The sequence below is a fragment of the Amblyomma mixtum genome, chromosome 6, assembly GCF_055824585.1.
Source record: "Amblyomma mixtum isolate Tamu chromosome 6, ASM5582458v1, whole genome shotgun sequence".
NCBI classification, from domain to species: domain Eukaryota; kingdom Metazoa; phylum Arthropoda; class Arachnida; order Ixodida; family Ixodidae; genus Amblyomma; species Amblyomma mixtum.
Genome location: NC_143017.1, coordinates 10114002 through 10186090, shown reverse-complemented (window position 1 = coordinate 10186090; position 72089 = coordinate 10114002). Strand labels below are relative to the sequence as shown.

The following is a 72089-nucleotide window of genomic DNA, read 5'->3' as shown; positions in this document are numbered from 1 at the left end:
AATTACAAGAAGCAAGAAGAATCTATCTATTCACTAGGAGGGGTAAAGAGCCTGAACGATTACATGTTCTTCGTTTAGGCTCCGCACTAATTGTGCCTTTTTACCTTGCTCCTCCAGACGGAAGAATTATTTGCTTGCTTCAGCGTTTCGCCCCTGTCCCTCGTGTTCCCAATGTCCTCTCTTCCTAGGGAAGCCGACACCGGCCATAAAGAAGCGAGAATAATTTTGGTATCGTCTCACGAAGCGGAGTAAAGAAAATGACATAAAAGGCAAGCAAACACGCGATATAAAAGAAAATAAAGGTTCAACGCCCCCCCCCCGATCTGAACGAGCTTGGTCATTCTAGGTTTCCAAAAAAATTAAGGGGCCTGGCCATGCCTGACTGCGCGATTTGCGATGGAGTACGTCACTAGTTTGAAACCCGAACCGCTGTATTCAGATACAGTAGACATCGTGTTTTCAGAATCAATGTTTAGAGTCCTGTATAGCAGAGTCCAAGGTATATATGGATGTTGTAAAGCGGGTTAAGAAAATGATGGTCTCAGCGGGAGTTAAAACCTTTTCTTCAAAGCGCATACCAATCCGTTGCCGGTGAAGAGTTTGCTACAAGAGAGAGGCGCATTTCTGCCCTTGGGGACTAATTGCATCCTGTGTAAGAAGCCAGAGAATGTCGAACGTGTATTTCTTGATTGCTGGCAGGCTATATTCTTTTCGAACGTCCTGCTCCGTACCCTTAAAAAAGACCTCCTGCTCACATCGTGAGGTGTTCGGTTTCAGCAAGACGATTCTGTAAGACAAGCTGTTTATTCTTGGCTTGCTTGTGACCTGACTGTCTCGAATGACGGTCAAAAATTGTGATCTTGGTATCGACCCTGTGTGCAGTTATTTTGTTGGGAATCTACGCAAGCTGCGTGACACCGTCAGGAATGAAGGATTCTGTGATGAAGTCAATAAAGCGATGGGAGTTCTCATTTAAAAGAAATCACATGTATTTTGTTTTCATACCAACTGACAACCCAGGGGTGTTTCTCTACTTGGCGCAATTGGTAATAAAGAAAAAAATATGCCGATAGCGTAGTGCTTTTGCGCAGCACCATGAACATCGGATCTGTTCGCGCTGTCGTCACTTCTACTCCCAGTCGCAGATTAATTTCTTTTTCTGCCTCTTTTTTCTCTCTAGGCACATTTTTACCTTGTGTCCGGTTGAAACTGTTTGTTCGCAACAGAGAGGACAAGCATATTTGACCAGAGTTGACGCCTAGAGTAGAGCCATCAAAAAAACACCCGAACGAAAAACACGACAGCAGTTTCTGTCGCACGACAGATTCTCCTGTCTTGCGACAGAGAGTCCTGTCGTGTAGTCTGTCGCACGACAGCGACTTGTGTCGTGGTTCTGCCTTGCGACAGAGGTGCCTGTCGTTGGTTCTGCCTTGCGACAGAGCCACCTGTCGCGGGTTTTGTCTCACGACAGAGCTGCCTGTCGTGGGTTCTGTCGCGCGACAGGCAGCTGTCGTGAGCTCTGTCGCAAGACAGACGTACCTGTCGTGGCTTCTGTCGCGGGTTCTATCTTGCGACAGACTCCTTACACACCTGTCGCGCGAGAAAAGGACCTGTCGTGGGTCCTGTCCCGCGACAGACTGTACAGATGCCTGTGGCTCAGTGGCCACCGCTGTGACTCAGTGGTTATGGCACTCGGCTGCTGACCCGAAAGACGGGGGTTCGACCCGGCCGCGGCGGCCGAATTCCGATGCAGGCGAAATTCAAGAGGCTCGTGTACTGTGCAATGTCAGTGCAGGTTAAGAACCTCAGGTGGTTAAAATTTTCATTGCCCTCCACTACAGCGTCCCTCGTAGCCTGAGTCACTTTGGGACGTTAAACCCTCATAAGCTAAAAAACTGATGTCTGTTGTATGGGATTTGCCGTGACGTACTTTATTTTCTCACGACAGAAGTGTCTGCATGTCACTATAGCCATCACAAGATGTATCCTCGTGGTCATGAAATATCAGCATAACCTTTTTCGATCTGCATATTTTCTGGGCTAAAATTTTTTCTTACTTGTTTACTTATCTTGGCACATGCCTCTTTTATAACACCTTCTGCAGGGCTCTATAGGTGTGTATTCAGCAAAAATTAGACTTGGTAATTATTTGGTGAGAGCTCTGGCAATCCGATTTATATATATGCATGCATGTAACTGTTTGAGCATGCAGAATAATTCTGGTGGGAAAACGGAACGAAATGCAATTCAGGCAGCATGATACGTATACATGCAAGCAAACTAATTTTTGTCTGCAAATCAATCATTATTTTGAGAATGAGCATTATGCCATTGTATGACACAACTAGAATATTCTGATGTTCAAAGCACTCGAGCAGTCATGGCAAACGTCACGATTAAATGCTCTCTATGCTCGTGTAATTTTTTGCCAGAGGCTTGAGCTTACTGCTTAATAAACTGTCTACAATAAATGATCATCATAAGAAATATTGCACTTTATTAATGTATATACAATAGATTTTCAAGGACAATATGAAATATATATATGAATCACAATTAATACAAACATATGCAAGAGATGGGCTCCCAACAATTTTGAAACAATTTTTTTACAAAGGTAACAGACAAGCACATCTATACATGTCATAACTTATTTCACAAAACAACAATGAGCAATGAACATAATGTAGATGCCAGAGTAAAATATGCAGCAGACAATAAAAGCTGCCTGCTGCAAGCTTTCTCTAAAACTGCATAGCACTCACTTGTACATTTAGAGCTGATCTCCTGAGGAAGTGCTCCAACCAATCTCATACCAAAAGTGCACTGCAGCTTCCTTTAAATAGATGTGTCTGACATATGTTGCTGTATAGCAATGAGATACTGCACAGGCATATTCAAAATGACCCAAAAACAAAATTAAGATATCAACATTTGCAGACCTCTCTAAAAGAAGCAGTTTCAGCAGCACATATAACACAAGCAATACACTCGATCATGCCTCGTTACTGGGCAATAGTTCCCAGCAAAACTAAAAACTGCGAGTTGTCCATAAAAACAAATCATGATGAGAACAAAGAAAAGTACTTAAAACACTTAGCCATAAACATCTGCTTCTGTACATAGTAGTGGGCAGTGAAGTGAAAACTAAACAAAATCCTGGGCATTTATAATGTACTAGTATCATATAATGTGATGCAGTATGAAGCGCCTAGTGATCTATGAGCCATGTGGTGGTGTCTCATGGAATGACAACATATCTCCTTCTACAACTGTTCACATACCTCTAACCACTCACACATATATGGGCTCATGTCACCGCTTTCAACATAGCACAAGACGCAAAGAAAATTTATTCACAATTGTATGTGTAATATTGCAAAAGGTGAGGCGTGTCAACTAGACACCTTTGCAGTGCGAAGCATAAAACTAGATAAAACAAGTCCATCACTCAGGCATCTGCACTTTCTCAATACGAGGAAGGAATTACCTGGTTAGAAAAGTTGAGACTCTGTTCTTATTGCTCTCTATATTAATGTGACAAAAATATATGGGCACCAATAGGTGCTGTGCATTTTCACCCTGTCCACTGTCCAGACAGAGAGTTTCCATATTAAGTAGGCATTAACAAATTCAAAAATTTGGTCCCGAAAAAAACTGCCCGCAATACGAGTTTAAAGGCAAACAAACCATAAGTAAAATTTCTGATTCATGCCCACAAGAGCTTCAAATTCAAGGCTATCTAGAAAGAACACTGGTACAGGAAGAAAAAGCTTCTGATTTTTTTTCAAGATATATTGTTGCGGGAAAGAATATATTTACAGATATTTACAAATAGACAAGAACAGCTGCGAGCGGCACCGAGAACACAGTCCGAACTTCGTTGTCGTCTTCTACTCTTCCCACTCGTGCCATCGCTCTTTGTCGTCGTCGTCTACCCGCATCAGGACCTCCGGCTGCTGAAACGCCGTCTCGGCGTTAGGGCGGCGACGTATGGGCGTCGTGATAAGGTTTAAGGCAACAGACGTGGACGATGTCGGTGGTGGCGCCTGGGGACGATGGCGAGGTTTCAAGGGGAGCAATTTCATAGTTCACGTCGGTAACACGGCGCACGACACGGTAAGGGCCACGGTAGTGCGAAAGGAGCTTCTCGGAGAGACCGACGTTGCGAGAGGGCGTCCAGAGAAGGACGAGTGATCCCGGGGTAAATTCGACGGCCTGGTGACGGCGGTCGTAGGCTGACTTCTGGGAAACTTGAGAGGCTTGGAGCCTACTACCTGCTATTTGGCGCGCCAGCGCGGCCTGGGAGATGGCGTCCCGAGCGTAAGCAGTGGTGGGGGCTGAAGAAGGCGGCAAGAGTGTGTCCAAAGGCAAGGTGGGATGCCTACCAAACAAAAGGTAGAAAGGAGAATAGCCTGTTCTGTCATGAAGGGAAGAGTTATATGCAAATGTCACATAAGGGAAGGCTGCGTCCCAATCTCGGTGGTCTGGCGATACGTACATGGCTAACATGTCGGTGAGCGTGCGGTTGAACCTTTCCGTAAGCCCATTGGTTTGTGGGTGGTAAGCTGTCGCGAGCTGGTGCTGAGTGTCACACGAACGAAGAAGGTCGTGAACTACTCTGGATAGAAAATAACGACCGCGGTCGGTGAGCAGTTGACGAGGGGCGCCGTGGTGAAGGATGACGTCTTGCAGAAGAAAATCGGCAACATCGGTAGCGCAGCTGGACGGCAAAGCACGCGTGATGGCGTACCGAGTCGTATAATCAGTTGCGACAGCGATCCACTTGTTGCCGAAGAGAGACGTCGGAAAAGGGCCAAGAAGGTCGAGGCCAACACGGTGAAAAGGTTCCGGAGGTATGTCGATGGGTTGCAGAAGACGGGCAGGCAAAGTGGAGGGCCTTTTCCGACGTTGACACAGGTCGCAAGCGGCCACGTAACGCTTGACGGAACGATAGAGACCAGGCCAAAAGAAGCGATGCCGCACCCGAGCGTACGTGCGGGACACGCCAAGGTGACCGGCTGTCGGCAGGTCGTGCAGTTCTTCAAGGACAGAAGAGCGTAGACGTTGGGGTATCACGAGCAGGAGCGGAGGGCCATCGGAGCGTAGGTTTCGGCGATACAAAATGCCGTTCTGGAGCACATAAAGGTTCAGAGACGGAGATCGGTTTGCAGAACGGATGCCATCAAAGATAGGACGTAAAGATGAGTCGTGGCGCTGTTCGTTGGCAATATCGGCAAGATCGGAGATAGCTAAGAGGCAGGGCAGGGTCTCAGCATCCTCTAGGTCGGGTGGTTCCACAGGGTATCGGGATAAACAGTCAGCGTCCTGGTGATGGCGCCCTGACTTGTACATGACGGAGTATGAGTATTCTTGGAGGCGCAATGCCCAGCGACCAAGGCGACCGGTGGGATCTTTTAGTGAAGACAGCCAACAGAGAGCGTGGTGACCAGTGACAACAGCGAATGAACGGCCGAACAGGTAGGGTCTGAATTTAGCCACTGCCCAGACAAGGGCAAGACACTCGCGCTCAGTAATGGTGTAATTTTGCTCTGCGGCTGAAAGTAGGCGGCTGGCATAAGCGATGACTCGATCTTGACCCTGTTGACGTTGGGCAAGTACGGCGCCGATGCAATATCCGGAGGCGTCCGTGCGAACCTCTGTGGGAGACGACGGGTCAAAATGTGCTAAGATGGGCGGAGTGGTCAGCAGATGGACGAGGGATGAAAATGAGTTCTCTTGAGCAGGGCCCCAGGTAAAGGGGGTGTCGTTCTTCAGAAGATCGGTGAGGGGACGAGCGATGCCGGCGAAATCTTTGATAAAACGGCGAAAATACGAGCACAAGCCGACAAAGCTGCGCACATCTTTCGACGACCTTGGAAGAGGAAAGTCCTTCACAGCTTGAATTTTGATGGGATCTGGGCGTACAACAGAAGCGTCAACGAGGTGTCCGAGAATAGTGAGTTGGCGACGACCGAACTTGCATTTCGATGAGTTCAGCTGAAGGCCGGCGTTACGAAACACTGTCAGAATATTGGAGAGGCGCTCGAGGTGCGTGGCAAAAGTAGGCGAGAAAACCACAACATCGTCTAGGTAACAGAGGCAAGTGGACCATTTAAAGCCACGAAGAAGGGAGTCCATCATTCGTTCGAAGGTAGCCGGGGCGTTACAGAGGCCGAACGGCATGACTTTAAACTGGTATAAGCCATCAGGCGTCACGAAGGCGGTCTTCTCGCGGTCCTTTTCATCAACGGCAATTTGCCAGTACCCCGATCGAAGATGAATTGAAGAGAAATATTTGGCGCCGTGGAGGCAGTCTAATGCATCATCAATCCTCGGGAGTGGATATACGTCTTTTTTTGTGATGCGGTTGAGGTGCCGATAATCAACGCAGAAGCGCCAGCTGCCGTCCTTCTTTTTCACCAGGACGACTGGTGAAGCCCAAGGACTTGACGAGGGCTCGATGATGTCTTTTGCGAGCATCTTGTCCACCTCTTGATTTATGACGGTGCGTTCAGCGCTGGACACTCGGTACGGACGTCTGCGGAGAGGAGCGGAATTACCGGTGTTTATGTGATGCGTCACCACAGAGGTCCGAGCCAAAACACGGCTATCAAAGTCGAAGATGTCGCGGAAAGATGATAAGAGACACCTAAGATCGCGAGCTTGCATTGGCGGTAGGTCAGAAGCGATCATGTCGGCGTAGTCGTCTGTTGGGTTCTCAGTTGATGGGGCCGCAGGCAGCCGGCATTGCTGAGTGGAAGGTAAGCAGGTGTCCACCACTGATATCACACATTCGGCAGCAGGGCACAGCGTGGCGAGTGAGATGCCTTGCGGGAGCGGTTGGATGGATGAACCAAAGTTCAGGACCGGAAGGTACGCTCGGTTGGCCGACATTGTACATACAATGTGTGGAAGCGCAATGCTGCGCGTCAGGGCGACGTCAAGTTCCGGAGTGACTACGTAGTGACCATCAGGTACGGGGGGAACAGATGAGAAAGAAATGTAAGTTGCGGCTTGAGGCGGTAGACGGACAAAGTCGACAGCACAAAGACGGTGTATAACTGGGGACGGCGACTCAGCAGAAAGAGGAAGGTCAAGCTGAACAACATTAGTGGCGCAGTCAATGAGGGCTGAATGCTCAGACAGGAAGTCGAGGCCAAGAATGACTTCATGACGGCACTGGTCCAGAACAGAGAACAGAACGGATGTATGGGGGCCGGATATGGTCACACGGGCTGTGCATAGTCCAACAACATGAGGCGTTCCGCCGTCGGCAACGCGGAGAACGGCTTTGGGTGCAGGGGTCAGTACTTTTCGGAGGCGGCGTCGTAGGGCTGAACTCATGACGGATACGTGCGCGCCTGTATCGATCAGGGCTCGCACAGGCACTCCATCGACATGAATGGCGAGCAAATTATGGTGTGCGCGAAGGGCTAATCGAGGATTTTGGGACTGGGGCTGTACTGCAGCATCACCTCCAGACACTGCAGCGTCTAGTTTTCCGCTTGCGAGCGTCCGTAGGGGCCAGGAGAGGAGCGACGGCGTTGGGGCGAACGAGACTGTCGACGCAGGGGGGACGGGGAGCGGCTGGAGCGGGGAATCTGGCCGTCGACTGAAGCACTGTGCTGGGCTGGAGGGGGCGTGTAGTGGCTGGGCTGTTCGTCGTCGCGGTGGGATCTGAGAGGACGGTATGTGCTGCGACGGTACCAATAATTTCGACAGTGGCGGGAGATATGGCCAATGCTGTGGCAATGGAAACAAATGGGCCTGTCGTCGGTTGTCCGCCAATCGTTAGGGTTTCGCCGACGTGGAGTGAAGTACGAAGGTCGTCCACGAGCAATCGCAGTGATTTCGGGTGGTGGTGAAGACCGTACAGGGCTGACGGGCTGGAAACCAAGGTTTGCAAGGTCTTGGCGGACGACAGCCTGTACCAGAGAGATGGTAGGCAAGCGGTTGTCGCCATCATGTAGATGCAGGGGGGCAGGGGCCATTGCTTCGAGCTCGCGTCGGATGATGCGGGTCACATTTTCTGGGGGCGCTGGAGTTTCCCGGTGTCGCAGGTCTTCACATGAAGAAGTCGCAGCCGTGTTGGGGAGGCGTATGTACGGCTGGCTTATACGCCTGCTTTTGGCTTCCTCGAAGCGTGGACATTCCTTAATAATTCCGTCGACTGTAGTGCAGCTCTTGTATACGAGCAAGTTGAAGGCATCGTCGGCGATTCCCTTCAACACGTGACCGACTTTGTCAGACTCGGGCATGTTGGCGTCAACTTTGTGACAGAGGGCCAGCACATCTTGAATGTACGACACATAGGACTCCGTAGATGTTTGAGCTCGGGAGGCGAGGTCCTTCTTAGCGGCAAGCGTTCGGCCGAGCGGCCGTCCAAACAATTTGCGGAGTTTCTCTTTGCACACGTCCCAGCTGGTCAGATGGTCTTCGTGCGTCTCATACCAGACCCGGGCGGTGTCTTTTAGATAGAATATTACATTTGCGAGCATGAGGGTCGGATCCCAGCGGTTGTAGGTACTCACTCGCTCGTACATGTTGATCCAGTCGTCGACGTCAGTGTTGTCGGTACCAGAAAAGGTCCCAGAGTCACGAGGGGGAGAAAGAACGAGTGATGTCATGGCCGGGGCTGAGGTTTGCTGGGCGGCGTCTTGGGTCATGATGAGTGAAGGCAACTGGCGGCCGCTGCGGAGCTCCGTCGTCGGTAGACGTAGGGGAAAGCCCGCACCTCAACCAAATATGTTGCGGGAAAGAATATATTTTCAGATATTTACAAATAGACAAGAACAGCTGCGAGCGGCACCGAGAACACAGTCCGAACTTCGTTGTCGTCTTCTACTCTTCCCACTCGTGCCATCGCTCTTTGTCATCGTCGTCTACCCGCATCAATATCATCAGTGGTTATAGTGCTCGGCTGCTCACCATAAATACGCAGGTTCGATCCTAGTCGCGGAGGTCACATTTGATAAGGACGAAATACTAAAGGCCTGTGTACAAACTGTGTGATGTCAGTGCACGTTAAAGAACAAAGGAGGTCAAAATTACTCAGAGCTCTCCACTACGACATTCCTCACAGTATGAGCCACTTTCGGAAGTCAAACCCCATCAATAAAGAATATACAGAAGACAATCAGATGTAAATAAGTTTCTGCAAACCTTCAATCCATCTTATAATTATTTGGTATGTCACAGACATAAGATGCCTCTCCCAGGTCAAGCAAAACACACTGTGAAGCAACATCTTCGAGTGAGTAGAGGAACATGTTACGGCCTGGAGGTGGAAGCTTGCTGCTATGTATATAAGTGACGTTCCTGATTGCAGGCTCAGAAATTACCAATTTCTGGCACACGAGATCAACCTTTTGGACATTAACAATGAACGCACAGATGTCAGTTATTATGCAGTAAGCTCCATCAATCATTTTCACACAGTATGAACACGTTTTTAATGCCCTACTGTACTGAGTGCTGCAAATATGGAAACCATTAGTTTCAGCACGGGCATAGTGATTAATGCTGGGCACCATTCCATACTCTCTGAAAAACATTCCTGCTACAACTTCTTCTAAATGAACAGGTCTCAGAGGGGCTCCTAATACCTGTGCAGTAGTTCCCTGCCTGTCATGCATGTTGATTATTTGGTTCCGTCTTTGAGCTAAAGACGTCGAAAGCTCAACAAACCTACTGGAAGTTTTGAGCCATGATTTCATTATGCAACGTTCTGCAATTTGTAGTGGCACACCCTGTGCAGCTGTCACAAGTTTCAGAAGCTGTCCATTTCCATTTTCAAACGGGAATGTGGATGTACCCCACAAAGGGCCCAACATTTCCACACTTTTTGCCAGGTGTAAAAGCTGGTGCACATTAAATGTGGCACTGGTGTCTCCATACAATGAACAAATTCTGCTTACAAAGCAAGACAGAAGCTGGTCTGCTTCCTGAAGGTCAGCCTCACTTACAGTAGTCTGAAGAAGAAGAAAAACACCTTGACATAGTAGAGAAAAATGGCTGACATATCTTAAAGGGATCAAACCGGATACACATGGTAGAGAGTAGTACAAAAGCCAGAATAACCATTCAGTGGCTTTCCAGTTCTTCCGTTCTGAGATTGGCCGTGGTAAGCGACAAAATGATATCGGTGGCCTTAATACTTTAATGCGCCTTTGCAGCTCATGGAAATTCCGGCCAATATGGAAAGCTTTCCCAAAAGCACTCAGCCACAACTCGGTTATCTGCTGTGTAACGACCTTCCAATACACAGTGCATAAAGTCTGGTGGCAAGGACCACACAAGGTTGAATCCTTGGAGCTGATTAAGTGAAGAAGGCCCTTTGACACCATGAACTGGCCGGCCTTGCTCGTAGGCATCCCGCATATCTTCCAACATAATGCTGTGTGTGCGTGGAGCTGCTGGCATTTCTCCAGGAATGTAACGCAGGGTACCTGGGACGAAAATGAAAAAATACCGACATTCAGCACTTGAAGACGCTGAAGACACAGTAGATGGGAAAAATAATATATGGGAAAAATCTACAGTCCACTTCTAACTAGGACTGCATATGGTATCTAGCCCAAGCCCTGTTCTATGTTACAGAAGATTAGTGCACAACTAAGTTCTAAAAGAGCACTTATAGTAGTGGACCAGTAGTGTGGAAACATAGGGGGAGGAGGTATGAAGGGTCAGTTTGGTTGCTGTCAGTCTGCAATGCCATGTTTTATCTGCTTGGAGCAGCTCTGAACTGTACAAGTAGAATGAAAGAGTGAATCCTGAATATTGGTGCCATTCAGGTAAATTAAATTTAGTGATACAAACAAAATTCCATGTATCTAAGCATTTGAAAATATCTTCCCTATGCTCCTCTATTATTATTATTATTAATGCTCAAGGCAAGCTTACTGCATCAAAATGCATTGCAATAAACAACAAACAATACTTCATTCCAGACATATTTAACACAAAAGCATGAGGCAGCTTGTGCTTGTTTAAAACCATGTTGAGAAAGTATGAATAATTCCCATGTTTGCTTGCAATGAGGCACGTCGCTGCCACACAAAGCTGCGTTTCCATGAAATGATCACTAAGTAAGGCGATTGCACTGCTGTCTCAGCTGCGATATACGCTGCCTGCTCTGTACCGGTCTTACCAGATAGTGATCAATGTGGCATGGTTAGAAATTTACCAAGCTTCTGGGGGCTAAATCTGGCTTGCAATGAAGCTTTCTAAACATTTTTTCCTCAGGACAGCACATGCCAATCATCTCAATCTGTTTTTTCAACTTCTAATAAAGTTGACTCACGTTCAACAACTGTTCCTTCTTCGAAGCACCAGGAGCAACCAAAGTAGCCGTTAAATTGCTTCATGTTGAGCAACGCAGCTCTTGCTGGCGAGTCCACTGAGCAACACGTCACGAACACCTTAGACAGCACTGTTTCTCCAGCATGCCGCCACGCTATCGATCCAATATTGTTGAAGACCTCCACAAACGTTTTCATCAACAAGTGCTGTGGTGGATGCTTCTTCGCGAACCAGAGAGCTCCGACGATCACGTTTTGAAATCGGACGTTGAACGGCAATTCATTAATAATGAGCTGAATAGGCCATACACTCGATTTGCTAGATTTGAAGACAGGTGATCCGTCGGTGCTTAGCGTGACAGTGAAGTCGCACCACTTCGCATTCACGCCACGTCTAATGCTTCGGTAGAGGCGGCCGTCGGTGATATCAGCATAAGCACCATGAACAACGACTGTGGCTTCTTTCAGCCGTGAATACAATGCTTGAGAGTAGCCTGTAATAATACTGTGCAGTTGCTCCTTCAGATTGAAAATTAGAAAAAAGCAGCCTTTCGCCATTAGAGACCGCACGGTCAGTGTGGTTTGGCAGGTGTCGCAGGTGAAGATGTGTGACCCTTCCTTCCTGTCCTTGCAGCCGAAATATCCGTAGCAAGTTTCGCAGAAGTAGTGGACTTGAAGCGAATCCAACTTGCCTTTCCACAGCTTCCTAAACAGATATTTGGTGTCTGGCACAACATCGGCTCCACAGAGAGTATTGATCAACATAAGAAGACCCTCCACTTGCGACCACGAGAGTCCCGCGTAAACAACATACGTAAGAATCAGTAAAACGGCTTGGGCTTTGTTAATACTCTGATTTGGCAGGGTCTCTCTCGAACACCTCGTGAAATAGTCTCTCACGTCATCGTCGTGCGTTGTCGATTCGTCGAAGTTCGCAGCCTCATCGTCTTCTCCTTCATCGTGCACATCGAAGGAGGAGGTGCTGCCAGTTTCATCGGGACCGTCAGCTTCGCTGTCCTCGCTTTCAAATGTGTCACGCGCTTCGTCTTCCAAGCAGAGATGGTCGGAGCCGCCAGCGCTCGCCGGCACGCAGTCGTCGGGGTCGCCCTCCTGAGCAGGCTGTTGAGACTGCCTGAGCTGCTCTTGGTACCGCTGAGTTTGCCTAGGTACTTGACGCGGTCGTCCAGGTTCCAAGTACTGACGGTACCGCTTGGGTTGAGGCGAACTCATAGCGAAATATAGCTAAACAAAGCACAAAACTGCGCACAACAAACGTATACACAGGATACACAAAGAAGGCAAGCTCACGAGTCACTACCGAGATGGATGGATGGATGATAATGGCTTTACCCTTTGTATCGGGCGGTAGCTTTCGCCACCTAGCCTATACTTCCCTCATTGTTAATTTCTTTTTATTTTGCCTTTCTTTCCTACAGAGTCTATGCCACAGTTACTACATAGCTTAGCTCCAAACACATATAGCCAAACTGACTTCCGTAGTAGCCACAATTAGAGTGTACACTCTAGCCACAATGTAAACAAAACCGCAACCGAAAAATTTTTAGCGCCCCAAAGTATACAGAAGCTTTGGTCATTGTGAATTGATTCTTTGGACAAAATAAATTATTTTCCGCAAGGATATCTAGATACTAGTTTTTTCCCCGTCGTGACCTCTTGTAACACTGCACGTGGCTTGTTTTTTTTTTTTGCGTCGTAAGTACCACCACTGAAGCCATGCGCCACACCAACGCACGCATATGGAAGCAAAATCACGATAAGGCAAAAGCGGGGCTCATCACAGATACAGTATTTTCATTTTCTAAAGCGAAAAAATTCGGCGAAAAACAACACACAAACTGTATGGTTCCGTACATAGAAGAAAAAGGCTAGAGAAAGATTTTAGCCATTGAAGCTGAAACGGCTAAAAAATTTTCTCGGCCGGGTTTAAAAGTCTTGCAACAGCCTCCGTTTCTCGCCAGGCGAAACTTCACGGGGAGGAGTTAACACTCTCTCGTTAGCCAAGGTCATTTTTAGATAACAGACTTTGGTGAACACTCGTTCCACTGTGGTTTGATATGGGTAGCGATAACAAAATTAGAGAGCGCCAGTTCTGACATCAGTGGAAACGTCGGTTTGCCGGCAACATTTTTTTTCCATTTTCGAGTTTACCCAGAATTCTTTATGGACCGGGTTTTTTTTGCCAGATCGCCGGCTTTTGTTCGGAGCAGGTGGCACTATAGAGCATGAACTGGTTAATTTGGTCACTATAAAAGCACTGAATTAGTCTAACGTTGGAATGATGTATGAACCAAATCGAAGGATTATTTCGATCATGTCTCTTATTTATTTATTTATTTATTTATACAATACTGCAGGCTTTGGAATGGCACAATGCAGCCTAACAATACGAGCAGAGGTAAAGAAAAGATTATTAAACAGTGCACAGAATACCAAACCACTCAACCAGCTGTAAGAAAAAATCACGGAAAAGGATGCATGTTAGCTCATATAATAAAAAAATTCCGAGAATCTACAGGTCGCTAAGAAGCTACAGGTACGCATGGAAGGCGCTTCAGCACACATTCGCGCACTATACTTTCTTGGCTCCTTTCACTCAAATTTAACGGATCCGTTGAGAGAAGACCTTATGAAGCACTCGCGAAAAAGAAATCCCATGCCCCATATGTTCTGACAAGTTCTGCTCTCATTCCGCATGCATGGCACGTAGCTGCAGGCACTCTCTCTTGCCATTAGCGTTTCTGAAAGGTTCTGAAGCCTAGCTCGGGCTGAAAGAATATGATCAAGCTCGAATTCATCTCACTCCATGCGTTTCTAAATTGAACAAAAAGTAATTTTGCTTAGCTGCCTGCACATTTCGCCTTATGCCTCATAGCAGCATTCCCTACATTGCATTGCTTCTAAGTGGGCTTGTAGCGCAGTCTATTGGTTCACGATTGATCCCAAGGCAGGCGCAATGCTGAGCCAGCTTATCCGGTACATCGCGTGAGCTAGTTATTGTCTCTAACGTTTCCCACTTCTTTTGCTGCCTTTTTTTGGGGAATATATAGGCGAACCAAGTGCGACCGAGTTTCGCGAACAAAGCTAGTGTGGGTTGGAAACAAATCTATCGCCTAATTACAAGCTATGAGACTACGCTTTAAATAAATTTTGTGCCTTCATTTTTGGGTAAATGTTCTGCTGTCCACACGACACATGCCCTGTCTGTCCCGGGGCCCACAGATATCGTATACTGCCAGCTAACAGCGCCTACGATTAATGCATACCCACGGCCGAGAAAGAACAAAATCACACAATATATATTCTCTAGAGGGCAGATTAAAATGACTGTTTTTATTTTATATACGTTTTAAAATTAAATTTAATAAATTTAAATTCGTTTGTTACAACTACAAGCGAAGCGTGCCTAGAATATACTGGCTAGCATACTAACATAGTAGTGGAGAGAAGTGCTGCCTAGGGAACAAACTAGCCAGTACGGCATTTACCTTAGCCATCCGCAAACTAAAACGGCAGCGCTACAAACGCTCACTTCTATAGGGTGCCTCGATGCCAGCGCCGCCGTTCAGGGTGGTGCCATCCTTTGACCGCTCTAACGCCGCTTCTCTCTCCCTGCGGCGCCATTTTGAATCACAGCGGTCGGTCGGGCTCATGGTCGGGCTGGTCTCAGTTGCTTGGCGCAAGCAGCTGAGCTTCCGTTTTTCGAGGCCCAGTGGCTGCGGACGATCGCTGGTGGGTCTATTTGTTTGACAGTGCTCTACCACATGACTGAGGAGCTTGTCAAGTCCGCCGAGGCAGCATGGCGGGTTGTTGTGTGCCAATGTGCGCCGGGTCAACGCGTAAAGGCCTACACTGTTTTCGCTTCCCCGAGACTCCGAGCGAAGGAAAAAATGGGAAGCTCAAGTAAAGCGAGATCAGCTGTAGAGTATATTGCTTTAAATGTTACACCTCACAGTGCTTTTTTACCACTCTGTCTCGTTGTGCTATTTCGTGGTTTGCATCTTTTTTTTCATACTTTGTTTTCATGTTTGCGGCGAAGGTTGCACCGCACTGTGCACTACAGCATTTTCCTCCTAAATCTTGTTGACTTATTTCGTGGTTTGAACCTTTTTTCATGCTTTGCTTTTATGTTTTCCTTTAAGGTTACATACACCCCACGGTACATGCCCCACTTTTCTGTCCCAATGTCTTGCTTACTTATATTGTAGTTCGTGTTTTTTCATGACCTGCAATTACAGTAGGCATTAAATGAATAATTTGCATTATCTTTTGTTTTGTTCTCTGTACTCTCTGTAAGAGGGTCGGCTGAAAGGCTATGTTACATATTTGTCTTCCTCAGTAATAAAGATAAACTTTTAGGTAGGAGTTATTTTTCGAACAGCCTAACCCATCAGCACACAATTTTGTAGACAGAATAGGAAACACACGGATAGCCAACGTTAAAAACCGCGTTGTTTTTTTTAACAAAACCCTCTATGGTCAATATTTTTTCGAAAAGCGTGACTTTTCAATGTCGATTAATTCAATTTCGAATTTAAAATTTTCAGAATTACTGCAGTTTTTTGATGCCTAAAATCGAATCTTTTTGGGCAGGTTTACATGCATGGTTTATTAATGAATACCGATTGGCTTGAATAAAATAAAAATGAAAAAATATATGTAGAATTGTGTTTCACAAACTGAGGAATCGCAGGAGAGCAACCGGTGCATATGTCCAGGGCGAAAGCGAAGTGTGCACGCGTGCGCACGCAAGAACATTCGGTGGTTGTGCGCCCCTCATAAAAATGAAACGAGTGAGAAACTTCCAATAATCCTTTATGCTATCGCCAACGAGGGGCGATTCGTTTTCTTTGGTCCCGAGAAAGAAAACGCAGGAGCAGTGGCAACGTCGGTGTACGGCGGTATCATTTGTATATACCAGCGCCCGCCCCATAAGCAGATGTAATTGCGCCCTTGTGAGCAATAAACGGGCGAACAACTCGCAGTTACCCTTTGAAAGATTAGAAAGCAAACAGACACCAGTTTTTGCGAGCAGAAGAAGCGGAAACAGCCAGCGCGACGATAGCGAAACCAGCCGCAGCGCTCGAGCGGCTGACGACACGCGGGCGTTAACAGAATGTGGGAATTAAAATCCAAAATATCGTGAAAAAAAAGAGGCAGCAATTTCTTCTATCCGCATGGAGCAGCAGCACCTGCCCGGTAACAGATCTTTAAAATATTAGCGCGTTTCTCAAACCAACAGATGGATCAGTAAATGTTCAACCTCGACCACTTGGGGCTGCAAAATTAAGTCATGTAATTACGTATTCGACCCTCGGATGTTAGAATGGCTATTATGAGTGAACAGATACGCAGTGCGATGTTGATGAAAAAGACTGTTCCAGTCAAAAGCACTCTCACGCCCGCCGAGAGTAAGAGTGGCGCCGTTACACCCGCTAGCGCAGCTGATCCCGTGTGATTCAATATGGCGGCGCTCGCGATGTTGTCTCCACCCTGTACGGCGGCGCTGGCATTGAGGCACCCTATCACTTCTAGACACAGTTTGCTAGCAAAGTAATAACAGAAAACAAAAATCTATTTGTTTTACCTTTTTAAATTAGGGCGCGGACATTAATTTGGGCGAGAAAATGCGTACTCAAGCAAAAAAAAAGTCGAAAAACTGAAGTGTTCTTTTCGAGACGTGCTGGTAAGCGTTGGCGATCGCAGCGCCGCCGCTGCTGGGTTCTCGCGGAGACGTGCGCCTGCTGCACTATTCATTTCAGCAAGGTGTCGCGGCGACTTGCGTGAGGCTTCTCCGTTGCTCCACGTGTTTTTATTTGCCCAGAAGTACAGCGATATGTACGTGCTTGTACGCTACGTTGGAGAGGAGAAGTGTTATGTGCTTCAGCACACAGACGTGCGGAATTTTTTTCCGCACGACATTGAACACTTCGACCGCAGTAAGGTCTACGAAGTGTACTGGGACGGCGATGCTTCTACCTGCGGAGGGTTCTACGAAGCAAAAATCGTCTTCATGGCAGGTAAGCGCTGTTTCTAGGCGCGTTTTTAAGTTGTTTTCTAGCACCCATAAATTGATGATGTGAACTGCAAACCGCAGATACGGAAGAAGAAATGCGGCACTGGAGAGGGCGCCGCAAGGAGGCACGAAAATGCGCCAATAAAGAAGACATTCCTCCGAGGAAAAAGGTGCGAATAGCAATCGCTTTCAAGCGAATCTTCTGCAGGGCGTGGTGCTTGGCCATCAGAAACCCTGCTACTAGCAACTTGCATCGATCCTGGCCGCGTTTGAATGGAGGTGAAAGGCACGATGTCAGTGCACGTTAAATAACTTCACTTGTTCGACATCAGTCCGAAGCCCTCCACCCTCGTTGCATAAGTGAACACGACGGTGGCAAATTTTATGCTAAAACAAACGATGTCCAGAAAGCGTGAGTCTTTATGTATCGCATGCAGAGTGCAGTGTGAACGTCTGCATGAGTTGCGAGACACGTTCACCCGTGGTAAAAAAATATAAATTGGCACTGCGTCCACGTATGTTTTAATTGCTGGTTTGGTTTGGTTTATGGGGTTTAACGTCCCAAAGCGACTAAGGCTATGAGAGACGCCTTAGTGGAGGGCTCCGGAAATTTCGACCACCTGGGGTTCTTTAACGTGCACTGACATCGCACAGTACACGGGCCTCTAGAATTTCTCCTCCAAAGAAATTCTAGCCACCGCGGCATGGCAGTAGTTCACAGTGCGAGTCAGTGGTTTAGCAAGATTTTTTAAAAAGAGTTGCTTTCAAGATAGCATGTGCTCCTAATTGCGGGATAATTTGTATCGTTTCCCGCCTTCGTCAACAGTTTCATACAAGGATTACATGCTTTCAGTAAGGCTTGGTTGTGGGCTTGTTGGTACTGCATGACGAATGTGACGCACTGTCCAACTGCTCTTAGGGCATGCAAAAAGATCATTTGCAAAGGAAATGCAGGACTGACAATGAATAGTGGCTTTGTTCTTGTAGTGATTTGTCAGCGGGTTATACCACGATATACCGCTTGTCTTGAATATCTACAGTGACTAGCACTGTCTTCGGTGCAATCACGTTGAGCACATAAGGCGATTTGAATGTTTGGTTTCCTCGATTTGGCTGCACTTTCTGCACTAGTTCACAAAAGTGCCGTGTAAACAGTTCCTTTCATTTCGTTCAAGTGACAGTCGGGGAAGTGGTATCTTGCTGTAACTGGTTCATTGTTTCCTGCTGAAATGCTGTACGTAAATTTTGCAATGAAATTAGGCCTTGGTGAGCTCGCATTTGTTATTGTGTTACTTGATTTGCATTCTGATTATCTTGTTGTAGGCAAGACTAGAGAGTCAAGCTAAAGAAGTTGCAAAAAAAAAGCCCAAAAGCAATTGCTGGGGCTGGGGATTCAAGAACCAGGAGCAGGCAACTCAAAGGTGGCTCAATTAGAGGCGTTGGTGGACGACCTCAGGGCTGAGTTGGAGGTGTCAAAGAAAGCCATGGCTGAAAAGGCAGAAGAAGTCCAAAATCTGAGGAGGCTCAATGAAAGCCTCCAGAAAGCACTCTGTGCGAAAATTCTTCGGAATGGTATGTAAACCACTATATAGTATGCTGCTGCTTCCATGCACCGGCTGTTGTCAAAGCTAATCTACTTTTGTGAAGTCGAGTTATACTTGCTTACTCTTGTTGGTACATTTTTAGGATAATGTTAACACCGCTTTAGAAGGGCACTAGAACGAAGTGCTGGACATGGTTTCACTAACAGCTGATTTGGGGGCAAAAAAATTGTGGCAGCAGTATGAAGTCTTGTAGACGCATCAAGTGGGAAGAGGAAAAGAAGCATTTGGGAACATTCCATTTGCTTCAGTAGACGTCATGTGAAATACTGAGCAGATTTCTGTACAAGACTGATGCAGCAATGACTAGCCGAAAGTGCTTTTTTTGTCACGAAGTGCATCTCATTTAGTTTTAGGGTTCCATGGTTACATCTCTTTCGGCCATTTGTCCAGATTTTACCTTGATGTGGCAGTCATGACCAAGTACCATTCATGATAATTCGTGTCCATGTAACCATTCATTTAGGTACAGACGTGGATGACCAGCATAATAATATCATTGTGTACCGCTGGCTAGTTGCTGTCATGAGTGCTTAATAATGGAAATATTTTGTGAATGAAGGCAAGACAAAAGAAAGGGAAATTCTGCTGCCTTTGCTTGATGCACATATTCTTGAGCCAGTGCGCAAGTTTTGGCCTTTGCCTTTAGATCATTCACAGATGAAGAATCGGGGGTATGTGCCCTGTGCTGTGGAAGAGGACGAGCTGGGCTGCGAAGGGGATGATACTGCTGCAACTGTCAACTCTGCATGTAAGCATACATGCTTGGTACCTAGACAACCTTTAACCTTCAATTCCTCTTCTAGTTATGTGTAGATTGAAAATTACGCTTCCTTGGAATTTCTATCCCATGTTTCTGATTTAGATCACAGTTTAATTTTGTGACCACGTTTTATTTTTTTGAAACAGAGTTTTGTATTTGCTGGTTATGTCTGTTGTATACTTTTCTTTTGGCAGTTTACCAATATCCCTCAAGTGAAAATTATAGAACAGCTGTATCTTACCGGTACTCACCTGCGGGGCAGAAACGTGGAGGCTAACAAAGAGGGTTCAGCTTAAGTTAGGGACAACGCGGCGAGCTATGGAAGAAGGTGGCTTGGGCAGAGCATGTAATGTGCAGGCAAGATAACCGCTGGTCCTTAAGGGTAGCAGAGTGGATTCCACGAGGAGGCAAGCGTAGCAGGGGGCGGCAGAAAGTTAGGTGGGCGGATGAGATTAAGAAATCTGGGGAATAAGGGAATAAGGCGAAGGACAGGGTTAATTGGAGAGACATGGGAGAGGCCTTTGCCTTGCAGTGGGTGTAGTCAGGCTGGTGATAATGATGACCCAATGTAGGGTTTCACTCTTGAGCATTGAAGCACTGCTTGTAATGGCTTGTTCTTTGCCATTCTGGCACTGTGCGTGCATAACTGTATGAGATATTTTCAGTGTGCATTTAAATGCCACTCACTAATGATCTAGTGCTGTCTTCGCTTTCGCAGGAAACAATGTCTTCATACCTGTACCCTCATTTTTTTAGTGCACAGTCATTCCCTCGACACCGTGGCTCCTGTGGTGCCTCTTCGTGCCACCTCGCCACTTCATGTGAGGCCGCCAGCTGATGTCACCACTCCGCAAGCTGACGCTACGCCTCCACCCGCTGTTGCCCCCCCTGCACCCGCTGTTGCCCCCCCTGCACCCGCTGTTGCCCCCCCTGCACCCGCTGTTGCCCCCCCTGCACCCGCTGTTGCCCTGCCTCCACCGGCTGTTGCACCGCCTCCATCCACTCCTGTCCCGACTCTTACCCACCAAGGGCCCTCCACAACATTGCAGACCCTTGCTGTGCCACCAGCTCGGCCAGTGTCAAAAGGTATTTATTTTGGCTGCTCTAGGATACAGCTAGCTTGTGTGTCTGTTCACTTTGGCACAATGTAGCTCGAGTGTCTTATTTAGCAGCATCGTGTACCTGGTAGTATCAAACTATGCATCAGCACCTTGCTTTGCATTGTACTGCCAGCACTGGCTTCTAAAGGGGCCCTGCAACATAGATAAAGCATGAGGTCTTTATTCTTTGTATGTAGAGTAAGAGACGTGACTCCTGTACACCTAGAGAGATTGCCAAAATCGTAATATTTAATATTTTAATCTCCAGAAATGCTCATTTAGAGCTGATGGTGTCGCAGCGCAGTGGCCAAAAAATGTGAAGAGAAAGGCCGGAGAGGAGATGGGAAGGGGGGGAGAGGGGGGCCAGCCGACAGCCGTTCAGTTCTACCAACACATAGACGTTCGGGAGTTTTTTTTTGTCGTTAGTCACCCCTGCCCTGTCTACAGCCCTGTCGCTGGTAAACGCGTGCATGCAAAGTAGGCTTTGTGAAATTGGTCTCTTTAGTGACCTATGGTGACCAAACACAGATAGGTGTTGGGAGTGTAGTGGGATTTTTGGCTGATTCTACTGAAAAAAAAATGGCAAGAAATTGCCTATTTCTGTTTCATATTAGAGAAAACATATTGCAGTGGGGTACAGGGGAAATACATTCCAGCAATGCTTTGATTTGAGCTAGTTGGTTGTAGCATGACATGTTTACATAAAAAGCGTTCTGGCGCTAAAAGACGAAGACAATACACACAACAAGACAGGACTGGCGCCAACTTCCAACTGAGTTTATTCACGGAAAAAACCACTTAATAACCACACGGCATGCAAAAAGATAAAGGCAAACCAGATACAAGGGGTGATAACAAAGACACACCGGCCAAAAGCACCAAAGGAATGATTATAACAGTGACAAAGACCCACTAAGAAAACTAATCTCTTCATCTGACAGCGACACAGGTGGCTTGCTTATGCAGATATGGCCCCTCTGTTTGATGTTATATGCTTCGATTAGTTCACGCTCTAATCTATTTTTAGACCTTGCAATGAATCTAGTGTTTACAAAACCGGGACGGCATTTGCAGCTTTTACAGTGAGTGGCCATGTGGCTGCCATAGCCATTTTTTACACCAATCTTGTGCTGGCCGATATATTTCTTACCGCAGCTTAGAGGCACAACGTACACAACATCAGCCAAGCATTCAGTGGCGCGGATTTGGTGTTTCTTTTTGCACTGCCTAACCATTGTTACTTTGTTCAAGATGCAAACGCGCGACAGCTTGCAGGGAGCAGAAAGCACCACATTGATCCTATACCTGCTGGCCACTTTCTTCAAGTTGTGCGAAAGCCGATGAATATAGGGAACCACCACTGTCGATTGTTTTTCGATATCCTTGTTTTTTTGACACTGTTCACCCTTCAACGTCCGCTTGCACTTCTTGATTAGGTCCACACTAATACTAGTGATGAGGTGTTCTGGATACCCGGCTTGATGAATGCGTTCAGTTTGCACATCAAAGCTCTGTGCCATCTCATTCTCACAAGATTTTTCCAATGCTGCATTCAGGCATGTCGCAACGACTCCCCGCTTGATTAGCTTGGAATGTGCACTACTAAAAGGCAGTACTCGGGTTGTAGGACCAACAAACATGGCTGTCCTGCTTTAATTCAAGTCTCAAATCAAGAAACTGTAGGCTATTGTCGTGGGGAACTTCATGTGTGAAAAGGAGCCCTTTTGATTCATTTATGAAAATGGTGACTATGTCTTGAAGGATGGCGCTTGGTTTTGAACCTACATGATCGTTTAGCACAATTAGGTAGTCATCCACATATCTGAATACCCTAAGAACGTTAGAGGTCAATAAAAGCCGGTCACTAACACGTTTGTCAACACACGATAAATAAATGTCACTCAATATAGGCGCAAGGGACGACCCAATACAAACGCCATCACACTGAATATAAAACTGATAGTTGAAAAAAATGCAGTTGATGAACGGTAAAATTCTTAAAGTGTTAAGAAATCATCACAGCTAATACCTGTCTCGTCCTGAAATGACAGTTCGCCTATGCATGCGACCTTCTCTTCGATAGAAATTAACATTTCGGTATGCGGTATGGAATAATACAGGTCAGTAACATCAATCAAAAAAGCAGACTGTGCTCCAGGCAACCCATTCCTAAGTTCTTGAACAACCTCATTGGAGCTGCCGATAAGAAACGGGTCGTCTAGCGGAAGGGACATCTAGTGTCGCTGAAGAAAACGGCTGCCAGGACCCTTTCTCTGAAACAATCGTGCGTAGGGGGCACTCAGGCTTGTGAGATTTGCCCGTGAAGAAAACATCCAGGAACTCTCCTGTCAGCATCCTTCACCAGTTTCTTGAGAGTATCCAATTTCATGTCAGTTAACAGCTTTACTGCAGTGTTCTTAGCCTTGGCGAGATTGAACTTTACTGCGACGAAGTGCTTTTGTAGAGCTTCAGCTGCTTTCTGTTTCAAACGCTTCTCGGGAAGGACAATAAAGCCACCTTCCCTGTCGCTTTGAAGTATCTCAAGGTGTTTTCCCTCAGGTATCCTTGATCTTCTTAAAGGGAGGATAGAAAGTCCGACTGCGACTCACATGGTGCATCAGGCAATCCAAGGCATCCGAAGTCGCTCGTTCTTCATCCTTGTCTCCAGCTCTTTTTGCGACCTTCCTGGTCATGGCAAGGAGCTGTATTGGGTCGTCCCTTGCGCCTATATTGAGTGACATTTATTTATCGTGTGTTGACAAACGTGTTAGTGACCGGCTTTTATTGACCTCTCACGTTCGTAGGGTATTCAGATATGTGGATGACTACCTAATTGTGCTAAACGATCATGTAGGTTCAAAACCAAGCGCCATCCTTCAAGACATAGTCACCATTTTCATAAATGAATCAAAAGGGCTCCTTTTCACACATGAAGTTCCCCACGACAATAGCCTACAGTTTCTTGATTTGAGACTTGAATTAAAGCAGGACAGCCATGTTTGTTGGTCCTACAACCCGAGTACTGCCTTTTAGTAGTGCACATTCCAAGCTAATCAAGCGGGGAGTCGTTGCGACATGCCTGAATGCAGCATTGGAAAAATCTTGTGAGCATGAGATGGCACAGAGCTTTGATGTGCAAACTGAACGCATTCATCAAGCCGGGTATCCAGAACACCTCATCACTAGTATTAGTGTGGACCTAATCAAGAAGTGCAAGCGGACGTTGAAGGGTGAACAGTGTCAAAAAAACAAGGATAGCGAAAAACAATCGACAGTGGTGGTTCCCTATATTCATCGGCTTTCGCACAACTTGAAGAAAGTGGCCAGCAGGTATAGGATCAATGTGGTGCTTTCTGCTCCCTGCAAGCTGTCGCGCGTTTGCATCTTGAACAAAGTAACAATGGTTAGGCAGTGCAAAAAGAAACACCAAATCCGCGCCACTGAATGCTTGGCTGATGTTGTGTACGTTGTGCCTCTAAGCTGCGGTAAGAAATATATCGGCCAGCACAAGATTGGTGTAAAAAATGGCTATGGCAGCCACATGGCCACTCACTGTAAAAGCTGCAAATGCCGTCCCGGTTTTATAAACACTAGATTCATTGCAAGGTCTAAAAATAGATTAGAGCGTGAACTAATCGAAGCATATAACATAAAACAGAGGGGCCATATCTGCATAAGCAAGCCACCTGTGTCGCTGTCAGATGAAGAGATTAGTTTTCTTAGTGGGTCTTTGTCACTGTTATAATCATTCCTTTGGTGCTTTTGGCCGGTGTGTCTTTGTTATCACCCCTTGTATCTGGTTTGCCTTTATCTTTTTGCATGCCGTGTGGTTATTAAGTGGTTTTTTCCGTGAATAAACTCAGTTGGAAGTTGGCGCCAGTCCTGTCTTGTTGTGTGTATTGTCTTCGTCTTTTAGCGCCAGAACGCTTTTTGCGTAAACATGTAATACAGGGGAAGCTTGCTAATTCAAACTTCGTTATTTCATATTTCTGGATAATTCAAGCTGCATGAATTGGTACATCCGTGCTTCATTCGACTATATGTCAAACATTGGCCATTAATTCGAACACAAATAGGTGCCGCCACCAATAATTCAAACGTGTGCCAGCACGCCTGGGCACACAGCCAGCTGTGAAATGCACCCGTGAGGCTTGCACCTCATCTTCACAGAAGCTGTGGAGAAGGTAAAAATGGCATGTGAGGCTGGGGAAGACAGGTGAACCAGTGTTGTCGTGAACAAGTTTAAGTGTGAAGGCGGGCTTTGTGGTAACATGGCAAGAGCAACTACCACTTCAGAGGTTTGTACTCGAGCACTGTCAAATCGGCTGCAGCTTGCAATGTTTACTTTGATTGGGCGTCATCAAACATGTGGCTTGTGGGGACGATCAATACAATCTAACCTACATGTAGCACGTACGGTGTTGCAGTATTGCAGTGACGCTCCAGAACAATTAGCAATGCTGCAAATTGACCTGGCAAACGCATTTGATCGAGTGTGCCATTCATTTCTTTTTGCACTTTTAAATCACGTCAATCTCGGTTCAATACTTTCTACTGGCATACGCCTTTGTTACAAATCCTGTACCACGCGCTTGATTGTTAATGGCTGTCTCTCGCAACCAGTCCCAATTCAGTCTTCGGTGAAACAAGGGTGCCCACTGTCTCCGCTCCTGTTCGCATTATACTTGGAGCCACTTTGCATAAGTGTTATAAACAGTAGAGCTGTCAATGGTTTCCGAATAATGGGCCACGAACTGAAGGTATTGGATTATGCAGATGACCTTGCGTTTTTTTGTACTGATAAGCCAAGCATCGATGAGGTTATTCGTTTAACGGAGGACTTTGGTTCGGTGTCAGGAAGTCGGATTAATCGCTCTAAGAGTTGCGGTCTTTGATTTGGTAGCTGGGGTTTGACACCTGCTGAATATGCTGGTATAACATGGACATGCAGGCCACCAAAGTACCTTGGCGTCCCTCTGAGTGCCTATAAGCATAGCGCACAGTACTGGAAAGACCGCGTGTCAACTCTTCAGCGCTATGCTCAAACGTTTGTCCCCCATGGCCTCTCAATTTTTGGCACGTTGACCTCCTGTAATCTGTTTCTCGCCACTAAAATATATTATGTACTGCAAATTATTCATTGCACAAGACTTCCTATCCAGCGTTTTCACAGGGTTTTCGGTACTTTTGTGTGGGATTCGTCTTTTGAATCCATGAGGCGTGATAACCTTTTTCGGCCTGTAAGCGCTGGCGGCCTTGGTCTAGTTCACCTGTATGTCCGACAGATAGTGTCACGTTTCATGTTTTTCCATGACACTACACACCCAATAGTGCGTTCATTCCTGCAAACAAATTTAGTTCATGTTTTACCCACCTCATTGTGTCTTCCAATGTTTATGACCGTCCGTGTTTGTGGGGCATAATGCAAGAGGTGTATTTGGCTGTCCGTTTCCTACTTGTTCGTTTTTCTCCTGAGTTCCTTTTTTTTAGTGTCGAGGAAAAAGTTGTATAAGGATTTCATTAGTATGCTCTACCCTGCGCCCATGTACTGCTCTCTGTACACGGCGAGACTGGCATCTTACGTACTCTTTTGAGTACGTCATGCCCCGGTAAACAAAAATACAAAGACCTTTTTCTTTAGGTTACACACCGGTACGTTGCCCGTTGGAACATGGTTAGAGAAAAAGGGCATTTTTGTGTCTACCGTTAATTGCCGCCTTTGTGATGAACCAGAAACAATTGAGCATTGTTTCATCAGTTGCAAAGATGCAGTACTCTTCTGGGATATCCTGCAACGCACATTTAAAAAAAGAATTCATCTGACTCCACATTCTGTTCGCTATCTCACTGCGCTGCCATTTGTTGGTGAACCCCTGGACATGTTTTTTTCTGATTGGACTGCACAGCCTCTGGAAAACCCGCATGATGGACAGACTCTGTGAACCTGTTGTGTCTACAAAGGATCACTTCAGTCGAATGGTTGTTCATCTAAGAGACGTGTATGCCCAGACTGAGTACGAACCGGAGTGGCACTCACTATTAGTGATGTGCTCTGCATTGCCCCTTTTCTAGTGCATGGTCTTTTCAATATGTATTGTTTAACACTGTTTTCATAATGGCTTGTATATAGTTCATGTACATAGAACATTACATCACTGTAATGAATACCATGTTGAAGAAAAAATTGCTTGGGAGCCGCAGCAGTGGCTTAATGGTTATGGTTTTTAGCTGCTGACCCTAAAGACGGGGGTTCAATCCCAACCTATTCGATAGTCCCATGTGCTGTGGAATATCAGTGCACGATTGGTTAATTTTTTTTACAGCAGTAAAATAGGATATTCTCACTACCGAACTGCTTCAAGATTGCAGTGTACCTCATTTCCTGTTCACTTTCGTTAGCTTGAGCTTTGGTTTATCCAGTGTGCACTTGTATCCCTGTACACATTGAAGTAGTAAACTTTTACTGTAATGCAAACTGCAGCTTTCATTGACCATATTTAGCTTGCATGTTATTTGTGATGTTGCTGGTGGTTCCTCATTATTTGCATTCTAGGTTGCTTTTCAGTGTTCTGCCAACAAACAGCTGCTCCATGTCCCTTCATTGGAGGCAGGCGTTGAGAGAACGCAGTGCATTTGCATTGCATGAGGCCGACTTCCTTTGTGTTTTTTGTGCAGCTCCTCGCAAGGCAGCCCAGGAGCTTGACGTGACGGTTGGAACTGCAAATGAGACTGGAGAGGTGAGCAGTACCTTGCAACTTGCTCACTAAATATGGCCATATGCTACTGATGATTGCATATCTTCTGCATAGATTAAAAATCTCTGCAGTCAGTACATGACCAGTATTATGACATAACTAATGACATGGGAGTTTTTGCTCTTTTTTTCTTTACTTTGTAAGTTGGTTTTTGTTTCTTAAAATTTCATTTTTAGCACAGTGTCATATGCCAAGGCGAATTGTGGTACTCTTTTATGGGCCCATGCACCGCTTACATGGGCCCGTAGCATAGTGTTTTTTTGTGTGAATTTGTGATTAAACTCTTGTTGCTGCAGATTTTTTCATTGGTAGTGCTTCTATTTACTTTTATACTTGATCACAAACCTGTTTGTTTGCCATCATTCTGCAGCTATGTGTAAGTTTGGTGCCATGCATCATGTAGTGCACCAGCTCATTGATCGGGATCGAGTTTGAATGCATAGGAGTGTTGTGTGTTCAGTGCACTGGCAACTTCTCTTGGGATCAGACTTCATCGGTACTAGAAGTGCCCCTGTCCCAGTAGTATTATTTACCTTCCAGTTCACATCGGGTTAATGATGACGGTTCATTAAAGCACTCTAGACACCAAATTTTTGCTTGCATGTTTTCTTCTTTAAAACTATATGTTAGACATTCGTATTCATGGAGCACCCTGTGGTAACAGAGCGCAACCTCTAAATAATTTATAATTGAATTTCTTCTTGACACTTTCGGTTTCATTGGTCGAACAGTAACTGTGACCCGTAGTTGGTGTTTAGGTCACATGATGCATTTAAAATCAGCCATATAATTGCTGACAGGTCATTTTTTGTCATTACAGGTCTTGGAAGAGGCTGGATGAAATGTCGTAGTGAATTAAAACTACATGTCAGCTATTAGTTTACAGTTTTTCTAGTGGATCATGTGACCAAAACATCAACTTGACATCACAGTCGTTTGGTTATTGAAATCAAAACTGAAAAAGCATGAGAGAAGAAATTTAATTATAAATTATTTGGCGGTTGTAGGCAAATACCCCCCAGTAATCCATGTATTCTAATGCCTAACGCATCGTTGACAGTAGAAAACCTGGAATAAAATGAGGTGTCTATAGGCGTTTAAATTTGTCGAGAATGCAAGCAAAAAGCACTTTGTACTTAGGACACAACCAAAAATTGGTGCCACTTCTCCAGTGTATGTAAATGTTCTCCAATCAGCAGGATATTTCTGACATGTAGTGACTTGGATTGTGCAGGAGGCTGCTGAAGACACCCATTAGAAGGTGCAATGCTGCGTAGAACATGAGACGCTGGGAAAGAGCTACCGAGGTACACTGATAAATCATTCCTGTTTTTTTTTCAGATACACATTGGGCATGGCAGTTACATCGACCCAGGGACTTGGGAACGGCTACTTACAGCAAGCAATGATTCGTCGTTCTGCAAACAGCTGGCAGTGCGAGTGTGGGGCAACGAACTGCTGTCGGAGAGGAGTGTGACGGGAACACTTTCAAACAATGCCATCTCCAAAGGTGCGACGAAAGTGTTCCCGCCGCTCTCCCCTGCCAAGGTAGCTTCAATGGCTGGTGAGTGGAAAACACTTGGTTCTTGCTTAGTTAATAACATTTTCTGAAAGCTCCAATGTTTCCTTCTCATGCTTTTTCTCTGTGACATCTTAATATCATACAGTAAAACCTAGTTAACTTGATGTCACCTGAATTGCAGAAAAGATTGAAATTATCCGAATTCAAATTAACAAGTTTGAATTATTCAGATCTTACTGTTATCAGCACTAGAATCACTACCCATGACTAGAGGTTGTAATTTTAAGTTTATATTTTGTGAAACTTTGGCGTACTTTTTTATGTTTATTTCAGAATGCAACTTTCGGCTTTTTTGGTGAATGTTTGTTTCTTCATGGAAGTTTTTTTTTTGTGATATGTATTATGTCCCTGTGCAGTCGAGTGAAATATAGTGTACCTTCTTTTTTTTAGAACCAGCAGCTCGTGTTGCAGAGAAAGAGAGAGGATAAACCCAGATTGTTGTTTTAAGAGCTATCCTCTGCAAAGGGAAGTTGCTCTCGTAACAAAGCAGTTCTAAAGGAAATGCTCGCACCATGAAAGAGAAACAACCGAAGTTTAGTTCTAAAAACTTGGTTGACATCTTCTGGGTTCTGGCTGTACTCTGTGCTATACAGAAGGACTGAAACCAGAACAGGACGCTTGCTGTTTATGCATGGTTTTGCATCGACTGTAGCTTTTTAAAGCAGTTCTGAAACGTTTCAAGAAATTTATAACAATGTGTATATTTAGAATCCTGAGCCTTCATTCAGTGTTACACCGTGATTTGATTTCTGGTTTCCTGCCGTATCTCTTTTTCAACTGAGTGAAGCGCCGTCTTAGCCAGTGGAACTTCTGTTGCTGCCACAGCATGGGAACGCAGCAAGGCATCTTGAGCCATAGTTGATTGAGGTTGGAGCGCCATATCACTTTGACTGCGGTGGCTTTATGACATGCACACATGCGAAGGCTCCGGGTGAAGACAGCTTGTTCAGGCGGAAAAGTAGTGCGCCTTTTATGTTAGTGTTCTGGTGGATATTGCCTGAGTGTTTTGTGCTTTTGGTTTGAAGTCGTAGCTGTAGTGCACTAAAATTTTAAGCTAGAGATATCTCAGTGTATTTAATAGTGCGGAATTAGGAAGAGGCCCCATCTGTCTTCATTTTCTGGCTTGGTGGCTACCAAGCCTTGATGATCACATTATAGGACATGTTGGCAGTTGTGCACAAAGGTAGTTTATTGCCTGGGGAGACAGGCACATGGAGTCATTGTTATGCTGCATTGTTGAAGAGCACAAAATTTGCGCAAGCTCAGTCAACTATTAGGGAACACAGAAGATCAAGATGCACCTCTCGTGGGCTATATATTCCGAATAAACCCATTTAAGGGCCGCACCCTGTTTTCCCAAAGGAAATGTTTTTTTTCTAGATCTGTGTAAGGGCTGCACCCAAACTTTTCATTACCCACCTGGGAATAGCCTTGAAAATTCATGCGCTGTCGCTTCCGCAATCAGCTCTGGCTGCGAGCAGCGGTGCACTTAATTGCGGAGGCCACACGCGCACAGGTCCCTCAATGTGCTGCCCACGGACGATGCCCGAGGCCGCGGCTCATCAAATTTGTTCTCTGCCATGAGCTCCCGCTATTCATATCGGCATCAGTATCACCAGCTTTTGTTTTTTTGTGGCTGTCAAATGTACAGGAGGTGTGGTAGCGTGTTAGTGGCTAGTGGCTTTCATGTGTTTCGTGTTGTGTTAGGCTTTTGTGTTCAAAGTTAGTGGCCTTTTTATGCTGCTGCCAAGCGTTGCAGTTTTAGCACGATAGGCAAGCACCGTAATAGCGGCACGGCTGGGAGTTCGCTCTCGCACATGGCAAGCATGCGGTAGGCAGGAAATTCGACATGGCCGAGAAGTGTGTCCGACGATGGTGCAACCAAAAGGATGCATTAAGGAACACAAGCTGCAAAAAAACTCAGTTTCTGAAGCAAGCCGTGCAAGTTTCCCGAACTGGAATAAGAGCTGCTCTGTTATGTGATGAAAGTGCGGAGCAATGGCTGTGCACTGACAGCGGACATGCTGCATGACTTGTGGGATGAGCGTGCTCCGGTGCACAGCACCAGCTCGTAGTTTTAAGACTCCGCGAGTGACGATTGAATGTAGAATAAATGCCGCTCATTCCCAGATTAGTGTTTTTACTTAACAAAATTTTTTGCACATCGCGTGTATGGGTTGTACTGCAAAAATTGGGCCGCACATCTGGGAGAAAAAGTGCAGCCCTTACATGCATTCATACGGTATATATTTTTTGGGGGGATGTACCTATGTCTGTTTTCAACTGCACCAAAAAAGGCCAAATGGTAAAAGTTCAACAGATAACATGAAAGGGGCCTTTTCATAGCAATTTCAGATTAGTTGCCTGTTACGTTCTTGAATATAGTTCCGGAAAAATTCATTTGAGGACACCTGGGCATCAATTAAACACCTTTCTCTCTGATCTGCCACATAACTTTTTTGTGCCTGTCTCTGCAGACTCCTTCTGGCACTACCTGAAGGTTAAAGGCTGTCCAGATGAAGACATGCAGAAACGCCACAAGCGTCTAACCCGCTACTTGGCACAGAAGTGCTCCGACTTGCGCCGCTGATCAAGTAAGTGAGCTGCTAATTTTTTTTCATCATCATCATCATACTACATCTACTGCAGGGCAAAAGGCTCACCCATATCTCCATTAAACCTGTCGTGTGCCAGCTGCGGCCGCCCTATCCCCTCAATTCATAAGCTCATCCGCCCACCTCACTTTCTGCTGCACCCTGCTATGCTTGCCTTCTCTGGGAATCCATTCTGTTACTCTTAAGAGCCATCAGTTATCTTGCCTTCACCCATTTCGTCCTCTCTATTTCGACTAGGATGTTATTAACCCGCGTTGGTTCCCTGACCCACTCTGCCCTCTTCCCCTTTTCATAGCTCACTGCGTGGTCCTCAATTTAAGTTGAACTCTTCGTTATCATCATGAGTATTTCTGCCCCATAGGTGAGTACCAGTAACATCCCAGTTGAGCCCGCTTATTACGGCTGCAGATATAAAAAACGCATGCATATTACGACCGGATGTGCTCTCAAAATATGCATAAGGGCAATGGCAGTAATTTGCAGATACAGCGAACAATTTGGCCACACCACTGAATTACAGCGAACGAAGAGGCCCCGAAGCTCCCCCCGAAATTGAAGAGGTCATGCACAGAGATCAAAGAGCACTTCTCAAGCTTCCCGACACTGCCCGGTAAAGAACATGTAAAGCCCGATAAAGAACATAGAAAGGCGGCCTGTCAAGCCCGTGGTGACGGCCCGTGAGGGCAATCATTGCTTGCACGTTCACTGGCTCGGCAAAGTAGCCTAAGTGGTAAGAGGTGCGGTGCACGCAAAACAGGGGAACCGTTGAAAACAAAGCTACTGGATCAACTAACAGCAGTGATTTGAGAATTTTGAAAGCCTTGCTGGCCATGCTTGTTACATAGCATGCATCTCCTGCCCAGTTGGCAGTATCTTTTGCGCTGAGGTGAGCGTCTTGGCTGCGGAACCTTCAAAAAGGTGACAGTGAATAGGGAATGCTCTGCTCCACGTACGTTAGCGTACTTCGTCTAATTTAGCAAAAGTAAACTGAAGGCCGCTCCCTGCTGCTGCATGCTGGTTCGTATTTCAGTCACCTTTGATGAAGGGGCCTAATTGGTCCACATTATTGGTGGTTAGTTTCAGTATTGAACTTCTGTTTCAAAAACCCTACCAGGGAGATTTCCATCGAAGATGTCTCATTCAATTCTTTTGGTCCCTTTCAATAAGTCTCCATTTTCTTAACCATCATTAAGACAAAAATTTCGGCAGCCTGAAAAATGTAGTAGCTGGGCTTGATCACTCGTTTCCTGTGGTTGTGAAGTTTTTCTCCTGCATGCTGGCTATTGTGGAGGCTGCCACCATTCTTGCATCCTGCTTGCTTAGTGCCTATGTTCAACTCTGTTAATGTTAAACCTCTCAATGTTCCACTGCAGGAAGCCAGACAGCATAGACACACTGGGGCAGTGTAATTTATGATCTTGCTTCGAAAAGTGCGGTTTTCTCCTGCCTGTAGTTTTGGGATGGTCTCCTTTTCGCACCTTTTCTTGCATCAGTTTTCTTCCCAATTCATTTTTAGAATGTTTGTGCAACATATGGGCTTGGGCTTGCAATACAAGCTTTCTTGCTTATTTTTTTCTCAGGTGAACACAACGCGGATCTGAGGTGGATCGCATCGCGGGAACAGGGGTGGAAGTGCTGCGCCAATTGCGCCATGCTGCTCCAATTTAATCTCCTGCGCCAAGATACGCCTAAACGGCAATTTACGGCCATTGCAAGTATACAGAGCCAAATTTAGCCGAGTGTTATTGTCAGCTGGGCAACACTGGGCGCTTGCTACGAAACGGACGCAATTGCATTGGCATCGACAGTTGGGTTCGCTCTTGGAGGAAGGAAAAAAATTACCGAATACACTGGGCTTCTTCGATTATCCGCCTCTGGCAGCCCACGGGTTGCTTGCGGGCTGCCCGAGCGCGCTCGATTTTCTCGGGTTGCCCCGCCCACTTCCGGTGGCTGCCCGGAACGCGTTCGTTTTTCTCTGGCTGGGCGGTTTCGGGCAGCCACCGGAAGTGGGCGGGGCAACCCGAGAAAATCGAGCGCGCTCGGGCAGCTAGCAGACGACAGAGAGGTGTATGGTAGCGGGAAGCTCGCGCGGCCATTTTTATAAGGACTAGAAGGACCGCGGTTCTTCATGCGATGTTTTGCTCGATGCAGGCGCTTGTTTCGACTAGGCCACGGTGCATATCGACTGTGTCGCCTGCCATGGCAGCTTTTGCGGTAGTTCTCGCTGTTTATTGATATTTTTTGCGTGCGTATGCGCGATCATATTTCGATCGTCTCACCACCTCGCAAGCACAATTGCTCGCTTCATATTACGATCGCATACTTCTGATTCACAAAATATTTCGGCTGTTAATTTCGTGCGCCCGGCGGATATTGCGATGGTGTTCGAGGCCTTTCACGAGAGCAGCCTGATTCCAGTTCCGACCACGCGTTCAGACGCGCGCATGTGCTGAACGTGTTTTACGAAGTGTTGGTTGAGTGCGATATGGGAGCGTATGGTCTTCATTACGTTTGGCGCAGTGCAAAAGTGGATATGCTTTGAAAAACGCTTGACGGAAACATGTCCTTTATTAAAAGCCCTCACGAGCACATTGCTCGAGACATCTCTGCGGGCATATGTGGCAGTTGTCGCGCCGACCAAAAAAAGTGCTGATTTTGTCGTCGCCAACTGTTGTACAGCGTCGTGCTCAGGCCTTCTGCCACATATGCTCAAAATATCTGTGAAGTACCGCAGGCATGCACCTCCTCGCGTTTGTCTCATTAAAAAAAAGATAAAAATGAGCTCCAGCGCTGATCGTCATGCAAACACACGCGGGACGTGAGGTGCCGACACGCAGGGCTTTATTTTAGCGCCTTTCATTCCAGTGCCAGTTCTCTGCTATAAAGCTGTATTATTGCAGAAACGATACGCAGCTAAATTTATACAGTGCACCCGCTTGTTCTAGGTGGACGTTCAACAAGCTGATATGCGCTTTTGCCGAGATTGTGCGTTCCTTGCCCGCAGCAAAAGCCGGCGGCCTACAGACTACAGTTGAACGAACGTATCCCGATTCTTTCTGCTTACAGCTTACAGAAAGCAGGTTACGAGCGTAGAAATCGCAACGACCATGGCAGAGTCCACCAGGGTCGATCGTCGGCGGTCATACCAGTACTTACTGCGTAGTAAGCAAACACGCAATAATCCGAGAGTACGGCTTGTCGTTTGATAAACAACGCACGGGCAGTTTTTCCGTCCTATGTGGTGTCGACTGAAGCACGTTAGATTGCGATTGCTCATCGCATGCTTTTGAGGATTTCTTGAAGCTTACAAGGTGCACCGAAGGCACACGCTTGCGTTGTCGTTGCCGATGTATACGAGTGCGAGCTTGATCAGCTGCATGTTCTGCAGTCTGCGGCACGCAGACCCCCTCAATAACTGCAAGTCGTTGTTTTGCGATACCAAGCAGCCTATTTCTACCGTACGCGTGCGTAGCAATGAGACGCAGAACGCGAAGCTGGAGAGAGCATCTGCCCTCCGTGATCCGCGACTTGCTTGCCGCCGTGATTGCTGACCGGCTGGTTCCGGTGGCCACCAGCCCACGTGACCATGATGCGTTTTCCTGTCAGAGACGAACTTGCGGGCCGCCAGCGGGCTGCCCGAGCGCGGTTAATCGAAGAGGCCCACTGGAAATTCTAGTGTGCTTGGCGAGAGCCTTGTGATCAACCCACAGCTGCTTTCCCGAACCACTTGGCGCGTGGCGGGCTTCCCGCGTGTGCAGTTTTTGTCTTTGGTGACTGCGGTATCTATTTTGATTGCAATGTTTTAGAACGAGCTCTTTGGCGCCTGTTTTCACCGTCGCTGGTGTTCATTGTGTTCATTGGCATTGACATTTTACACTGATCGTTTTAAGGAAAGGAAGCGTTGCAGTGTTTTAGAGCCAGTGTTTTAGAGCGTTGTAGTGTTTTAGAGGGAGCCCTTTGGCGCGCGTTGACATTTTACTCAGATCATTTTAAGGAAAGGAAGCGTTGCAGTGTTTTAGAGGGAGCTCTTTGGCAGAAAGGTTGCCCTTGCCATTGTCTGTTTGTGTTCACTTTGCTGATTGCCCTTGCCATTGTCTGTTTGTGTTCACATTTTACACTCTGATCATTTTAAGGAAAGGAAGCGTTGCAGTGTTTTAGAGCCAGTGTTTTAGAGGGAGCCCTTTTCACTTTGTTCATTGCCATTGTCTGTTTGTGTTCACTTTGTTGGCGTTGATGTTTTACACTCTGTTGATGTTTTACACTCCGATCATTTTAAGGAAAGGAAGCGCTCATAACTGGCTCCCTGGGTCAGTGCACGCCTGAATCCCACAGGAAATTACTGAGGAGGTTGTGCCAAAATGAATTTGAGGAAAGGAAATTGTTGGAGGAGGTGGTTGTGCTGTGGCACTAGCCTGGAAGAGAGGCCACAGTTGGCACTATTTCAGCGCAAGCACAGACACTGTGAGCATGAGCCATTAAAGGCTTTCACTCTGGAGATAAACAGCGCTTAAAACGGCGTCGTTGCCATAGGCCTGGCTTACTAGCCCCAAACCGAATCGGTTGTTTAGGATTCCGGACACCTTGACCTGCAAAGCAACCGCCAGCACTGGCAGGGTAAACGGCGCGCGAATATAATTTTATTTACCTGAGCTAATTTCACAAACGAATTACGGACTTCTTGCACGTGGTGCTGCCAGGGAATGGACACCTGACTTACTACCCAACGTGCGAGGTACTGTCGTGCTCTTACCTCGCACACAGTTGGCGTTGCTTTGGTTTTGCCTGGCCAGTTATGGGGTTACATCTTCACAGCGGCGCGGCCGGCGTCCCCTCGCTACTCACACCTTTCACAGCTGTACAGAGCAACGCGTTCTTCCACAGCCTGCCTTAGGTGCACCCGCGTGTACGCTGGTGCATTTTTTTTTTCATATATGCTTGGGTGTTAAATTCTTGGTGCGCATTTACGTGAGTACCTTCTTGTTGGTTTGGCTGCAACAATTTTCCGAATTTTAAAATCCACTGGTTGGCGGGTATTGATTCTTTTTTTTTCGGTCCTGACATAGTATATACGAGATTCTGCAGCACTCTTTTGACGGTTTTGACGAACTGTCGCCAATATGATGTTTTCTTTTTTTTTCGGAACTGAAATTGATGACAGCTAATTTACTGCAACTACTGTTTGTAGCAGCTGCCACATGTCTATTTTTTTATGAACTCTAGCAAATATCTTTAGCGCGATTGCAGTCCTTTTAAAGAATTCTGGCCTGTAGGATTGATGATCAATATTTCTGCAGTTTTTGGGCGAGTTGCAAACAAAATTGCTCTCAGTCGCATTTAAATGTTGCCAGTGTGCTCCCAAATTGCCTACAAACCCGATCGAAAAACACGACAGCAGTTTCTGTCGCACGACAGATTCTCCTGTCTTGCGACAGAGAGTCCTGTCGTGTAGTCTGTCGCACGACAGCGACTTGTGTCGTGGTTCTGCCTTGCGACAGAGGTGCCTGTCGTTGGTTCTGCCTTGCGACAGAGCCACCTGTCGCGGGTTTTGTCTCACGACAGAGCTGCCTGTCGTGGGTTCTGTCGCGCGACAGGCAGCTGTCGTGAGCTCTGTCGCAAGACAGACGTACCTGTCGTGGCTTCTGTCGCGGGTTCTATCTTGCGACAGACTCCTTACACACCTGTCGCGCGAGAAAAGGACCTGTCGTGGGTCCTGTCCCGCGACAGACTGTACAGATGCCTGTGGCTCAGTGGCCACCGCTGTGACTCAGTGGTTATGGCACTCGGCTGCTGACCCGAAAGACGGGGGTTCGATCCGGCCGCGGCGGCCGAATTCCGATGCAGGCGAAATTCAAGAGGCTCGTGTACTGTGCAATGTCAGTGCAGGTTAAGAACCTCAGGTGGTCGAAATTTTCATTGCCCTCCACTACAGCGTCCCTCGTAGCCTGAGTCACTTTGGGACGTTAAACCCTCATAAGCTAAAAAACTGATGTCTGTTGTATGGGATTTGCCGTGACGTACTTTATTTTCTCACGACAGAAGTGTCTGCATGTCACTATAGCCATCACAAGATGTATCCTCGTGGTCATGAAATATCAGCATAACCTTTTTCGATCTGCATATTTTCTGGGCTAAAATTTTTTCTTACTTGTTTACTTATCTTGGCACATGCCTCTTTTATAACACCTTCTGCAGTTCTCTATAGGTGTGTATTCAGCAAAAATTAGACTTGGTAATTATTTGGTGAGAGCTCTGGCAATCCGATTTATATATATGCATGCATGTAACTGTTTGAGCATGCAGAATAATTCTGGTGGGAAAACGGAACGAAATGCAATTCAGGCAGCATGATACGTATACATGCAAGCAAACTAATTTTTGTCTGCAAATCAATCATTATTTTGAGAATGAGCATTATGCCATTGTATGACACAACTAGAATATTCTGATGTTCAAAGCACTCGAGCAGTCATGGCAAACGTCACGATTAAATGCTCTCTATGCTCGTGTAATTTTTTGCCAGAGGCTTGAGCTTACTGCTTAATAAACTGTCTACAATAAATGATCATCATAAGAAATATTGCACTTTATTAATGTATATACAATAGATTTTCAAGGACAATATGAAATATATATATGAATCACAATTAATACAAACATATGCAAGAGATGGGCTCCCAACAATTTTGAAACAATTTTTTTACAAAGGTAACAGACAAGCACATCTATACATGTCATAACTTATTTCACAAAACAACAATGAGCAATGAACATAATGTAGATGCCAGAGTAAAATATGCAGCAGACAATAAAAGCTGCCTGCTGCAAGCTTTCTCTAAAACTGCATAGCACTCACTTGTACATTTAGAGCTGATCTCCTGAGGAAGTGCTCCAACCAATCTCATACCAAAAGTGCACTGCAGCTTCCTTTAAATAGATGTGTCTGACATATGTTGCTGTATAGCAATGAGATACTGCACAGGCATATTCATTAACACTTCTTTTTGGGCAAGTTGGTTCATATTTGAAAACTTTAAAAGGGCGCAAACACACACGACCACAAAGTACAAGAGACGATACACAAGCGCCGACTGTCGAGTGATTTTTATTGGAGCAAGGGAACACCTTATATACACAGCAGCATACACAAGATAAGAAGTTGCAGAACGCACGTGCGAGCAAGAGACACTGCGGAAAAAAGATACGAAAAACCAAGCAAGGCGCTCAAGGGGTGAACAGATTAGTCGCATCTAAAAAACAGACCTCAGCGTTTAAGAGAGATATCGAAGGCTTGCTAATGCAACTGTTGCCATATTTCATGATATGAAAGGCTTCCAAGCTGAGACGTGCCGTCTTATCAATGCTTTTGCCGAGAATCTTCGTCTCATGAAATCGGGCCACGCAACCACTGCAATTACTAATATGCGCAACTAAATGTGCGTACTTGTCTTTAAAATTCTTAACATTTCTTGACTGGTCCCCTAATCGATCATTGATGCAACGGCCGGTTTGGCCGACATACACCTTCCCGCACGTCAAGGGAATAGCGTAGACCACTCCCGTGGAACATGTCGCAAACCGATGCTTGTGATTAATTTGGCACCCACTCTTTTTCGGGCCACAGATGCAGGGGCATAGCCCTCCCAGCTTACTGGGTGCCGAAAACACAACCGGCACACCGTGCCTGTTGGCCACTTTTTTTAGGTTGTGAGTGGTCTTGTGTAGGTACGGCACAACCAAAGGTTTTTCGGCCTTTTCCCGATTACAACTGGTCATTCCTGTTCCATGCTTCAACTTCTGGAGGAGGGTCTCACAAACAGCAATCAAGATCGAAGAGGGGAACCCTGCCGCTAAAAGTCGGCTTATCTGATTAAGGAAGCTATTTTGCATTCGATGCGGGCAAGACCTCCTGAGAGCAGATTCCATGCATTGCAAAGCTATCCCTCTCTTCACAGTCTTGGAATGCGCCGAGCTATATGGCAGCAGATCTTTTTTCGCTCGAGGGTAGTAAGACCAGCAAACGTGTGTCTCACAGAAAGTTAGTTCGAGATCTAAAAACTGTAAAACAGATGAGTCAGGTAGTTCATGGGTAAAATTTAGCCCAAGTCCATATTTTTTGAAAGCTATTAAAACTTCACCTACTGTAGAGGGGTAGGTGAAGGTAGTCTGTTTTCTTAAAAGCACTAAAAAGTCGTCAACATATCTAAAAATCTTTAAAATCCTTCCCCCATTAAAATACTTATCTAAAACTTTGTCGACCTTTGCTAAAAAAATGTCACAAATTATGGGAGCCACGCAGGACCCAATACAAATGCCATCACGCTGCAAATAAGGCAGGTTGTCAAAAACAATAAAAGTTGACCTCAAGTAAAACTGCAAAAGATCAGTAAAACTCTCCACAGTCAAACCTGTTGCATTCTGGAAACACACGTCGCCGTTGGCTTCAATACAGTCTTTTACAGCCAGCATTAGCTCGCCTTGAGGCACGGAATAGAAGAAATCTTCTACATCTACAGAGAAACCAAATCCAATATCGTCTGTGTTCTCAAGGAAAAGAGCCACATCTGCAGACTTTTTAATAAGGAAGGGGTCATCTAAAACAAGCATCTTTAGGTGCCTTTGCAAAAATTGGCTAACATTTCTCTGCCACGACCCTTCTTCACTAACAATAGTGCGGAAAGGTATTTCCGGCTTATGAGTCTTAGCTGTGAAAAATACATTTAGGTTGCTACCTCTGCTCTTAGTAATGCTTTTGGCAAGGGAATCAAGATTCAAATCTTTACAGAAGTTCACGAACTTAGTCTTAATCCTGACCTCGCTTTTCTTGACAGATACAAAATTCTTGTTAATTGCAGCTAGCGCTTTCTGGCTGTACATACCCTTTGGCAAAACAACAAAACCCGTCTCTTTATCTGCCTGTACAAGCATAAGGTTATTTCTTTTAAAATGTGAAAAAGCATATTCAAAATGACCCAAAAACAAAATTAAGATATCAACATTTGCAGACCTCTCTAAAAGAAGCAGTTTCAGCAGCACATATAACACAAGCAATACACTCGATCATGCCTCGTTACTGGGCAATAGTTCCAAGCAAAACTAAAAACTGCGAGTTGTCCATAAAAACAAATCATGATGAGAACAAAGAAAAGTGCTTAAAAACACTTAGCCATAAACATCTGCTTCTGTACATAGTAGTGGGCAGTGAAGTGAAAACTAAACAAAATCCTGGGCATTTATAATGTACTAGTATCATATAATGTGATGCAGTATGAAGCGCCTAGTGATCTATGAGCCATGTGGTGGTGTCTCATGGAATGACAACATATCTCCTTCTACAACTGTTCACATACCTCTAACCACTCACACATATATGGGCTCATGTCACCGCTTTCAACATAGCACAAGACGCAAAGAAAATTTATTCACAATTGTATGTGTAATATAGCAAAAGGTGAGGCGTGTCAACTAGACACCTTTGCAGTGCGAAGCATAAAACTAGATAAAACAAGTCCATCGCTCAGGCATCTGCACTTTCTCAATACGAGGAAGGAATTACCTGGTTAGAAAAGTTGAGACTCTGTTCTTATAGCTCTCTATATTAATGTGACAAAAATATATGGGCACCAATAGGTGCTGTGCATTTTCACCCTGTCCACTGTCCAGACAGAGAGTTTCCATATTAAGTAGGCATTAACAAATTCAAAAATTTGGTCCCCAAAAAAACTGCCCGCAATACGAGTTTAAAGGCAAACAAACCATAAGTAAAATTTCTGATTCATGCCCACAAGAGCTTCAAATTCAAGGCTATCTAGAAAGAACACTGATACAGGAAGAAAAAGCTTCTGATTTTTTTTCTAGATATATTGTTGCGGGAAAGAATATATTTACAGATATTTACAAATAGACAAGAACAGCTGCGAGCGGCACCGAGAACACAGTCCGAACTTCGTTGTCGTCTTCTACTCTTCCCACTCGTGCCATCGCTCTTTGTCGTCGTCGTCTACCCGCATCAGGACCTCCGGCTGTTGAAACGCCGTCTCGGCGTTAGGGCGGCGACGTATGGGCGTCGTGATAAGGTTTAAGGCAACAGACGTGGACGATGTCGGTGGTGGCGCCTGGGGACGATGGCGAGGTTTCAAGGGGAGCAATTTCATAGTTCACGTCGGTAACACGGCGCACGACACGGTAAGGGCCACGGTAGTGCGAAAGGAGCTTCTCGGAGAGACCGACGCTGCGAGAGGGCGTCCAGAGAAGGACGAGTGATCCCGGGGTAAACTCGACGGCCTGGTGACGGCGCTCGTAGGCTGACTTCTGGGAAACTTGAGAGGCTTGGAGCCTACTACGTGCTATTTGGCGCGCCAGCGCGGCCTGGGAGATGGCGTCCCGAGCGTAAGCAGTGGTGGGGGCTGAAGAAGGCGGCAAGAGTGTGTCCAAAGGCAAGGTGGGATGCCTACCAAACAAAAGGTAGAAAGGAGAATAGCCTGTTCTGTCATGAAGGGAAGAGTTATATGCAAATGTCACATAAGGCAAGGCTGCGTCCCAATCTCGGTGGTCTGGCGATACGTACATGGCTAACATGTCGGTGAGCGTGCGGTTGAACCTTTCCGTAAGCCCATTGGTTTGTGGGTGGTAAGCTGTCGCGAGCTGGTGCTGAGTGTCACATGAACGAAGAAGGTCGTGAACTACTCTGGATAGAAAATAACGACCGCGGTCGGTGAGCAGTTGACGAGGGGCGCCGTGGTGAAGGATGACGTCTTGCAGAAGAAAATCGGCAACATCGGTAGCGCAGCTGGACGGCAAAGCACGCGTGATGGCGTACCGAGTCGTATAATCAGTTGCGACAGCGATCCACTTGTTGCCGAAGAGAGACGTCAGAAAAGGGCCAAGAAGGTCGAGGCCAACATGGTGAAAAGGTTCCGGAGGTATGTCGATGGGTTGCAGAAGACCGGCAGGCAAAGTGGAGGGCCTTTTCCGACGTTGACACAGGTCGCAAGCGGCCACGTAACGCTTGACGGAACGATAGAGACCAGGCCAAAAGAAGCGATGCCGCACCCGAGCGTACGTGCGGGACACGCCAAGGTGACCGGCTGTCGGCAGGTCGTGCAGTTCTTCAAGGACAGAAGAGCGTAGACGTTGGGGTATCACGAGCAGGAGCGGAGGGCCATCGGAGCGTAGGTTTCGGCGATACAAAATGCCGTTCTGGAGCACATAAAGGTTCAGAGACGGAGATCGGTTTGCAGAACGGATGCCATCAAAGATAGGACGTAAAGATGAGTCGTGGCGCTGTTCGTTGGCAATATCGGCAAGATCGGAGATAGCTAAGAGGCAGGGCAGGGTCTCAGCATCCTCTAGGTCGGGTGGTTCCACAGGGTATCGGGATAAACAGTCAGCGTCCTGGTGATGGCGCGCTGACTTGTACATGACGGAGTATGAGTATTCTTGGAGGCGCAATGCCCAGCGACCAAGGCGACCGGTGGGATCTTTTAGTGAAGACAGCCAACAGAGAGCGTGGTGATCAGTGACAACAGCGAATGAACGGCCGAACAGGTAGGGTCTGAATTTAGCCACTGCCCAGACAAGGGCAAGACACTCGCGCTCAGTAATGGTGTAATTTTGCTCTGCGGCTGAAAGTAGGCGGCTGGCATAAGCGATGACTCGATCTTGACCCTGTTGACGTTGGGCAAGTACGGCGCCGATGCCATATCCGGAGGCGTCCGTGCGAACCTCTGTGGGAGACGACGGGTCAAAATGTGCTAAGATGGGCGGAGTGGTCAGCAGATGTACGAGGGATGAAAATGAGTTCTCTTGAGCAGGGCCCCAGGTAAAGGGGGTGTCGTTCTTCAGAAGATCGGTGAGGGGACGAGCGATGCCGGCGAAATCTGATAAAACGGCGAAAATACGAGCACAAACCGACAAAGCTGCGCACATCTTTCGACGACCTTGGAAGAGGAAAGTCCTTCACAGCTTGAATTTTGATGGGATCTGGGCGTACACCAGAAGCGTCAACGAGGTGTCCGAGAATAGTGAGTTGGCGACGACCGAACTTGCATTTCGATGAGTTCAGCTGAAGGCCGGCGTTACGAAACACTGTCAGAATATTGGAGAGGCGCTCGAGGTGCGTGGCAAAAGTAGCCGAGAAAACCACAACATCGTCTAGGTAACAGAGGCAAATGGACCATTTAAAGCCACGAAGAAGGGAGTCCATCATTCGTTCGAAGGTAGCCGGGGCGTTACAGAGGCCGAACGGCATGACTTTAAACTGGTATAAGCCATCAGGCGTTACGAAGGCGGTCTTCTCGCGGTCCTTTTCATCAACGGCAATTTGCCAGTACCCCGATCGAAGATCACTTGAAGAGAAATATTTGGCGCCGTGGAGGCAGTCTAATGCATCATCAATCCTTGGGAGTGGATATACGTCTTTTTTTGTGATGCGGTTGAGGTGCCGATAATCAACGCAGAAGCGCCAGCTGCCGTCCTTCTTTTTCACCAGGACGACTGGTGAAGCCCAAGGACTTGACGAGGGCTCGATGATGTCTTTTGCGAGCATCTTGTCCACCTCTTGATTTATGACGGTGCGTTCGGCGCTGGACACTCGGTACGGACGTCTGCGGAAAGGAGCGGAATCACCGGTGTTTATGTGATGCGTCACCACAGAGGTCCGAGCCAAAACACGGCTATCAAAGTCGAAGATGTCGCGGAAAGATGATAAGAGACACCTAAGATCGCGAGCTTGCATTGGCGGTAGGTCAGAAGCGATCATGTCGGCCTAGTCGTCTGTTGGGTTCTCAGTTGATGGGGCCGCAGGCAGCCGGCATTGCTGGGTGGAAGGTAAGCAGGTGTCCACCACTGATATCACACATTCGGCAGCAGGGCACAGCGTGGCGAGTGAGATGCCTTGCGGGAGCGGTTGGATGGATGAACCAAAGTTCAGGACCGGAAGGTACGCTCGGTTGGCCGACATTGTACATACAATGTGTGGAAGCGCAATGCTGCGCGTCAGGGCGACGTCAAGTTCCGGAGTGACTACGTAGTGACCATCAGGTACGGGGGGAACAGATGAGAAAGAAATGTAAGTTGCGGCTTGAGGCGGTAGACGGACAAAGTCGACAGCACAAAGACGGTGTATAACTGGGGACGGCGACTCAGCAGAAAGAGGAAGGTCAAGCTGAACAACATTAGTGGCGCAGTCAATGAGGGCTGAATGCTCAGACAGGAAGTCGAGGCCAAGAATGACTTCATGACGGCACTGGTCCAGAACAGAGAACAGAACGGATGTATGGCGGCCGGATATGGTCACACGGGCTGTGCATAGTCCAACAACATGAGGCGTTCCACCGTCGGCAACGCGGAGAACGGCTTTGGGTGCAGGGGTCAGTACTTTTCGGAGGCGGCGTCGTAGGGCTGAACTCATGACGGATACGTGCGCGCCTGTATCGATCAGGGCTCGCACAGGCACTCCATCGACATGAATGGCGAGCAAATTATGGTGTGCGCGAAGGGCTAATCGAGGATTTTGGGACTGGGGCTGTACTGCAGCATCACCTCCAGACACTGCAGCGTCTAGTTTTCCGCTTGCGAGCGTCCGTAGGGGCCAGGAGAGGAGCGACGGCGTTGGGGCGAACGAGACTGTCGACGCAGGGGGGACGGGGAGCGGCTGGAGCGGGGAATCTGGTCGTCGACTGAAGCACTGTGCTGGGCTGGAGGGGGCGTGTAGTGGCTGGGCTGTTCGTCGTCGCGGTGGGAGCTGAGAGGACGGTATGTGCTGCGACGGTACCAATAATTTCGACAGTGGCGGGAGATGTGGCCAATGCGGTGGCAATGGAAACAAATGGGCCTGTCGTCGGTTGTCCGCCAATCGTTAAGGTTTCGCCGACGTGGAGTGAAGTACGAAGGTCGTCCACGAGCAATCGCAGTGATTTCGGGTGGTGGTGAAGACCGTACAGGGCTGACGGGCTGGAAACCAAGGTTTGCAAGGTCTTGGCGGACGACAGCCTGTACCAGAGAGATGGTAGGCAAGCGGTTGTCGCCATCATGTAGATGCAGGGGGGGCAGGGGCCATTGCTTCGAGCTCGCGTCGGATGATGCGGGTCACATTTTCTGGGGGCGCTGGAGTTTCCCGGTGTCGCAGGTCTTCACATGAAGAAGTCGCAGCCGTGTTGGGGAGGCGTATGTACGGCTGGCTTATACGCCTGCTTTTGGCTTCCTCGAAGCGTGGACATTCCTTAATAATTCCGTCGACTGTAGTGCAGCTCTTGTATACGAGCAAGTTGAAGGCATCGTCGGCGATTCCCTTCAACACGTGGCCGACTTTGTCAGACTCGGGCATGTTGGCGTCAACTTTGTGACAGAGGGCCAGCACATCTTGAATGTACGACACATAGGACTCCGTAGATGTTTGAGCTCGGGAGGCGAGGTCCTTCTTAGCGGCAAGCGTTCGGCCGAGCGGCCGTCCAAACAATTCGCGGAGTTTCTCTTTGCACACGTCCCAGCTGGTCAGATGGTCTTCGTGCGTCTCATACCAGACCCGGGCGGTGTCTTTTAGATAGAATATTACATTTGCGAGCATGAGGGTCGGATCCCAGCGGTTGTAGGTACTCACTCGCTCGTACATGTTGATCCAGTCGTCGACGTCAGTGTTGTCGGTACCAGAAAAGGTCCCAGGGTCACGAGGGGGAGAAAGAACGAGTGATGTCATGGCCGGGGCTGAGGTTTGCTGGGCGGCGTCTTGGGTCATGATGAGTGAAGGCAACTGGCGGCCGCTGCGGAGCTCCGTCGTCGGTAGACGTAGGGGAAAGCCCGCACCTCCACCAAATATGTTGCGGGAAAGAATATATTTACAGATATTTACAAATAGACAAGAACAGCTGCGAGCGGCACCGAGAACACAGTCCGAACTTCGTTGTCGTCTTCTACTCTTCCCACTCGTGCCATCGCTCTTTGTCATCGTCGTCTACCCGCATCAATATCATCAGTGGTTACAGTGCTCGGCTGCTCACCATAAATACGCAGGTTCGATCCTAGTCGCGGAGGTCACATTTGATAAGGGCGAAATACTAAAGGCCTGTGTACAAACTGTGTGATGTCAGTGCACGTTAAAGAACAAAGGAGGTCAAAATTACTCAGAGCTCTCCACTACGACATTCCTCACAGTATGAGCCACTTTCGGAAGTCAAACCCCATCAATAAAGAATATACAGAAGACAATCAGATGTAAATAAGTTTCTGCAAACCTTCAATCCATCTTATAATTATTTGGTATGTCACAGACATAAGATGCCTCTCCCAGGTCAAGCAAAACACACTGTGAAGCAACATCTTCGAGAGAGTAGAGGAACATGTTACGGCCTGGAGGTGGAAGCTTGCTGCTATGTATATAAGTGACGTTCCTGATTGCAGGCTCAGAAATTACCAATTTCTGGCACACGAGATCAACCTTTTGGACATTAACAATGAACGCACAGATGTCAGTTATTATGCAGTAAGCTCCATCAATCATTTTCACACAGTATGAACACGTTTTTAATGCCCTACTGTACTGAGTGCTGCAAATATGGAAACCATTAGTTTCAGCACGGGCATAGTGATTAATGCTGGGCACCATTCCATACTCTCTGAAAAACATTCCTGCTACAACTTCTTCTAAATGAACAGGTCTCAGAGGGGCTCCTAATACCTGTGCAGTAGTTCCCTGCCTGTCATGCATGTTGATTATTTGGTTCCGTCTTTGAGCTAAAGACGTCGAAAGCTCAACAAACCTACTGGAAGTTTTGAGCCATGATTTCATTATGCAACGTTCTGCAATTTGTAGTGGCACACCCTGTGCAGCTGTCACAAGTTTCAGAAGCTGTCCATTTCCATTTTCAAACGGGAATGTGGATGTACCCCACAAAGGGCCCAACATTTCCACACTTTTTGCCAGGTGTAAAAGCTGGTGCACATTAAATGTGGCACTGGTGTCTCCATACAATGAACAAATTCTGCTTACAAAGCAAGACAGAAGCTGGTCTGCTTCCTGAAGGTCAGCCTCACTTACAGTAGTCTGAAGAAGAAGAAAAACACCTTGACATAGTAGAGAAAAATGGCTGACATATCTTAAAGGGATCAAACCGGATACACATGGTAGAGAGTAGTACAAAAGCCAGAATAACCATTCAGTGGCTTTCCAGTTCTTCCGTTCTGAGATTGGCCGTGGTAAGCGACAAAATGATATCGGTGGCCTTAATACTTTAATGCGCCTTTCCAGCTCATGGAAATACCGGCCAATATGGAAAGCTTTCCCAAAAGCACTCAGCCACAACTCGGTTATCTGCTGTGTAACGCCTTCCAATACACAGTGCATAAAGTCTGGTGGCAAGGACCACACAAGGTTGAATCCTTGGAGCTGATTTAGCGAAGAAGGCCCTTTGATACCATGAACTGGCCGGCCTTGCTCGTAGGCATCCCGCATATCTTCCAACATAATGCTGTGTGTGCGTGGAGCTGCTGGCATTTCTCCAGGAATGTAACGCAGGGTACCTGGGACGAAAATGAAAAAATACCAACATTCAGCACTTGAAGACGCTGAAGACACAGTAGATGGGAAAAATAATATATGGGAAAAATCTACAGTCCACTTCTAACTAGGACTGCATATGGTATCTAGCCCAAGCCCTGTTCTATGTTGCAGAAGATTAGTGCACAACTAAGTTCTAAAAGAGCACTTATAGTAGTGGACCAGTAGTGTGGAAACATAGGGGGAGGAGGTATGAAGGGTCAGTTTGGTTGCTGTCAGTCTGCAATGCCATGTTTTATCTGCTTGGAGCAGCTCTGAACTGTACAAGTAGAATGAAAGAGTGAATCCTGAATATTGGTGCCATTCAGGTAAATTAAATTTAGTGATACAAACAAAATTCCATGTATCTAAGCATTTGAAAATATCTTCCCTATGCTCCTCTATTATTATTATTATTAATACTCAAGGCAAGCTTACTGCATCAAAATGCATTGCAATAAACAACAAACAATACTTCATTCCAGACATATTTAACACAAAAGCATGAGGCAGCTTGTGCTTGTTTAAAACCATGTTGAGAAAGTATGAATAATTCCCATGTTTGCTTGCAATGAGGCACGTCGCTGCCACACAAAGCTGCGTTTTCATGAAATGATCACTAAGTAAGGAGATTGCACTGCTGTCTCAGCTGCGATATACGCTGCCTGCTCTGTACCGGTCTTACCAGATAGTGATCAATGTGGCATGGTTAGAAATTTACCAAGCTTCTGGGGGCTAAATCTGGCTTGCAATGAAGCTTTCTAAACCTTTTTTCCTCAGGACAGCACATGCCAATCATCTCAATCTGTTTTTTCAACTTCTAATAAAGTTGACTTACGTTCAACAACTGTTCCTTCTTCGAAGCACCAGGAGCAACCAAAGTAGCCGTTAAATTGCTTCATGTTGAGCAACGCAGCTCTTGCTGGCGAGTCCACTGAGCAACACGTCACGAACACCTTAGACAGCACTGTTTCTCCAGCATGCCGCCACGCTATCGATCCAATATTGTTGAAGACCTCCACAAACGTTTTCATTGAAAATTAGAAAAAAGCAGCCTTTCGCCATTAGAGACCGCACGGTCGGTGTGGTTTGGCAGGTGTCGCAGGTGAAGATGTGTGACCCTTCCTTCCTGTCCTTGCAGCCGAAATATCCGTAGCAAGTTTCGCAGAAGTAGTGGACTTGAAGCGAATCCAACTTGCCTTTCCACAGCTTCCTAAACAGATATTTGGTGTCTGGCACAACATCGGCTCCACAGAGAGTATTGATCAACTTAAGAAGACCCTCCACTTGCGACCACGAGAGTCCCGCGTAAACAACATACGTAAGAATCAGTAAAACGGCTTGGGCTTTGTTAATACTCTGATTTGGCAGGGTCTCTCTCGAACACCTCGTGAAATAGTCTCTCACGTCATCGTCGTGCGTTGTCGATTCGTGGAAGTTCGCAGCCTCATCGTCTTCTCCTTCATCGTGCACATCGAAGGAGGAGGTGCTGCCAGTTTCATCGGGACCGTCAGCTTCGCTGTCCTCGCTTTCAAATGTGTCACGCGCTTCGTCTTCCAAGCAGAGATGGTCGGAGCCGCCAGCGCTCGCCGGCACGCAGTCGTCGGGGTCGCCCTCCTGAGCAGGCTGTTGAGACTGCCTGAGCTGCTCTTGGTACCGCTGAGTTTGCCTAGGTACTTGACGCGGTCGTCCAGGTTCCAAGTACTGACGGTACCGCTTGGGTTGAGGCGAACTCATAGCGAAATATAGCTAAACAAAGCACAAAACTGCGCACAACAAACGTATACGCAGGATACACAAAGAAGGCAAGCTCACGAGTCACTACCGAGATGGATGGATGGATGATAATGGCTTTACCCTTTGTATCGGGCGGTAGCTTTCGCCACCTAGCCTATACTTCCCTCATTGTTAATTTCTTTTTATTTTGCCTTTCTTTCCTACAGAGTCTATGCCAGAGTTACTACATAGCTTAGCTCCCGTAGTAGCCACAATTAGAGCGTACACTTAGCCACAATGTAAACAAAACCGCAACCGAAAAATTTTTAGCGCCCCAAAGTATACAGAAGCTTTGCTCATTGTGAATTGATTCTTTGGACAAAATAAATTATTTTCCGCAAGGATATCTAGATACTAGTTTTTTCCCCGTCGTGACCTCTTGTAACACTGCACGTGGCTTGTTTTTTTTTTTGCGTCGTAAGTACCACCACTGAAGCCATGCGCCACACCAACGCACGCATATGGAAGAAAAATCACGATAAGGCAAAAGCGGGGCTCATCACAGATACAGTATTTTCATTTTCTAAAGCGAAAAAATTCGGCGAAAAACAACACACAAACTGTATGGTTCCGTACATAGAAGAAAAAGGCTAGAGAAAGATTTTAGCCATTGAAGCTGAAACGGCTAAAAAATTTTCTCGGCCGGGTTTAAAAGTCTTGCAACAGCCTCCGTTTCTCGCCAGGCGAAACTTCACGGGGAGGAGTTAACACTGTCTCGTTAGCCAAGGTCATTTTTAGATAACAGACTTTGGTGAACACTCGTTCCACTGTGGTTTGATATGGGTAGCGATAACAAAATTAAAGAGAGCCAGCTCTGACATCAGTGGAAACGTCGGTTTGCCGGCAACATTTTTTTTCCATTTTCGAGTTTACCCAGAATTCTTTATGGACCGGGTTTTTTTTGCCAGATCGCCGGCTTTTGTTCGGAGCAGGTGGCACTATAGAGCATGAACTGGTTAATTTGGTCACTATAAAAGCACTGAATTAGTCTAACGTTGGAATGATGTATGAACCAAATCGAAGGATTATTTCGATCATGTCTCTTATTTATTTATTTATTTATTTATTTATTTTTTTATTTATTTATTTATTTATTTATTTATACAATACTGCAGGCTTTGGAATGGCACAATGCAGCCTAACAATACGAGCAGAGGTAAAGAAAAGATTATTAAACAGTGCACAGAATACCAAACCACTCAACCAGCTGTAAGAACAAATCACGGAAAAGGATGCATGTTAGCTCATATAATAAAAAAATTCCGAGAATCTACAGGTCGCTCAGAAGCTACAGGAAGGCGCTTCAGCACACATTCGCGCACTATACTTTCTTGGCTCCTTTCACTCAAATTTAACGGATCCGTTGAGAGAAGACCTTATGAAGCACTCGCGAAAAAGAAATCCCGTGCCCCATATGTTCTGACAAGTTCTGCTCTCATTCCGCATGCATGGCACGTAGCTGCAGGCACTCTCTCTTGCCATTAGCGTTTCTGAAAGGTTCTGAAGCCTAGCTCGGGCTGAAAGAATATGATCAAGCTCGAATTAATCTCACTCGATGCGTTTCGAAATTGAACAAAAAGTAATTTTGCTTAGCTGCCTGCACATTTCGCCTTATGCCTCATAGCAGCATTCCCTACATTGCATTGCTTCTAAGTGGGCTTGTAGCGCAGTCTATTGATTCACGATTGATCCCAAGGCAGGCGCAATGCTGAGCCAGCTTATCCGGTACATCGCGTGAGCTAGTTATTGTCTCTAACGTTTCCCACTTCTTTTGCTGCCTTTTTTGGGGAATATATAGGCGAACCAAGTGCGACCGAGTTTCGCGAACAAAGCTAGTGTGGGTTGGAAACAAATCTATCGCCTAATTACAAGCTATGAGACTACGCTTTAAATAAATTTTGTGCCTTCATTTTTGGGTAAATGTTCTGCTGTCCACACGACACATGCCCTGTCTGTCCCGGGGCCCACAGATATCGTATACTGCCAGCTAACAGCGCCTACGATTAATGCATACCCACGGCCGAGAAAGAACAAAATCACACAATGTATATTCTCTAGAGGGCAGATTAAAATGACTGTTTTTATTTTATATACGTTTTAAATTTAAATTTAATAAATTTAAATTCGTTTGTTACAACTACAAGCGAAGCGTGCCTAGAATATACTGGCTAGCATACTAACATAGTAGTGGAGAGAAGTGCTGCCTAGGGAACAAACTACCCAGTACGGCATTTACCTTAGCCATCCGCAAACTAAAACGGCAGCGCTACAAACGCTCACTTCTAGACACAGTTTGCTAGCAAAGTAATAACAAAAAACAAAAATCTATTTGTTTTACCTTTTTAAATTAGGGCGCGGACATTAATTTGGGCGAGAAAATGCGTACTCAAGCAAAAAAAAAGTCGAAAAACTGAAGTGTTCTTTTCGAGACGTGATGGTAAGCGTTGGCGATCGCAGCGCCGCCGCTGCTGGGTTCTCGCGGAGACGTGCGCCTGCTGCACTATTCATTTCAGCGAGGTGTTGTCGCGGCGACTTGCGTGAGGCTTCTCCGTTGCTCCACGTGTTTTTATTTGCCCAGAAGTACAGCGATATGTACGTGCTTGTACGCTACGTCGGAGAGGAGAAGTGTTATGTGCTTCAGCACACAGACGTGCGGAATTTTTTTCCGCACGACATTGAAGACTTCGACCGCAGTAAGGTCTACGAAGTGTACTGGGACGGCGACGCTTCTACCTGCGGAGGGTTCTACGAAGCAAAAATCGTCTTCATGACAGGTAAGCGCTGTTTCTAGGCGCGTTTTTAAGTTGTTTTCTAGCACCCATAAATTGATGATGTGCACTGCAAACCGCAGATACGGAAGAAGAAATGCGGCACTGGAGAGGGCGCCGCAAGGAGGCGCGAAAATGCGCCAATAAAGAAGACATTCCTCCGAGGAAAAAGGTGCGAATAGCAATCGCTTTTAAGCGAATTTTCTGTAGGGCGTGGTGCTTGGCCATCAGAAACCCTGCTACTAGCAACTTGCATCGATCCTGGCCGCGGTGGCCGCGTTTGAATGGAGGTGAAAGGCACGATGTCAGTGCACGTTAAATAACTTCACTTGTTCGACATCAGTCCGAAGCCCTCCACCCTCGTTGCATAAGTGAACACGACGGTGGCAAATTTTATGCTAAAACAAACGATGTCCAGAAAGCGTGAGTCTTTATGTATCGCATGCAGAGTGCAGTGTGAACGTCTGCATGAGTTGCGAGACACGTTCACCCGTGGTAAAAAAATATAAATTGGCACTGCGTCCACGTATGTTTTAATTGCTGGTTTGGTTTGGTTTATGGGGTTTAACGTCCCAAAGCGACTAAGGCTATGAGAGACGCCGTAGTGGAGGGCTCCGGAAATTTCGACCACCTGGGGTTCTTTAACGTGCACTGACATCGCACAGTACACGGGCCTCTAGAATTTCTCCTCCAAAGAAATTCTAGCCGCCGCGGCATGGCAGTAGTTCACAGTGCGAGTCAGTTGTTTAGCAAGATTTTTTAAAAAGAGTTGCTTTCAAGATAGCATGTGCTCCTAATTGCGGGATAATTTGTATCGTTTCCCGCCTTCGTCAACAGTTTCATACAAGGATTGCATGCTTTCAGTAAGGCTTGGTTGTGGGCTTGTTGGTACTGCATGACGAATGTGACGCACTGTCCAACTGCTCTTAGGGCATGCAAAAAGATCATTTGCAAAGGAAATGCAGGACTGACAATGAATAGTGGCTTCGTTCTTGTAGTGATTTGTCAGTGGGTTATACCACGATATACCGCTTGTCTTGAATATCTACAGTGACTTGCACTGTCTTCGGTGCAATCACATTGAGCACATAAGGCGATTTGAATGTTTGGTCTCCTCGATTTGGCTGCACTTTCTGCACTAGTTCACAAAAGTGCCGTGTAAACAGTTCCTTTCATTTCGTTCAAGTGACAGTCGGGGAAGTGGTATCTTGCTGTAACTGGTTCATTGTTTCCTGCTGAAATGCTGTACGTAAATTTTCCAATGAAATTAGGCCTTGGTGAGCTCGCATTTGTTATTGTGTTACTTGATTTGCATTCTGATTATCTTGTTGTAGGCAAGACTAGAGAGTCAAGCGAAAGGAGTCTCAAAAAAAAAGCCGAAAAGCAATTGCTGGGGCTGGGGCTTCAAGAACCAGGAGCAGGCAACTCGAAGGTGGCTCAATTAGAGGCGTTGGTGGACGACCTCAGGGCTGAGTTGGAGGTGTCGAAGAAAGCCATGGGGGAAAAGGAAGAAGAAGTGAAAAAGCTGAGGAGGCTCAATGAAAGCCTCCAGAAAGCACTCTGTGCGAAAATTCTTCGGAATGGTATGTAAACCACTATATAGTATGCTGCTTCTTCCGTGCACCGGCTGTTGTCAAAGCTAATCTACTTTTGTGAAGTCGAGTTATACTTGCTTATTCTTGTTGGTGCATTTTTAGGATAATGTTAACACCGCTTTAGAAGGGCACTAGAACGAAGTGCTGGACATGGTTTCACTAACAGCTGATTTGGGGGCAAAAAAATTGTGGCAGCAGTAAGAAGTCTTGTAGACGCATCAAGTGGGAAGAGGAAAAGAAGCATTTGGGAACATTCCATTTGCTTCAGTTGAAGTCATGTGAAATACTGAGCAGATTTCTGTACAAGACTGATGCAGCAATGACTTGCCGAAAGTGTTTTTTTTGTCACGAAGTGCATCTCATTTAGTTTTAGGGTTCCATGGTTACATCTCTTTCGGCCATTTGTCCAGATTTTACCTTGATGTGGCAGTCATGACCCAGTACCATTCATGATAATTCGTGCCCATGTAACCATTCATTTAGGTACAGCCGTGGATGACCAGCATAATAATATCATTGTGTACCGCTGGCTAGTTGCTGTCATGAGTGCTTAATAATGGAAATATTTTGTGAATGAAGGCAAGACAAAAGAAAGGGAAATTCTGCTGCCTTTGCTTGATGCACATATTCTTGAGCCAGTGCGCAAGTTTTGGCCTTTGCCTTTAGATCATTCACAGATGAAAAATCGGGGGTATGTGCCCTGTGCTGTGGAAGAGGACGAGCTGGGCTGCGAAGGGGATGATACTGCTGAAACTGTCAACTCTGCATGTAAGCATACATGCTTGGTACCTAGACAACCTTTAACCTTCAATTCCTCTTCTAGTTATGTGTAGATTGAAAATTACGCTTCCTTGGAATTTCTATCCCATGTTTCTGATTTAGATCACAGTTTAATTTTGTGACCACGTTTTATTTTTTTGAAACAGAGTTTTGTATTTGCTGGTTATGTCTGTTGTATACTTTTCTTTTGGCAGTTTACCAATATCCCTCAAGTGAAAATTATAGAACAGCTGTATCTTACCGGTACTCACCTGCGGGGCAGAAACGTGGAGGCTAACAAAGAGGGTTCAGCTTAAGTTAGGGACAACGCGGCGAGCTATGGAAGAAGGTGGCTTGGGCAGAGCATGTAATGTGCAGGCAAGATAACCGCTGGTCCTTAAGGGTAGCAGAGTGGATTCCACGAGGAGGCAAGCATAGCAGGGGGCGGCAGAAAGTTAGGTGGGCGGATGAGATTAAGAAATCTGGGGAATAAGGGAATAAGGCGAAGGACAGGGTTAATTGGAGAGACATGGGAGAGGCCTTTGCCTTGCAGTGGGTGTAGACAGGCTGGTGATAATGATGACCCAGTGTAGGGTTTCACTCTTGAGCATTGAAGCACTGCTTGTAATGGCTTGTTCTTTGCCATTCTGGCACTGTGCGTGCATAACTGTATGAGATATTTTCAGTGTGCATTTAAATGCCACTCACTAATGATATAGTGCTGTCTTCGCTTTCACAGGAAACAATGTCTTCATACCTGTACCCTCATTTTTTTAGTGCACAGTCGTTCCCTCGACACCGTGGCTCCTGTGGTGCCTCTTCGTGCCACCTCGCCACTTCATGTGAGGCCGCCAGCTGATGTCACCACTCCGCAAGCTGACGCTACGCCTCCACCCGCTGTTGCCCCCCCTGCACCCGCTGTTGCCCCCCCTGCACCCGCTGTTGCCCCCCCTGCACCCGCTGTTGCCCCCCCTGCACCCGCTGTTGCCCTGCCTCCACCGGCTGTTGCACCGCCTCCATCCACTCCTGTCCCGACTCTTACCCACCAAGGGCCCTCCACAACATTGCAGACCCTTGCTGTGCCACCAGCTCGGCCAGTGTCAAAAGGTATTTATTTTGGCTGCTCTAGGATACAGCTAGCTTGTGTGTCTGTTCACTTTGGCACAATGTAGCTCGAGTGTCTTATTTAGCAGCATCGTGTACCTGGTAATATCAAACTATGCATCAGCACCTTGCTTTGCATTGTACTGCCAGCACTGGCTTCTAAAGGGGCCCTGAAACATAGATAAAGCATGAGGTCTTTATTCTTTGTATGTAGAGTAAGAGACGTGACTCCTGTACACCTAGAGAGATTGCCAAAATCGTAATATTTAATATTTTAATCTCCAGAAATGCTCATTTAGAGCTGATGGTGTCGTAACGCAGTGGCCCAAAATGTGAAGAGAAAGGCCGGAGAGGAGATGGGAGGGGGGGGGGGGAGAGGGGGGCCAGCCGACAGCCGTTCAGTTCTACCAACACATAGACGTTCGGGAGTTTTTTTGTCGTTAGTCACCCCTGCCCTGTCTACAGCCCTGTCGCTGGTAAACGCGTGCATGCAAAGTAGGCTTTGTGAAATTGGTCTCTTTAGTGACCTATGGTGACCAAACACAGATAGGTGTTGGGAGTGTAGTGGGATTTTTGGCTGATTCTACTGAAAAAAAAATGGCAAGAAATTGCCTATTTCTGTTTCATATTAGAGAAAACATATTGCAGTGGGGTACAGGGGAAATACATTCCAGCAATGCTTTGATTTGAGCTAGTTGGTTGTAGCATGACATGTTTACATAAAAAGCGTTCTGGCGCTAAAAGACGAAGACAATACACACAACAAGACAGGACTGGCGCCAACTTCCAACTGAGTTTATTCACGAAAAAAACCACTTAATAACCACACGGCATGCAAAAAGATAAAGGCAAACCAGATACAAGGGGTGATAACAAAGACACACCGGCCAAAAGCACCAAAGGAATGATTATAACAGTGACAAAGACCCACTAAGAAAACTAATCTCTTCATCTGACAGCGACACAGGTGGCTTGCTTATGCAGATATGGCCCCTTTGTTTGATGTTATATGCTTCGATTAGTTCACGCTCTAATCTATTTTTAGACCTTGCAATGAATCTAGTGTTTACAAAACCGGGACGGCATTTGCAGCTTTTACAGTGAGTGGCCATGTGGCTGCCATAGCCATTTTTTACACCAATCTTGTGCTGGCCGATATATTTCTTACCGCAGCTTAGAGGCACAACGTACACAACATCAGCCAAGCATTCAGTGGCGCGGATTTGGTGTTTCTTTTTGCACTGCCTAACCACTGTTACTTTGTTCAAGATGCAAACGCGCGACAGCTTGCAGGGAGCAGAAAGCACCACATTGATCCTATACCTGCTGGCCACTTTCTTCAAGTTGTGCGAAAGCCGATGAATATAGGGAACCACCACTGTCGATTGTTTTTCGCTATCCTTGTTTTTTTTGACACTGTTCACCCTTCAACGTCCGCTTGCACTTCTTGATTAGGTCCACACTAATACTAGTGATGAGGTGTTCTGGATACCCGGCTTGATGAATGCGTTCAGTTTGCACATCAAAGCTCTGTGCCATCTCATGCTCACAAGATTTTTCCAATGCTGCATTCAGGCATGTCGCAACGATTCCCCGCTTGATTAGCTTGGAATGTGCACTACTAAAAGGCAGTAGCTCTTTGCACGATCTCGGGTTGTAGGACCAACAAACATAGCTGTCCTGCTTAAATTCAAGTCTCAAATCAGGAAACTGTAGGCTATTGTCGTGGGGAACTTCATGTGTGAAAAGGAGCCCTTTTGATTCATTGATGAAAATGGTGACTATGTCTTGAAGGATGGCGCTTGGTTTTGAACCTACATGATAGTTTAGCACAATTAGGTAGTCATCCACATATCTGAATACCCTAAGAACGTTAGAGGTCAATAAAAGCCGGTCAGTAACACGTTTGTCAACACACGATAAATAAATGTCACTCAATATAGGCGCAAGGGACGACCCAATACAAACGCCATCACACTGAATATAAAACTGATAGTTGAAAAAAATGCAGTTGATGAACGGTAAAATTCTTAAAGTGTTAAGAAATCATCACAGCTAATACCTGTCTCGTCCTGAAATGACAGTTCGCCTATGCATGCGATCTTCTCTTTGATAGAAATTAACATTTCGGTATGCGGTATGGAATAATACAGGTCAGTAACATCAATCAAAAAAGCAGACTGTGCTCCAGGCAACCCATTCCTAAGTTCTTGAACAACCTCATTGGAGCTGCCGATAAGAAACGGGTCGTCTAGCGGAAGGGACTTCTAGTGTCGCTGAAGAAAACGGCTGCCAGGACCCTTTCTCTGAAACAATCGTGCGTAGGGGGCACTCAGGCTTGTGAGATTTGCCCGTGAAGAAAACATCCAGGAACTCTCCTGTCAGCATCCTTCACCAGTTTCTTGAGAGGATCCAATTTCATGTCAGTTAACAGCTTTACTGCAGTGTTCTTAGCCTTGGCGGGATTGAACTTTACTGCGACGAAGTGCTTTTGTAGAGCTTCAGCTGCTTTCTGTTTCAAAAGCTTCTCGGGAAGGACAATAAAGCCACCTTTCCTGTCGCTTTGAAGTATCTCAAGGTTGTTTTCCCTCAGGTATCCTTGATTTTCTTAAAGGGAGGATAGAAAGTCCGACTGCGACTCACATGGTGCATCAGGCAATCCAAGGCATCCGAAGTCGCTCGTTCTTCATCCTTGTCTCCAGCTATTTTTGCGACCTTCCTGGTCATGGCAAGGAGCTGTATTGGGTCGTCCCTGGCGCCTATATTGAGTGACATTTATTTATCGTGTGTTGACAAACGTGTTCGTGACCGGCTTTTATTGACCTTTCACGTTCATAGGGTATTCAGATATGTGGATGACTACCTAATTGTGCTAAACGATCATGTAGGTTCAAAACCAAGCGCCATCCTTCAAGACATAGTCACCATTTTCATCAATGAATCAAAAGGGCTCCTTTTCACACATGAAGCTCCCCACGACAATAGCCTACAGTTTCTTGATTTGAGACTTGAATTTAAGCAGGACAGCCATGTTTGTTGGTCCTACAACCCGAGATCGTGCAAAGAGCTACTGCCTTTTAGTAGTGCACATTCCAAGCTAATCAAGCGGGGAATCGTTGCGACATGCCTGAATGCAGCATTGGAAAAATCTTGTGAGCATGAGATGGCACAGAGCTTTGATGTGCAAACTGAACGCATTCATCAAGCCGGGTATCCAGAACACCTCATCACTAGTATTAGTGTGGACCTAATCAAGAAGTGCAAGCGGACGTTGAAGGGTGAACAGTGTCAAAAAAACAAGGATAGCGAAAAACAATCGACAGTGGTGGTTCCCTATATTCATCGGCTTTCGCACAACTTGAAGAAAGTGGCCAGCAGGTATAGGATCAATGTGGTGCTTTCTGCTCCCTGCAAGCTGTCGCGCGTTTGCATCTTGAACAAAGTAACAGTGGTTAGGCAGTGCAAAAAGAAACACCAAATCCGCGCCACTGAATGCTTGGCTGATGTTGTGTACGTTGTGCCTCTAAGCTGCGGTAAGAAATATATCGGCCAGCACAAGATTGGTGTAAAAAATGGCTATGGCAGCCACATGGCCACTCACTGTAAAAGCTGCAAATGCCGTCCCGGTTTTGTAAACACTAGATTCATTGCAAGGTCTAAAAATAGATTAGAGCGTGAACTAATCGAAGCATATAACATCAAACAAAGGGGCCATATCTGCATAAGCAAGCCACCTGTGTCGCTGTCAGATGAAGAGATTAGTTTTCTTAGTGGGTCTTTGTCACTGTTATAATCATTCCTTTGGTGCTTTTGGCCGGTGTGTCTTTGTTATCACCCCTTGTATCTGGTTTGCCTTTATCTTTTTGCATGCCGTGTGGTTATTAAGTGGTTTTTTCCGTGAATAAACTCAGTTGGAAGTTGGCGCCAGTCCTGTCTTGTTGTGTGTATTGTCTTCGTCTTTTAGCGCCAGAACGCTTTTTGCGTAAACATGTCATACAGGGGAAGCTTGCTAATTCAAACTTCGTTATTTCATATTTCTGGATAATTCAAGCTGCATGAATTGGTACATCTGTGCTTCATTCGACTATATGTCAAACATTGGCCATTAATTCGAACACAAATAGGTGCCGCCACCAATAATTCAAACGTGTGCCAGCACGCCTGGGCACACAGCCAGCTGTGAAATGCACCCGTGAGGCTTGCACCTCATCTTCACAGAAGCTGTGGAGAAGGTAAAAATGGCATGTGAGGCTGGGGAAGACAGGTGAACCAGTGTTGTCGTGAACAAGTTTAAGTGTGAAGGCGGGCTTTGTGGTAACATGGCAAGAGCAACTACCACTTCAGAGGTTTGTACTCGAGCACTGTCAAATCGGCTGCAGCTTGCAATGTTTACTTTGATTAGGCGTCATCAAACATGTGGCTTGTGGGGACGATCAATACAATCTAACCTACATGTAGCACGTACGGTGTTGCAGTATTGCAGTGACGCTCCAGAACAATTAGCAATGCTGCAAATTGACCTGGCAAACGCATTTGATCGAGTGTGCCATTCATTTCTTTTTGCACTTTTAAATCACGTCAATCTCGGTTCAATACTTTCTACTGGCATACGCCTTTGTTACAAATCCTGTACCACGCGCTTGATTGTTAATGGCTGTCTCTCGCAACCAGTCCCAATTCAGTCTTCGATGAAACAAGGGTGCCCACTGTCTCCGCTCCTGTTCGCATTATACTTGGAGCCACTTTGCATAAGTGTTATAAACAGTAGAGCTGTCAATGGTTTCCGAATAATGGGCCACGAACTGAAGGTATTGGCTTATGCAGATGACCTTGCGTTTTTTTGTACTGATAAGCCAAGCATCGATGAGGTTATTCGTTTAACGGAGGACTTTGGTTCGGTGTCAGGAAGTCGGATTAATCGCTCTAAGAGTTGCGGTCTTTGATTTGGTAGCTGGGGTTTGACACCTGCTGAATATGCTGGTATAACATGGACATGCAGGCCACCAAAGTACCTTGGCGTCCCTCTGAATGCCTATAAGCATAGCGCACAGTATTGGAAAGACCGCGTGTCAACTCTTCAGCGCTATGCTCAAACGTTTGTCCCCCGTGGCCTCTCAATTTTTGGCAGGGTGACCGCCTGTAATCTGTTTCTCGCCACTAAAATATAATATGTACTGCAAATTATTCATTGCACAAGACTTCCTATCCAGCGTTTTCACAGGGTTTTCAGTACTTTTGTGTGGGATTCGTCTTTTGAATCCATGAGGCGTGATAACCTTTTTCGGCCGGTAAGCGCTGGCGGCCTTGGTCTAGTTCACCTGTATGTTCGACAGATAGTGTCACGTTTCATGTTTTTCCATGACACTACACACCCAATAGTGCGTTCATTCCTGCAAACAAATTTAGTTCATGTTTTACCCAACCTCATTGTGTCTTCCAATGTTTGTGACCGTCCCGTGTTTGTGGGGCATAATGCAAGAGGTGTATTTGGCTGTCCGTTTCCTACTTGTTCGTTTTTCTCCTGAGTTCCTTTTTTTTAGTGTCGAGGAAAAAGTTGTATAAGGATTTGATTAGTATGCTCTACCCTGCGCCCATGTACTGCTCTCTGTACACGGCGAGACTGGCATCTTACGTACTCTTTTGAGTACGTCATGCCCCGGTAAACAAAAATACAAAGACCTTTTTCTTTAGGTTACACACCGGTACGTTGCCCGTTGGAACATGGTTAGAGAAAAAGGGCATTTTTGTGTCTACCATTAATTGCCGCCTTTGTGATGAACCAGAAACAATTGAGCATTGTTTCATCAGTTGCAAAGATGCAGTACTCTTCTGGGATAACCTGCAACGCACATTTAAAAAAGAATTCATCTGACTCCACATTCTGTTCGCTATCTCACTGCGCTGCCATTTGTTGGTGAACCCCTGGACATGTTTTTTTCTGATTGGACTGCACAGCCTCTGGAAAACCCGCATGATGGACAGACTCTGTGAGCCTGTTGTGTCTACAAAGGATCACTTCAGTCGAATGGTTGTTCATCTAAGAGACGTGTATGCCCAGACTGAGTACGAACCGGAGTGGCACTCACTATTAGTGATGTGCTCTGCATTGCCCCTTTTCTAGTGCATGGTCTTTTCAATATGTATTGTTTAACACTGTTTTCATAATGGCTTGTATATAGTTCATGTACATAGAACATTACATCACTGTAATGAATACCATGTTGAAGAAAAAATTGCTTGGGAGCCGCAGCAGTGGCTTAATGGTTATGGTTTTCAGCTGCTGACCCTAAAGACGGGGGTTCAATCCCAACCTATTCGATAGTCCCATGTGCTGTGGGATATCAGTGCACGATTGGTTAATTTTTTTTTTACAGCAGTAAAATAGGATATTCTCACTACCGAACTGCTTCAAGATTGCAGTGTACCTCATTTCCTGTTCACTTTCGTTAGCTTGAGCTTCGGTTTATCCAGTGTGCACTTGTATCCCTGTACACATTGAAGTAGTAAACTTTTACTGTAATGCAAACTGCAGCTTTCATTGACCATATTTAGCTTGCATGTTATTTGTGATGTTGCTGGTGGTTCCTCATTATTTGCATTCTAGGTTGCTTTTCAGTGTTCTGCCAACAAACAGCTGCTCCATGTCCCTTCATTGGAGGCAGGCGTTGAGAGGACGCAGTGCATTTGCATTGCATGAGGCCGACTTCATTTGTGTTTTTTGTGCAGCTCCTCGCAAGGCAGCCCAGGAGCTTGACCTGACGGTTGGGACTGCAAATGAGACTGGGGAGGTGAGCAGTACCTTGCAACTTGCTCACTAAATATGGGCATATGCTACTGATGATTGCATATCTTCTGCAGAGATTAAAAATCTCTGCAGTCAGTACATGACCAGTATTATGACATAACTAATGACATGGGAGTTTTTGCTCTTTTTTTCTTTACTTTGTAAGTTGGTTTTTGTTTCTTAAAATTTCATTTTTAGCACAGTGTCATATGCCAAAGCGAATTGTGGTACTCTTTTATGCGCCCATGCACCGCTTACATGGGCCCGTAGCATAGTGTTTTTTTGTGTGAATTTGTGATTAAACTCTTGTTGCTGCAGATTTTTTCATTGGTAGTGCTTCTATTTACTTTTATACTTGATCCCAAACCTGTTTGTTTGCCATCATTCTGCAGCTATGTGTAAGTTTGGTGCCATGCATCATGTAGTGCACCAGCTCATTGATCGGGATCGAGTTCGAATGCATAGGAGTGTTGTGTGTCCAGTGCACTGGCAACTTCTCTTGGGATCAGACTTCATCGGTACTAGAAGTGCCCCTGTCACAGTAGTATTATTTACTTTCCAGTTCACATCGGGTTAATGACGACGGTTCATTAAAGCACTCTAGACACCAAATTTTTGCTTGCATGTTTTCTTCTTTAAAGGGACACTGAGGAGAAATTGAAGTTGGCTTGTATCGACAGAATACCAGCTCCTGATTACAAAAACGCCACTCATACTGACAACAAAGCTCTTGTAACGTAGAAAAGAGCAAGAACCAAAATACAGGTATCGCCGCCACAGGCCAAACTCGCAAGTACAAGCGTGATGAGATCATAGAACAAAACAGTGTTGCTAGAACGAATGGTTCTAGCAACACCAGGAACCGAGAAACCATGCATCACTGAGGCGCAGCCAATGCATGCGCAAATCTCCTTGACGTCGCCAGATGGCGCCACGTGCCCGGCTACTACGCGCGCTCCTGAAGCATCGGGACAAATCAGCGCCTGTTTTCCGGCGGTAGGCGGGCTCCCGGTATTCCGCTAGCGGTAACAAGGTACACGGTATGCTAAAGGTGTCTATTTGCGAGAACTTCGTTGACGACTTCGAGAACGAGATCCATCGTAACGCTGGCAAAACGCCAGTGCAGACGTAATCGAAGCGACTGTAGCGACGGCCGCAATAGCCGATAGATGCCTTCAACGTGCGGCCGGCGGTAGCTTTCTTTTCGGCTGCTGCTAGGCCGCACTGCTGGCAGCAGAAATCACGGAGTCTGCGTTACGTCATGTGCACGTCATTTTTCACGTCTCTTAGTCCTCTGTCGTCATAGACGAATCCCAAGTTTGAATCAGAGCGGCGGAAAAAACTTTTTCAACTTCGAATCCAAATTTCTTAGAAATAAATTCATCTTTCGCTGCCGGCGAAGTGGCAACAAAGCCATGACATGCCGAACTATCGGATTTTACTATAAAAAAAAATATTAATAGTGCTCTCCTCAGTGTCCCTTTAAAACTATATGTTAGACATTCGTATTCATGGAGCACCCTGTGGTAACAGAGTGCAACCTCTAAATAATATATAATTGAATTTCTTCTTGACACTTTCAGTTTCATTGGTCGAACAGTAACTGTGACCCGTAGTTGGTGTTTAGGTCACATGATGCATTTAAAATCAGCCATATAATTGCTGACAGGTCATTTTTTGTCATTCCAGGTCTTGGAAGAGGCTGGATTAAATGTCGTAGTGAATTAAAACTACATGTCAGCTATTAGTTTACAGTTTTTCTAGTGGATCATGTGACCAAAACATCAACTTGACATCACAGTCGTTTGGTTATTGAAATCAAAACTGAAAAAGCATGAGAGAAGAAATTTAATTATAAATTATTTAGCGGTTGTAGGCAAATACCCTCCAGTAATCCATGTATTCTAATGCCTAACGCATCGTTGACAGTAGAAAACCTGGAATAAAATGAGGTGTCTATAGGCGTTTAAATTTGTCGAGAATGCAAGCAAAAAGCACTTTGTACTTAGGACACAACCAAAAATTGGTGCCACTTCTCCAGTGTATGTAAATGTTCTCCAATCAGCAGGCTATTTCTGACATGTAGTGACTTGGATTGTGCAGGAGGCTGCTGAAGACACCCATTAGAAGGTGCAATGCTGCGTAGAACATGAGACGCTGGGAAAGAGCTACCAAGGTACACTGATAAATCATTCCTGTTTTTTTTTTTTTTTCAGATACACATTGGGCATGGCAGTTACATCGACCCAGGGACTTGGGAACGGCTACTTACAGCAAGCAATGATTCGTCGTTCTGCAAACAGCTGGCAGTGCGAGTGTGGGGCAACGAACTGCTGTCGGAGAGGAGTGTGACGGGAACACTTTCAAACAATGCCATCTCCAAAGGTGCGACGAAAGTGTTCCCGCCGCTCTCCCCTGCCAAGGTAGCTTCAATGGCTGGTGAGTGGAAAACACTTGGTTCTTGCTTAGTTAATAACATTTTCTAAAAGCTCCAATGTTTCCTTCTCATGCTTTTTCTCTGTGACATCTTAATATCATACAGTAAAACCTAGTTAACTTGATGTCACCTGAATTGCAGAAAAGATTGAAATTATCCGAATTCAAATTAACAAGTTTGAATTATTCAGATCTTACTGTTATCAACACTAGAATCACTACCCATGACTAGAGGTTGTAATTTTAAGTTTATATTTTGTGAAACTTTGGCGTACTTTTTTATGTTTATTTCAGAATGCAACTTCCGGCTTTTTTGGTGAATGTTTGTTTCTTCATGGAAGTTTTTTTTTTGTGATATGTATTATGTCCCTGTGCAGTCGAGTGAAATATAGTGTACCTTCTTTTTTTTAGAACCAGCAGCTCGTGTTGCAGAGAAAGAGAGAGGATAAACCCAGATTGTTGTTTTAAGAGCTATCCTCTGCAAAGGGAAGTTGCTCTCGTAACAAAGCAGTTCTAAAGGAAATGTTCGCACCATGAAAGAGAAACAACCGAAGTTTAGTTCTAAAAACTTGGTTGACATCTTCTGGGTTCTGGCTGTACTCTGTGCTATACAGAAGGACTGAAACCAGAACAGGACGCTTGCTGTTTATGCATGGTTTTGCATCGACTGTAGCTTTTTAAAGCAGTTCTGAAACGTTTCAAGAAATTTATAACAATGTGTATATTTAGAATCCTGAGCCTTCATTCAGTGTTACACCGTGATTTGATTTCTGGTTTCCTGGCGTATCTCTTTTTCAACTAAGTGAAGCGCCGTCTTAGCCAGTGGAACTTCTGTTGCTGCCACAGCATGGGAACGCAGCAAGGCATCTTGAGCCATAGTTGATTGAGGTTGGAGCACCATATCACTTTGACTGCGGTGGCTTTATGACATGCACACATGCGAAGGCTCCGGGTGAAGACAGCTTGTTCAGGCGGAAAAGTAGTGCGCCTTTTATGTTAGTGTTCTGGTGGATATTGCCTCAGTGTTTTGTGCTTTTGGTTTGAAGTCGTAGCTGTAGTGCACTAAAATTATAAGCTAGAGATATCTCAGTGTATTTAATAGTGCGGAATTAGGAAGAGGCCCCATCTGTCTTCATTTTCTGGCTTGGTGGCTACCAAGCCTTGATGATCACATTATAGGACATGTTGGCAGTTGTGCACATAGGTAGTTTATTGCCTGGGGAGACAGGCACATGGAGTCATTGTTATGCTGCATTGTTGAAGAGCACAAAATTTGCGCAAGCTCAGTTAACTATTTGGGAACACAGAAGATCAAGATGCACCTCTCGTGGGCTATATATTCCGAATAAACCCATTTAAGGGCCGCACCCTGTTTTCCCAAAGGAAATGTTTTTTTTCTAGATCTGTGTAAGGGCTGCACCCAAACTTTTCATTACCCACCTGGGAATAGCCTTGAAAATTCATGCGCTGTCGCTTCCGCAATCAGCTCTGGCTGCGAGCAGCGGTGCACTTAATTGCGGAGGCCACACGCGCACAGGTCCCTCAATGTGCTGCCCACGGATGATGCCCGAGGCCGCGGCTCATCAAATTTGTTCTCTGCCATGAGCTCCCGCTATTCATATCGGCATCAGTATCACCAGCTTTTGTTTTTTTGTGGCTGTCAAATGTACAGGAGGTGTGGTAGCGTGTTAGTGGCTAGTGGCTTTCATGTGTTTCGTGTTGTGTTAGGCTTTTGTGTTCAAAGTTAGTGGCCTTTTTATGCTGCTGCCAAGCGTTGCAGTTTTAGCACGATAGGCAAGCACCGTAATAGCGGCACGGCTGGGAGTTCGCTCTCGCACATGGCAAGCATGCGGTAGGCAGGAAATTCGACATGGCCGAGAAGTGTGTCCGACGATGGTGCAACCAAAAGGATGCATTGAGGAACACAAGCTGCAAAAAAACTCAGTTTCTGAAGCAAGCCGTGCAAGTTTCCCGAACTGGAATAAGAGCTGCTCTGTTATGTGATGAAAGTGCGGAGCAATGGCTGTGCACTGACAGCGGACATGCTGCATGACTTGTGGGATGAGCGTGCTCCGGTGCACAGCACCAGCTCGTAGTTTTAAGACTCCGCGAGTGACGATTGAATGTAGAATAAATGCCGCTCATTCCCAGATTAGTGTTTTTACTTAACAAAATATTTTGCACATCGTGTGTATGGGTTGTACTGCAAAAATTGGGCCGCACATCTGGGAGAAAAAGTGCAGCCCTTACATGCATTCATACGGTATATATTTTTTGGGGGGATGTACCTATGTCTGTTTTCAACTGCACCAAAAAAGGCCAAATGGTAAAAGTTCAACAGATAACATGAAAGGGGCCTTTTCATAGCAATTTCAGATTAGTTGCCTGTTACGTTCTTGAATATAGTTCCGGAAAAATTCATTTGAGGACACCTGGGCATCAATTAAACACCTTTCTCTCTGATCTGCCACATAACTTTTTTGTGCCTGTCTCTGCAGACTCCTTCTGGCACTACCTGAAGGTTAAAGGCTGTCCAGATGAAGACATGCAGAAACGCCACAAGCGTCTAACCCGCTACTTGGCACAGAAGTGCTCCGACTTGCGCCGCTGATCAAGTAAGTGAGCTGCTAATTTTTTTTCATCATCATCATCATACTACATCTACTGCAGGGCAAAAGGCTCACCCATATCTCCATTAAACCTGTCGTGTGCCAGCTGCGGCCGCCCTATCCCCTCAATTCATAAGCTCATCCGCCCACCTCACTTTCTGCTGCACCCTGCTATGCTTGCCTTCTCTGGGAATCCATTCTGTTACTCTTAAGAGCCATCAGTTATCTTGCCTTCACCCATTTCGTCCTCTCTATTTCGACTAGGATGTTATTAACCCGCGTTGGTTCCCTGACCCACTCTGCCCTCTTCCCCTTTTCATAGCTCACTGCGTGGTCCTCAATTTAAGTTGAACTCTTCGTTATCATCATGAGTATTTCTGCCCCATAGGTGAGTACCAGTAACATCCCAGTTGAGCCCGCTTATTACGGCTGCAGATATAAAAAACGCATGCATATTACGAACGGATGTGCTCTCAAAATATGCATAAGGGCAATGGCAGTAATTCGCAGATACAGCGAACAATTTGGCCACACCACTGAATTACAGCGAACGAAGAGGCCCCGAAGCTCCCCCCGAAATTGAAGAGGTCATGCACAGAGATCAAAGAGCGCTTCTCAAGCTTCCCGACACTGCCCGGTAAAGAACATGTAAAGCCCGGTAAAGAACATAGAAAGGCGGCATTTAAACACTAAGTAACCGCCTGTCAAGCCCGTGGTGACGGCCCGTGAGGGCAATCATTGCTTGCACGTTCACTGGCTGGGCAAAGTAGCCTAAGTGGTAAGAGGTGCGGTGCACGCAAAACAGGGGAACCGTTGAAAACAAAGCTACTGGATCAACTAACAGCAGTGATTTGAGAATTTTGAAAGCCTTGCTGGCCATGCTTGTTACATAGCATGCATCTCCTGCCCAGTTGGCAGTATCTTTTGCGCTGAGGTGAGCGTCTTGGCTGCGGAACCGTCAAAAAGGTGACAGTGAATAGGGAATGCTCTCCTCCACGTACGTTAGCGTACTTCGTCTAATTTAGCAAAGGTAAACTGAAGGCCGCTCCCTGCTGCTGCATGCTGGTTCGTATTTCAGTCACCTTTGATGAAGGGGCCTAATTGGTCCACATTATTGGTGGTTAGTTTCAGTATTGAACTTCTGTTTCAAAAACCCTACCAGGGCGATTTCCATCGACGATGTCTCATTCAATTCTTTTGGTCCCTTTCAATAACTCTCCATTTTCTTAACCATCATTAAGACAAAAATTGCGGCAGCCTGAAAAATGTAGTAGCTGGGCTTGATCACTCGTTTCCTGTGGTTGTGAAGTTTTTCTCCTGCATGCTGGCTATTGTGGAGGCTGCCACCATTCTTGCATCCTGCTTGCTTAGTGCCTATGTTCAACTCTGTTAATGTTAAACCTCTCAATGTTCCACTGCAGTAAGCCAGACAGCATAAACACACTGGGGCAGTGTAATTTATGATCTTGCTTCGAAAAGTGCGGTTTTCTCCTGCCTGTAGTTTTGGGATGGTCTCCTTTTCGCACCTTTTCTTGCATCAGTTTTCTTCCCAATTCATTTTTAGAATGTTTGTGCAACATATGGGCTTGGGCTTGCAATACAAGCTTTCTTGCTTATTTTTTTCTCAGGTGACCACAACGCGGATCTGAGGTGGATCGCATCGCGGGAACAGGGGTGGAAGTGCTGCGCCAATTGCGCCATGCTGCTCCAATTTAATCTCCTGCGCCAAGATACGCCTAAACGGCAATTTACGGCCATTGCAAGTATACAGAGCCAAATTTAGCCGAGTGTTATTGTCAGCTGGGCAACACTGGGCGCTTGCTACGAAACGGACGCAATTGCATTGGCATCGACAGTTGGGTTCGCTCTTGGAGGAAGGAAAAAAATTACCGAATACACTGGGCTTCTTCGATTATCCGCCTCTGGCAGCCCACGGGTTGCTTGCGGGCTGCCCGAGCGCGCTCGATTTTCTCGGGTTGCCCCGCCCACTTCCGGTGGCGCCCGGAACGCGTTCGTTTTTCTCTGGCTGGGCGGTTTCGGGCAGCCACCGGAAGTGGGCGGGGCAACCCGAGAAAATCGAGCGCGCTCGGGCAGCTAGCAGACGACAGAGAGGTGTATGGTAGCGGGAAGCTCGCGCGGCCATTTTTATAAGGACTAGAAGGACCGCGGTTCTTCATGCGATGTTTTGCTCGATGCAGGCGCTTGTTTCGACTAGGCCACGGTGCATATCGACTGTGTCGTCTGCAATGGCAGCTTTTGCGGTAGTTCTCGCTGTTTATTGATATGTTTTGCGTGCGTATGCGCGATCATATTTCGATCGTCTCACCACCTCGCAAGCACAATTGCTCGCTTCATATTACGATCACATACTTCTGATTCACAAAATATTTCGGCTGTTAATTTCGTGCGCCCGGCGGATATTGCGATGGTGTTCGAGGCCTTTCACGAGAGCAGCCTGATTCCAGTTCCGAGCACGCGTTCAGACGCGCGCATATATGCATGTGCTGAACGTGTTTTACGAAGTGTTGGTTGAGTGCGATATGGGAGCGTATGGTCTTCATTACGTTTGGCGCAGTGCAAAAGTGGATATGCTTTGAAAAACGCTTGACTGAAACATGTCCTTTATTAAAAGCCCTCACGAGCACATTGCTCGAGACATCTCGGGGGGCATATGTGGCAGTTGTCGCGCCGACCAAAAAAAGTGCTGATTTTGTCGTCGCCAACTGTTGTACAGCGTCGTGCTCAGGCCTTCTGCCACATATGCTCAAAATATCTGAGAAGTACCGCAGGCATGCACCTCCTCGCGTTTGGCTCATTAAAAAAAAGATAAAAATGAGCTCCAGCGCTGATCGTCATGCAAACACACGCGGGACGTGAGGTGCCGACACGCAGGGCTTTATTTTAGCGCCTTTCATTCCAGTGCAAGTTCTCTGCTATACAGCTGTATTATTGCAGAAACGATACGCAGCTAAATTTATACAGTGCACCCGCTTGTTCTAGGTGGACGTTCAACAAGCTGATATGCGCTTTTGCCGAGATTGTGCGTTCCTTGCCCGCAGCAAAAGCCGGCGGCCTACAGACTACAGTTGAACGAACGTATCCCGATTCTTTCTGCTTACAGCTTACAGAAAGCAGGTTACGAGCGTAGAAATCGCAACGACCATGGCAGAGTCCACCAGGGTCGATCGTCGGCGGTCATACCAGTACTTACTGCGTAGTAAGCAAACACGCAATAATCCGAGAGTACGGCTTGTCGTTTGATAAACAACGCACGGGCAGTTTTTCCGTCCTATGTGGTGTCGACTGAAACACGTTAGATTGCGATTGCTCATCGCATGCTTTTGAGGATTTCTTGAAGCTTACAAGGTGCACCGAAGGCACACGCTCGCGTTGTCGTTGCCGATGTATACGTGTGCGAGCTTGATCAGCTGCATGTTCTGCAGTCTGCGGCACGCAGACCCCCTCAATAACTGCAAGTCGTTGTTTTCGATACCAAGCAGCCTATTTCTACCGTACGCGTGCGTAGCAATGAGACGCAGAACGCGAAGCTGGAGAGAGCATCTGCCCTCCGTGATCCGCGACTTGCTTGCCGCCGTGATTGCTGACCGGCTGGTTCCGGTGGCCACCAGCCCACGTGACCATGATGCGTTTTCCTGTCAGAGACGAACTTGCGGGCCGCCAGCGGGCTGCCCGAGCGCGGTTAATCGAAGAGGCCCACTGGAAATTCTAGTGTGCTTGGCGAGAGCCTTGTGGTCAACCCACAGCTGCTTTCCCGAACCACTTGGCGCGTGGCGGGCTTCCCGCGTGTGCAGTTTTTGTCTTTGGTGACTGCGGTATCTATTTTGATTGCAATGTTTTAGAGCGAGCTCTTTGGCGCCTGTTTTCACTGTCGCTGGTGTTCATTGTGTTCATTGGCATTGACATTTTACACTGATCGTTTTAAGGAAAGGAAGCGTTGCAGTGTTTTAGAGGGAGCT

At 46.3% G+C, this 72089-nt stretch overlaps 2 pseudogenes; both read left to right on the top strand.

Moving 5' to 3' along the window:
* Positions 1–17108: 17108 nt before the first annotated feature.
* LOC149338197 (uncharacterized) lies at positions 17109–31947 on the top strand (annotated as a pseudogene).
* Positions 31948–52709: 20762 nt separating this feature from the next.
* LOC149338196 (uncharacterized) lies at positions 52710–68330 on the top strand (annotated as a pseudogene).
* Positions 68331–72089: the final 3759 nt, after the last annotated feature.